At 41.4% G+C, this 72,089-nt stretch overlaps 2 protein-coding genes and 2 long non-coding RNA genes across 5 annotated transcripts in view; 2 read left to right on the top strand and 2 right to left on the bottom strand.

Annotated features, from left to right (window-relative positions):
- LOC113017354 (zinc finger protein 239-like) overlaps window positions 1-9,220 on the top strand; it is a gene marked incomplete at its 3' end in the record, with an annotated part of 11,307 nt that extends 2,087 nt beyond the window's left edge. The window contains exons 2-3 of the mRNA XM_026160507.1: window positions 7,732-8,328; window positions 8,654-9,220. Coding sequence (XP_026016292.1) covers window positions 7,732-8,328; window positions 8,654-9,220 — 1,164 coding nt within the window. The remainder of the gene's footprint in view (window positions 1-7,731; window positions 8,329-8,653) is intronic.
- Window positions 9,221-13,381: 4,161 nt separating this feature from the next.
- On the bottom strand, window positions 13,382-13,952 carry LOC113017364 (uncharacterized). The gene is made up of 3 exons (XR_003271467.1): window positions 13,695-13,952; window positions 13,543-13,603; window positions 13,382-13,433 (listed from the first exon to the last, which is right to left on the bottom strand). It is a non-coding gene; the product is annotated as an uncharacterized LOC113017364 (long non-coding RNA).
- An 18,779-nt stretch (window positions 13,953-32,731) lies between these two features.
- Window positions 32,732-33,594, bottom strand: LOC113017362 (uncharacterized). The gene is made up of 2 exons (XR_003271465.1): window positions 33,124-33,594; window positions 32,732-32,989 (listed from the first exon to the last, which is right to left on the bottom strand). It is a non-coding gene; the product is annotated as an uncharacterized LOC113017362 (long non-coding RNA).
- Window positions 33,595-37,805: 4,211 nt separating this feature from the next.
- Window positions 37,806-58,790, top strand: LOC113017358 (NLR family CARD domain-containing protein 3-like). Of its 2 annotated transcripts, none has more exons than XM_026160511.1 (9): window positions 37,806-38,040; window positions 42,577-42,852; window positions 43,108-43,209; window positions 44,202-44,280; window positions 44,442-44,628; window positions 44,757-46,551; window positions 47,045-47,218; window positions 52,303-52,476; window positions 58,195-58,790. In XM_026160511.1, the coding sequence occupies exons 2-9, from the start codon at window positions 42,734-42,736 to the stop codon at window positions 58,301-58,303; spliced, it is 2,739 nt and encodes a 912-aa protein (XP_026016296.1). In that variant the 5' UTR covers window positions 37,806-38,040; window positions 42,577-42,733; the 3' UTR covers window positions 58,304-58,790. The 2 variants fall into 2 exon arrangements, with proteins under 2 accessions (XP_026016296.1, XP_026016297.1); XM_026160512.1 differs by lacking the exon at window positions 58,195-58,790 and adding an exon at window positions 52,560-52,811.
- The last annotated feature ends 13,299 nt before the right edge of the window (window positions 58,791-72,089 follow it).

Genomic DNA, 72,089 nt, shown 5'->3' with positions numbered 1-72,089 from the left:
GGGCCTCGTCCATGTTTGTGATGTGGCTGGGCTGGATGTGTTTGTCGCCGATGTGTTTGCTGCAGTAGGAGCGGAAGATGGCCAGCTTTTCCTTATAATCCGCTGGAAGTTGCTGCGCTACCGTAGTCCTGGTCCGGATGGAAAAATGGCACCGTTTCATCAAACGAAAGCACCAAGACGGGCCTCCTTGGAAATGTTCAATGTTCATCTCTTCAGCTAGTGAAACTGCTTTTAGCCGAATGGTGACCGTCGAAACGCTTCTCCCGCTCGTTCTTTGCTCGATGATCCACCGCTCGAGTCTTTCCTCCAACTCGGGCCTCCTCGCCTTATGTCCGCGGAAACTCAGCTGCGTTTTCTTGACCTGCCGGAGCTTGTTTTCTAGCTTCCTCCATTTGCAAACCATCGATTTGTTAATCTTAAATTCTCTCGCCGCTGCTCGATTTCCATGTTCCTCCGCGTAGCTGATGGCCTTCAGTTTAAACTGTGCTTCGCAAGCGTGTCTCTTTGGCATTTTCAGGGTTGTTAAAACAACGATGTTCTGCATAATGCACATACCTGTTCTTTTATACAGGTATAAAAGAACAGGTATAGGGCGCACTGCGCTATAGTAGGGCGCACTGCGCTATAGTAGGGCGCACTGCGCTATAGGGCGCGCCGTACTTTTTGAAGAAAATCTAAGACTTTTAAGTGCGCCTTATGGTCGTGAAAATACGGTATGTGTAAAAAGCAAACGTAGGAGCTGTGATAACTGTCTTCTTTTTTTTTTTTTTTTTGTCCCGTTTGGATCTATAGCCATCAGAATTGTTGTCTTGAAGCCAAGAAAGATGCCAAGCGGATTTATTTTACCAAGTGGATCATCATTGAATTAAGATGGCGCCGGTGAGGTCGGCTGCCGTCACGACTGCTCCGACCACTTTTTCTTTGTCTTTGTTTTTTTAAGTTAGTTTTCAGTGTTTCTAAATCGGCAAAATCATCACCATTGGGTACATTAGGTATGACAGTGACACTCTTGTTTCTATTGGTTTACAATGTACTCACAATTCGATGTTTTTAACTCCGGATCCGAGCTGGCCGAGTGAGATCTCGAGGGAGAACAAAGGGAAGCGGCGGCGGCCTAGAGGGAAGCGAGCCGGCGTCAGGAACAGGCTGAGAGCTCGTGCACACCGCACACCTCTGCCTAGCATCCTGCTCGCCAACGTCCAGTCACTGGAGAACAAGCTTGACGACCTCAGGGCCAGGATAAAGTTCCAGAGAGACATTCGGGACTGCAATCTCCTCTGCTTCACCGAGACATGGCTGAACCCAGAGGTGCCGGACCACGCCATCCAGCCGGCCGAGTTCTTCTCGGTTCACTGCATGGACAGGACACGGGACTCGGGGAAGTCAAGGGGAGGCGGCGTGTGTTTAATGGTGAACAACAACTGGTGCAACAGTGCGAACGTTGTTCCTCTCACACGCTCCTGCACACCAAATCTGGAACTACTGTCCATCATGTGTCGTCCTTTTTATCTACCTCGGGAATTTACATCGGTCATCGTAAGTGCCGTTTATATTCCACCACAAGCGGACACGGTCACCGCCTTATGCGAGCTGCATGAGGCACTCACACAGCACCAGACACAACACCGGGACGCTGCGCTTATTGTGACGGGGGACTTTAATAGCGCCAACCTCAAACGCGCAGCGCCGAACATTTATCAACACATCACCTGCCCCACCAGGGGTGAAAGGACACTGGACCACTGCTACACTACGGTCAAGGACGGCTACAAGGCACAATCCCGCCCCCCGTTTGGCAAATCTGATCACGCCGCCATCTTCCTCATGCCAAAATACAAACAAAGGCTGAAACAGGAAGTTCCGGTTCAGAGGAAGGTCGCGCGCTGGACGGATCAATCGGTGGCCGCGTTACAGGACGCACTCGATGACGCAGACTGGGGCATGTTCAGAAACAGCTCCGACGATGACGTCAACGTGTTTACGGAAGCGGTTGTGGGATTCATCGGGAAACTAGCGGATGATACCGTGGAGACAAAGACTATCACAACGTTTCCCAACCAGAAGCCGTGGGTGGATAAAACCATCCGCGACGCTCTGAGATCCCGCACCGCTGCCTACAACACGGGACTCATGACGGGGGACATGGACCCGTACAAAGCCGCGTCATATAACGTGCGGAGGGCGGTGAAAGAGGCGAAGCAGCGCTACGGGAGGAAACTAGAGTCACAACTCCAACAGAGTGACTCTAGGAGCCTGTGGCGGGGACTAAGGACAATAACGGACTATAAAGCACCAACAACCGGTATGACGAACGCGGCCGTGACTCTGGCAGACGAGCTGAACACTTTCTATGCTCGCTTCGAGGCTGCAGCTAAGGTCTCCAACAATGCTTGTGTTAGCGGCGCTAACGGCTGCAGACAGGAAGATACTGCCAGCACCGGAAACGTGCTCGTCATCTCCGAGCATGAAGTAAGGAGAGCCTTCAAGAGAGTGAACACCAGGAAAGCAGCAGGACCAGACGGCATCCCAGGTCGTATCCTCAGAGACTGCGCATACCAGCTAGCTCCTGTGTTCACTGAGATATTCAACATCTCTTTATCTCAGTCGGTGATCCCCACATGCTTCAAAGAGTCCATCATTGTTCCTGTCCCGAAGAAACCCCACCCTGCTTCTCTCAATGACTATCGCCCTGTAGCCCTCACCTCAGTAGTGATGAAGTGCTTTGAACGCCTGGTCAGAGACTTCATCATTTCTTCACTACCAGACACACTGGACCCACTACAGTTCGCTTACCGTCCAAATCGTTCCACAGACGATGCCATCTCTCATCTCCTCCACACATCACTCACTCACTTGGACACTAGAAGGGGGAATTATGTTAAAATGCTCTTCATAGACTACAGCTCTGCATTTAACACCATAATTCCCTCCACACTCACCACCAAGCTGGAGCATCTGGGACTCAGCTCATCTATGTGTCAGTGGATCTCCAACTTCCTAACTGGCAGACCACAGGCAGTAAGGATGGGCGGACATGTCTCAGCCTCCACCACTCTCAGCACTGGAGCCCCCCAGGGGTGTGTTCTGAGCCCCCTGCTGTACTCTTTGTACACATATGACTGTGTGGCCACTACCAGCTCCACCACCATCATCAAGTTTGCTGACGACACCGTCGTGGTGGGCCTGATCTCTGATAACAACGAGACGGCCTACCTGAAGGAGATTAGGAATCTGGAGAACTGGTGCCAGAGGAACAACCTCCTTCTAAACGTCAGTAAGACAAAGGAGCTGATAGTGGACTTCAGCACTAAGCAGGAGAGGAACTACCAGACCCCCGTCATCAACGAGTGCCCAGTGGAGAGAGTGGACAGCTTCAAATACCTCGGAGTTCACATCACGCAGGACCTGTCATGGTCCTGTCACATCAACACCGTGGTGAAAAAGGCCCGACAGCGTCTCTACCACCTCAGACGCTTGAGAGACTTCCAACTGCCCTCCAAGGTGCTCAGGAACTTTTACTCGTGCACCATAGAGAGCATCCTGGCGGGAAACATCTTAACCTGGTTCGGGAACAGCACCATGCAGGACAGACGAGCTCTACAGAGGGTTGTGCGGTCAGCTGAGCGCACCATCCGCTCCGAGCTCCCTGACCTGCACTCAATCTACAGCAGGTGGTGCTGGACCAAGGCCAGGAAGATCGTGAAGGACCTCAGCCATCCCAACAACAGACTGTTCTCTCTGTTGAGGTCAGGAAAGCGATTCCGCTCCCTGAAGACCAACACAGAGAGACTGAGGAGGAGCTTCTTCCCGCAGGCGATACGGTCTCTCAATCACACCACCACACAGTCCTGACCCACACATACAGTTCTTACACACACTGGACATTCTGGACTTTGGTTTTGCACAACACTGGTCACTATATTCTTCATTTCCAGTTAATACTTGTACAGCTGCTGTTATTGTGTATATATTTATTTATATTTAGATTTCTTCATACATTCTTATATAGTTCTATATTGTGTATTGTGTATTTTGTTGTACAGTTATTTTATTTTCAACTTTAATTTATATATTTTATCTTATTCTTCCCAGTTAAATTTACCCGTCATTCTAATTTGTGTTGTACAGTTATTTCATTTTTAACCTTAATTTATATTTTATTCCTTCCTAGTTAAATTTACACTTTTTAATTTTTCATATTTATTTCCTATCTTATTCATAGCCTTTTCCTTTTTTGTTTTCTTTAGGTCACGAGCAGTTGTCCAAGCATTTCACTACATATCGTACTGTGTATGACTGTGTACGTGACAAATAAAATTTGAATTTGAATTTCATGGCCTTGCCATATTGGTCCATTTGATTGACCTTTATTATAATTATGAATTTATTTTATTTTCAGTTGCAAACGGGACAGACATAACTGTGGGATAGGACAGGGGGAAAGAATGAAAGAAAGAGGGGGAGAGAAAGAAAGAAAACCAAAGGGGAGAAGAGACGGTGAGAAGGGGGGGAAGAGAGAAAAAAAACAAACAAAAAACAAACAAACAAAACTCCTGGGTCACCTGTATGGAGAAAAAAAAAACAGAGGAGACAGCAAACAACAAAGAGCAACATAATAATAGAAAAAAAAAAGCACCATCACAATAAACTAGCTAGCAGTAGATATCAGTAGATACTAAATAATAAACGATATTGTGCAACACTCAAGATAGACAGCGCACAATGTGCTTTGAGGCAGCAGCCAAGAAAGCTGTAGTCCGCGTCTGTGAATACCCATGTGTGCACCTGTGTGGATCAGCATGCTTGCATTCCAAAGGTTTCTCCATGTAATGATCTGCTAGGGAGTGTGGGGGGGCCACAGCCCTTTCCTTTATGGTATCAAGCAGGTATGGAGGAGATCAAAACTCCAGACATCCAGAGGCCCCCAGAACACAAGAGACCAAGGAAGACCCACAGAGGGGAAGCTGCGCCACTGTCCCAGTAAGAGCTAAGGAGAGTCCCAGATGAGGGCTCATTCAGCAGCCGCGGAGCAGAAGCCAGGGGGAGTTGCAGTGACGCGCCCGTGAGCTCCGCCGGCAGCCAGCTGTGCCTGAGTGACTGAGCCCCAGGCCGAGAGGCCGGGGGCACCCCACCTCTGAAATGGCCCGAGCGAGCCCCAATAAGCGGCCGCCAAGGAGTGAGCCGGTGTGTACCCGGACGCCCACCCCCAGATACAAAGAACCACCAACGCACCGACACCCGAGGGAGTCTGCCACCGGCAGGGGAAGTGGGGTGATAACTGTGGTGTGATAACTGTGTCTGATAGAATGAAGAGTAGACTGATATATGAAATATTCCTTTATTGAGTGAGAAAATCAGACCATGTCATAACTGCTGTAAGTCACACAGAATAGATATCAGAGCCTTAAACAGGCTGACTTCTGCTAAATGGGTCAAACTGGGCAGAAAGTCTACAAACACATAACATCCTTATAGAATATGATGTAACACTATAGATCAACTTAGCTCAGAATATATAAAGCATATAAACAGTTACAGCAATATGATGCAACAAACACAGCAGCTACTGATCCAAAATACTCAAAGCTTCATAGAACTGAAACCAACATTTATTTTTAGCTCCATTCTGCTGCTGATACAGACTTTAGGTTTCTGAACATTAAACTTGTTGCTGCCTTTCATAGTGTGTAACTTGAAGGCCCTGAGTACTTTCTCCCACACTGGAAACACTGGGATGATCACATTATTTGAACATTACCTAATAAGACTGATTCAGCACAGACAGTTATGTTAAACTTTCCTAGCAGTCCTTCACAAACAGGGAACAGTCTGTCTATTCTCTCCATCTGTCAGCTGCTGCTGGCTCTTCCTCCTCCTCTTCCTCACACACTGCTGAGTTTGTCCTGGTGGATCATCAGGGCTGCAAAGCCTCACAGATGATGTGCAGCAGTGGCTCCCTCAGTCTGTCCTCACTCTGGACACTTGCAGTCGTCACACATGGAAATCAAATGTGTGATAAGCTGCAGGATTCAAACACAAGTGTAACTTATAAACACATGTTCATACTTTTATTCCACAATCAGAGAGAAAGAAACAGAGAGAGAGTGCAGGACAGACAGACAGGTGACAGTCTCAGGTGTACACACTGCTACACAACAGCAGCAGAGAAGCAGGATTTAGTGTTTGTGTTATTACGAGTGTAAACAAGAAGAGTTCCAGATGGTGCAGTGGACACATGTGTGACTGCTGTGATTAAAGCATCTTTCTTTCAGCTTAACGAGTGAACCGTCAGCTCGTTCAAACACACGTTAAAGTGCGTTTGGCTCGACACCACCGAACAGAGGCAGCAATATAACACAGCTAACATTAACAGTGCAGTGAATCCTGCTTGTGCCGTGATGTTCAGGACTGCAAACCGAGCAGCATCACTGACTTTCAGCTTGTTGTGTTTGTGGATATATGACTGACTTTAATTATCCACAAAATCATCACATTCTCTGTCAGATTAAGGTCGACTATTGAACGGCGTATATTTTAAAGGCTTTAAAACCAAGTTAACGCTGAAAGTACAAACATCACTAATGTCACATAACTCTGCCGACAAGGCATAGCTATGGCTATGAAATGCTCTTTGTGTATCACTTCTTCATTATGAAAGATGTCATTAATGCACTAGTAATGTCTCATCTGGAGTATTGTTCAATCATTTGGTCAGCAGCTAATAAGACAGATCTTAACAGACTTCAGTTAGTCCAGAATAAGGCGTCCAGATTAGTGTGAAGATGTTCATACTATACTAATATTGATCAAATGCATAATAACCTTTCTTGGCTTCCTGTACAGGCTAAAATATTCTATGGCTTACTTGTAGTTCTAAAGAAAGCAATTCTGTTAAACACACCACATTTATTCTGCTCAGCTGCAGTATCCAGATGAAATACATCATCATATTACACAGTTTTCAACAAGCTGCAATTTAGTAAATGCTCGAGTTAAAAGTAACGTTTTGTAAAACTGTTACATTTAGAGCAACTTTTAAGTGGAATAAGTTGCCTTAAAAAATTAGAGAATTATTCAAAACTTCAATGAACACTTAAAAGCCGATTTACAGAGCTTTTAGTTGTTGTAAATATTGTAAGACATGATTTGTTTTTGAAATTTGTGTAATGTGCCTCAATGTTATTGATATTATTATTATTATTATTGATTGCTTATATTTGAACAATTGTGAAACCTCACTGTGGATGTAAGAGTGAAATTATGTGGATATCTTGAATCCACTTTATTGTGTAATATTTTATGTGAGTATTTGACGGAAGACGAGCAACATCTGTTGTGGAAGCTAACGGGGTTCCTTTAGAATAAACAAACAGGATTTATTATCACTGAATAATTCTGTATAAATCTATACAAATTATAGAAATATGTAATAGGAAACAACAAAATAATCTAAATTATAAAAGTGTGTGTGTGTGTGTGTGTGTGTGTGTGTGTGTGTGTGTGTGTGTGTGTGTGTGTGTTTAGTGTTTGAACAGTCATGAATTATCTCTTAACAGCAGGTTGGATGTAATGTGTTAGAACTACCAGCAGGTGGGGATAAGAGACCTTTAAGGTGTTTGGTGCCACGCTCCACCTTCAGGTTTAAAACTAGTGTTAATGGAGTTTGAAGGTTGAGTTTGTTCCACGACTGCATTTCACTCACTGCCTCTGTTTGTATCTCTGTCACTGCAGGACCAACATGGAGCCAGAAGTCAGCGCTCTCAGGAGGCCGACAAACCTCACAGAAGAAAGGGAGAGAAAAAACACACCTGTGACGAGTGTGGGAAGGGTTTTACTGTGAGGGCTAAACTAAAACAGCATCAGGTCATCCACACTGGAGAGAGACCGTTCAGCTGTGACTTGTGTGGAAAGTCTTTTTCCTTGAAGCGTTACCTAAAACAACACCAACTCATCCACAGTGGAGTTAAAGTGTACAGCTGTGATCAGTGTGGCAGAGCTTTTACTGACAGTAGCACCTTACAGAACCATCTAGTTACCCACTCTGGAATTAAGGCATACAGCTGTGACATCTGTGGAAAAACTTTCAGCCAGAGAGGGAGCCGAAATACACACCTACGCATTCACACCAGACATGATGTGTACTGCTGTGAACAGTGTGGCAAAGAGTTTACAACAGACGCACAGTTACAACGACACATATTTACCCACACTGAGGAGAGACCTTATCAATGTGACCTGTGTGAGAAGACTTTTAAAGCTCCACATGACCTGAGAGAACACCAACAGATCCACACCAGAAAGAGACTCTACAAGTGCAGCTACTGTGAGGTATGTATTTATATTGTTATCTTGTCATTTTAGCCTGACTGTTTGGAACAACTCTGCTCATTAAACTGTGTTAGCATGTTAGCAATTCTACTGCATGGAAAAGCAGCTCTGAGTGATTATTCAGATTTTCATTTCAGTTATGATTTTAGTATTACTGTAGTATTATGGTGGTAGTATTGTAGTTATTGCAGCCCAGTAAACTGAGTGTGTTAACTGAAACAGTCAAATGTAGTTGGACGTCTGCAGAGATGCTCTTTATTTCAGGCGACGTTCAGGATACAAATGTTGAAGGACTGACTTACACTGTCTTTGTGTCTTTGTTTAGAAGCAGAGCGACACAGATGGATCCAGTTCTCAACCCTGTCATCACTGTGGTGGTGGGAAAGACTTTCATTGTGACCTCTGTGGAAAAACTTTCAGTCGGCAAAAGACCCTAAAAGTACATCAACGTAGACACACTGGAGACAAACTGAAATACTGCAAAGAATGTGGGAGAAGCTTCACCACACCAAGTGATTTAAAACGACATGAACTGATTCACAGTGGGGTTAAAAAGCACCTCTGTGATCAGTGTGGGTCATCCTTCACCACTGCAGGTCAGCTTAAAACACACAAAGGAGTCCACACAGGAGAGAAACCACACAAGTGCAGACACTGTGAGAGAAGCTTCTCACGGTCAAATAATCGTAACATTCATGAACGTGGACACATGGAAGGAAACTACAGCTGTGAGCAGTGTGACAAGAGCTTCAGGAATCTCAGTTCATACTCTGCACACAAACGATCCCACGTTACTAATAAACTGTTTCACTGTTACCAATGTGCCCAAACATTCACCTCATTGTCTGCTCTGTGCAAACATCAGCGCGATCACTCAGGGCTGAAATCACTCCCATCACTGGATCACAGTGAATCTGAAGACACAGAAAGATCCTCTGGTTTCTGTGTCAGACTCAAAAAGCTTGAGATCAGGCTCCACAGAGTTCAGATAGAATCATTTAAACTTGTGTTGAACTGAACTGGTTGCTGGGCTGAACTTCTACATAATACAGATCTACATGGGATCTTCTTTTCTGTTGTTTTACTGAGTCAGTTTTGTCCTTTTTTCTCTGTCCTGGTTTTGCTCGTCTGTAAATGATTGAAACTCAGTCAAATAGTTCATTGTTCTCCAGCAAAACGTTTTGGAAACTCATGTTTAACCTTTAAAACTCTGACATGTTTTAGCACACAAGGCTTCATCGGGGAGTTCACTCATGATTGGACCATGAGAACAAAGGTTTTTAGTTCTTTCAAAGAGAGTCTTGGAGATGTTTGATGTTTCTGTTTTTCTGAAACCACCTGAAAGAAAAACTATTTTTCTTGCTTTATGTAGTGTGGAAGTTTTTAATGTTTCTTCATCTGTGATGTTCTTGAATGTGTTCACGTGAAGATGGTACAAATAAACTGTCCTTTCAGCTTTAGCTCCTAATTTATTCATTATTTATGGATGTAGCACAGCAGCCGTCTCTTGATTAACACATGGAGGGCTCGGGATCTGATGGTGTCGTCTCCCTAATTTGCCCACTCAGTAAATCTCACTCATGGCCAAGAAATTGAAATAAACCTTGTTTCCCTGCTGGATAGTGATCCACTGTAACTCTGCTCCTCCTTCCTGTTTAGGATTTCTGTGGCTGAAGTAAAATTCCCTCCATCCATCACTTATCCCAGCTAACCCAAAGTGAAATAAAGTTTTGCTCGTCTTAAAAAAGCATTACAATAATGGGCATTACCAATGCAAACTGAATGATACAGAAGATGAAAGAAGAGACTTTGATCAGTTAATAAAGCTCATGATCTGGATTCATTGTGGCTGCTACACAGATACTTCTGGGTCACTTCTCTCAGTTAGGAACCTTCCTCACCAAACTGACTGTTGGACCACACCCCTGGTTTCATGAGAAATTGTTTCAGCCATGATTTCTCTTCCTGTATTTCAGAGTAAAGACTGAAGTGACAAATGGAAGCATGTTTAAAAACACAATGTGAGAGAGACGTTGAGGTCCTTAGAAGTTACCCTGGGTTTTTCTGTCACCCTGCTAGATGTTACACACCTTGTTATTGGACTGATTTCTACTGCTGGACTACTCCTGCGGAGAGTAACAATACTCTTACTAATTAGCTTTCTGTATAATATTGGTGACGCTGAGCACGTTTCCAAGGCTACCGTCTGTCGGGCAGTCAGGAATGTTACAGTTGCACTGAAACGTCTCGTGTACTCGTTTGTGGTGTTCCCCGGTCATAGACCCACAAGATTCATCAAAGAGGGATGCCACAAAATTGCAGGTATCAGGATGACCAAAACTTAATTTATGATGTGGTGATACTTGAACTACTACTTAAATTTTACATTTATTTTCAGGGTTCCCAGGCGTGATTGGCTGTACAGATGGCACTCACATTCCAATCATTGCTCCTTCAGTAAATGAAGGAGACTATGTGAACAGGAAGTCTTTCCACAGCATTAATGTACAGGTACATAGTTCCCTGTAGCATTTCAAACTAACAAATTATTTCATTATAGTAATGGATGCTAATTTGTGTTCTCTGCACTGTGAAGATCATATGTGATGCTGCCAACATTATCACAAATGTGGAAGCCAAGTGGCCAGGCTCTGTCCATGACTCACAAATATTCCGTGAATGTACACTGAGCACAAAATTTGGACATGGTGAGTTGAGAATACCTTAAAATATATAAAGACCAATTGCTTCAGGGACATTTGAACTGAAGTGTATCCTTCTGTCTTAGGAGAGTTCACTGGCTACTTGCTTGGTGATAGGGGGTATCCATGTTTACCCTATTTGCTTACCCCTTACCCTGACCCTGAACCGGGCCCACAGCAGCGATATAATCTGGCTAATTGCAGGACAAGAGCCAGAATTGAAATGACTATCGGAATGCTTAAGGCCCGGTTCCAGTGCCTGCAAAGACTCAGGGTCACCCCAGAAAGGGCATGTGACATTATTGTGGCATGTGTGATTCTTCACAACATTGCCACAATTAGAGGAGAACACTGTCCTTCTGAACCAAACATCAGCAGTGATCCAAACCATGAACATCCTGACCCTCCCACGGACATACAAGATGGAAGCGCAGTCAGAGACACCATATGTCACAATCATTTCTTTTGACCCATCACCTCAACATGTTGAAAGAAGAATAAACAGATTTTTTGTTCAACTGGCTTTATTGGTCGCCTGTATTTCCTGTACACAAAGTATTAAAAGATGTAAACCTCATAAAGTGTCTCTGTTGCTTCCTCCTCTGTAACAGCTGTCAATGTTTCTTCATTATTTTCCTGTAGTAAAGAAATAAACAACATTGCTGTTCTACTGTACACTCATATAATCTGTGGAGTATTACTCACAACTGCATGTTGGTCTGGCTCAACAGGAGGCTGCACCAGATGCAGTACACCACCACCATCAACTGATAGAATATGAGGTTTATACAGGTCACTTATAACTTACAAGGGACCAAATGGCAATTAACAAACATACCAATCACCTTACACTTCATTGTCATTATGCTCTCAAAGACAACCAAGGCTGAGGGAAGGCAAAATCAGTAGGAAAATAACTTCACTACAAAATAATCCATTATGGTAAAGAGTTTATCAAATGAATGAGCAGCACTGCAAAGGTGACTGTGAAGAAAGGATGTATGCACATCATGTATTATTTTGAATTTACCCCTTATGTAGGCACTTGTGTCTTGCGGGGTTATTGACTCAGAGGATGTCCCCGCAGAGATGCCTTCGGCCACAGGGCGCCCACTGTTTTGGCTGAGGGCCAACTGCTCAGCCTCTGTGAGTGGTGGTGGTGGAGGACCCCCACCTGTTTTTCGGGCCTCCGCTTTTTTTCTGTTGGCTATAACGGGTCACATTTGAGCACACAGAGTAAGCAAATATGTACTTGTAATGTGCTCAGATAATTTCAATAAGTGCTTACAGAAAGAAAATTAATGTAGCCTCTAACTGCAATTGATTTACATGGGACAAACAGACCAAGCACTATGGCTCATAATACAATTACACCTTACCTGTTTGGACTATATTTTTATATTTCATTTTTACTTGCTGCCAGGCACGTTTGGGGCCTGTTGGGTTGCACCTGTGCTCACATCACATCACAAAATAAAATGTATAAAATAACAAATAAAATAACATATGATAAAATAACGTGTTAAATGGGTGGAAATCCCTAGATCAATGTTTATATTAACACTCACGCATTGACTCTGTCGGCTATGTTTTGCCATGCATGCTCCCTGTCTTTTGCAGCTGTGGCTGTGTTACTTTTTTCCGCGGAATTTGCATGTTATCAGCATATGCTGCCATCAGAATTTCGGCCTCAAGCGCTGTAAAATACATTGACCGCGCCTTCTTTCCCTCCGTCTCCATGGTGACTCGCTTAATCTGTGCTCCGCTTATCAGGGCTTTATGTATCCTCGTCCGCGCGCTTCACTTGGGGTTAAAGCAACTCTGCGTTGACTGAACTAATTGTTATCAGCCTTTCTGAAACCGAATATTCCGAGTTGGACAGTTCGGGGTTACTCAACCCTGCGTATCGTTTTTCACTCTGAGTTTTCTAAACCGGCTTCCTGAAACAGGGCCCTGGTGTCAGATCTGCATGCAGTGTCAATGAGACGATCAACAACAGATCAGACAAAACACTCAGGCGGACACTCCTCTGTAGAAGGAAACATGGAAAGTGTGAGGTAATCAGTGCACAACATCACTTTGTATTTCAGGCTGTTTTTATATAGAACTTCAGCACCAATGTAAAAGTTCTGGTTTGAGGAAGATGAAGAACATTTTCAGGAAGGATGCCGTCTGCAAGCAGAGCTGGTTGAACCTCAGCGCTGAGGTCCAGACTACTTCCTGTGAAGCCACGTGATGTAAATCTGCTGCTGTAACTTCACAGTTTACTGAAGCTAAATGCAACGTTACCATATAATCTGTTTTCAACAAAGGTTTCACTCCGTCCGGTGTTGATGGAATGATTCAGGCCGTACTCGTCAGGCTTCCCATCGACCACACGCATTTCAGTCACAAACCCCGTGACTGACAACAAGGGAAACAGCAGAAGAAAAGATGTGAAAATACTGGATGATGATGATGGAGGATTAACCGCGGTGGCTAAACTGTTTCCTGTCTTTGTGGGCGTATTCACAGGGAAGTTTCCAGGCACGTCAGTCTTGGTGGCTAAAGTCTCCATTTTCCAACATGTATCGCTACAGGTGCAAAGACACAACATTAATCATCAGTGTAAATATTTTAATGCTGTCCAAACGGTGTTTGCTTTGTCTGTCCTCTCGCACTCACAGAGGAAACGAGGACGCCACCTTCAACCCATCTTCAGTTGGCTCAACCATGGCCGGACTTCCTGTTGGCTTTGTGACAGCAAACCACTTGAAATGAGAGCAAACTGCAGTCAAGCACCACTTACAGCAACCTGTGGACACGCAAATGGAAAGCACTGAGAATCATACAGAAGCATAAGAGCTGTTTATTGTAACACGTGTGTGTGTGTGTGTGTGTGTGTGTGTGTGTGTGTGTGTGTGTGTGTGTGTGTGTGTGTGTGTGTGTGCACACATTAATAATACACTGATGTATGTTAGTTTGATTTATGCTATATCTGAGAAAACAATTGCAGAATTTTACATCAAAGTTTCCAAAGCTGATGTTTTGTTGTTCACACTGTTTTATATTCATATATCTGTGAAGGTTCTCAGTCATCCAGGTCATCGTAGTCAAAGGAGCTTGCAAAGAAAAGCGTCTGGACTTCTTTAAGTTACTTGAAGACGTTTCACCTCTCATCCGAGAAGCTTCTTCAGTTCTAAGGTCAAATGGTGGAGAGTCCCAGATATAAACCTAGTGGGAGTGTCCCCCCACAGAGGGACAAAAGGACCCCCTGATGATCCTCTAATCGCCTGAGCCAAGGTGTGAAAATGGGCGTGGGTCCCAATCAGCCAGAGTTTCGGGTGTGTTCATTGTGAAACCTGGCCCCACCTTGTCATGCGAATTCCTGAGGTCAGATGGCCCAGGATGTGAGTGGGCGTTAAGGCATCTGGGAAGGGATCTCAAAACTGGATTATAGATGGCAGAGAGTTGGTGTCGTAAACCCTGCCTCTGTTCAAAGATGGTCGCTCACAGTGGACATAGATGGCTTCTTTCACTCCTCTTTCAAACCATCTGTCCTCTCTGTCCAAAATGTGAACATTGGCATCCTCAAAGAGTGTCCTTTATCCTTTAGATGCAGATGGACTGCTGAGTCTTGTCCTGTGGAGGTGGCTCTTCTGTGTTGTGCCATGCGCTTGTGAAGTGGCTGTTTGGTCTCTCCAATGTAGAGGTCTGGGCATTCCTCGCTGTACTGTACAGCACACACCACATTGTTAAGTCTGTGTTTTGGTGTTTTGTCTTTCGGGTGAACCAGTTTGTGTCTGAGCGTGTTGCTGGGTCTGAAATGCACCGGGATGTCATGCTTGGAGAAAACTCTCCTGAGTTTTTCTGATACACCGGCTACATAGGGGATGACAATGTTGTTGCGTCTGTCCTTCTTATCCTCCTTCGCTGGTGTCTGGTCTTCTTTTCTTTGCCTCTTTGCTGACTTTAAAAACGCCCATTTAGGATAGCCGCACGTTTTGAGTGCTTCCTTTACATGTGTGTGTTCCTTCTTTTTTCCTTCAGGCTTAGAGGGAACATGTTCTGCCCGGTGGTGTAGGGTCCTAATTACTCCAAGTTTGTGTTCCAGAGGGTGATGGGAGTCAAAGAGGAGGTACTGGTCCGTGTGTGTGGGCTTCCGGTAAATTTCGATGTTGAGGTTGCCGTTCTCTTCAATGTGCACGGCGCAGTCCAGGAAAGGCAAACAGTTGTCCTTTGTGTCTTCCCTGGTGAACTTGATGTTCATCATCAACATATAAAGTCGTTCATAACAAACTGAAAGGCCGGGAGTTTAAAATGCAAACCGATGGAAGCAGCAGTAGAAGACTATAATGTCACAGAGCACACAGTGTCTATTATTGTGTAGACATTTATAAATAAGAGCTTAATAAAGATGCTTAATTTCTTAAGAAATAAACAGGTGGAGGGATCTTTATCAAAAGTGGATGTTGCATCTGTGGCTAAACCCCTGTACCCAAAAACTTTAAAAATCTAGTGTGTGTGAGGCTGTGTAAGTAAAGCTTGCCCTTCACACCCGCGTGTAACAAACCATTTGTTGGGGGTTGTGGATTTGACACCTCAGCATTGTGAAAGTGGGGAAACATGTTTCTGGCTGTGCATAAGATTTCTGCTTACAACTTAGAATCTCAGTTCTAAATGAAATTCAGATGTTTTTTTAAGTATGGCTAATGTATTATTTGACTTCTAAGGCACACACACACACACACACACACACACACACACACACACACGTGCGCGCACACGAACAACACCAACAAAGAGAAGAAGAAGAAGGGGTCGTTTTACTACGCATCATAAAAACGCAATCATTCATCTTCCAACTGTATCTTTCTGTTCTGTCTTTAGAATCATTGGTTTGTGACCTTCCTTCTGTGAGGGCACACACACACACACACACACACACACACACACACACACAATTTTAAGTAGGCAATACGGTTACCATCATCCTGTCTGGTTTATTGAGTGGGTTGAGAACTGATACATAGACGACTGAATTAGTATTATTTTGGGGAACATGAGAGCAGGGTGATCAGAATCTTGCAGCCAGAGTTTAAATGAGTGAAACTGGCAGATTTTTGTTTTGTTTTGTTTTTGTTTTTGAAGTACGGGTGTTTTCTCACCTATAAGAGAAAGAACATTTTGTGACAAGTCCTAAGACCGGGCTTTTGTATTTTTTCTTTTGTTTTTCAGTTTATTTGTCATTTTTCATTTTATTTTTATTTTTTGAACAGTGCACTGATTTTTGTTTGTGAATTTCTTTTCTTTAAGCAGATCTGCACGTCGGGAAGAAAACCGTTGCGGGTGGGTTTCTCCACATTAAAATGGGCTCTGGAGAAACCCACTTATTGGGACAAGTCCCTGTCCAAAAAGGATTCAGCGATGTAATCTGATCTAAAGTTCTTCTTTTCTTTTTGAAATGACGTCATTTTGCTGAGAGTGGAAAATAAATGCGACGACAGGTTCCACTATCAGCAAAGAAAGTAAGAATGGATGAATGAATGAATGAATGAATGGAAATAAAACAAACTGACTGACTGGTAAAAGCTGACAAGACTGACTGACTTAACACCATTGCGTGAAGTCAACCCCCACCTGACAAAGGTGTGGATGTATCTCTGTGTGTGTCTCTGTTACAGGAGCAGAAAAATGATAGCAACATCTGAGGTTGCGTGATGGTTTAACCTTTTAAATGCCATTTTTATGTTTGTGAATCTATCAGAGGTGTGTTATTCACGGGCTTGTGGTACTCACAGAAGTTACTGTGAGAAAGTGTGTACACACCTGATCCATGCAACGACTGAAGGGTAGTCTACCCCGGAAGTTGAAGAAAGAAGAGTAAGAGAGAATCACCCGACTCAGAAGATAAAGGTTTAAAAATAATAATAACAATAACGACGAAAACAAAAGTAAATAAAAAAAAAAACAAAAAGACAAAACAAAACAAAAGAACAAGTGAGATTACATTGGACAAAAGCGATGAGAGAAATAACTAAAATGGGGTTATGGGGAAAGTGGAGAGCAATGGTAGTGTTAGGAGTGATAACTGTTGTGATTGTAACTGTGATTTTTCTTGCAAGTGAATTGCCCAGAGACAGACCTGAATCCATTCCAGCAACTCCACCATCACAGGCCACGGTGGAGCGAACCAAACGTAGTGAAACAGGTAAATCAGATGAGTGTTTGGATTATTATGGCGGTGTAGAGTTGGACTACGTTAAAGGGTCCACAATCTCGTATGCATTTGATCTTTGTGCTGTCATTAAATGCAAGGGCTTACTGAACAGTTGAGTCCAACGTCTTTAATGGCAGTACAAAATCGGATGGCGTTAGATATGTTGTTGGGATAAAAAGGGGGCGTTTGGGGATATGTATTGTACTTTCATTCCAAATAACACAGTTCCCGACGGCTCTGTGACCCGAGTTCTGGAAGGCCTAAAGACGTCCACCGCAGTGTATGAGCATTCGGGATTAGATGACCTGTTGGAAGCGTGGACGACCTCTGTCTTTGGGCAATGGAAAGATTTTATTACGTATGTCAATTATGGTTTCTTTGTCTGTTTTCATTGCAGTATTAGTGACATGTGGGTGTTGTTGTGTGCCTTGTATCAGAGCCTTGTTCGTAAGACTCATCAATCGTGCTGTGGGAGAGTCTGATACAAAGGCCGACACCATGATGCCACTTTTGGGAAATGGGGAGTCACAGTATGAAAACATTATGGTGAAAGATTTAGTTTAGTTTTATCTGCCATGGAGCAGATAAAAAAGGGGGACTTGTAGGAATGTTTAGCTTATTTTAGAGTTTAGAAATATGTTATCATAGAATGTAGAATTATTGTAGGGACACTGTTTGTAAAGTAATAAAGGCCTCACTCTCTTGTGAAGTTAGGAGTAGATTTTAGAAGGCTTCTCCCCCACTGAGTGGAAATTCCCCAGAGGATGCAAGGTAGGGGTTTATGACCTCTAGGGAGTCATCTACCCCCACAGTGTTTTAACTGTTACACACACACATCCACACGCACACTCACTCATGTGCACTCACACATACACACAGGTATGCGCACACACTCACTCACGAGCACTCACATAGACACGTGGGAACGTGCACATGTAGGCATTCACGTGCTCGTGCACATACAAACAGAGAGAGTTTGCAGCACACCGTAGAGGGGGTTTTATGATGGGGTCACTTCTATAAAGCTGACTGTAACCAACAAAAGAGTGAAGATTTTTGTAGAGGGACACCGGCCTCATCTTCCCTTCTAGAAGTGCATGCTTAAAGATGAATGAAGATGAATGTAGATGAATAAAGATTTTGTGAAAATGACTACTGAGTCCGGTGCCATCTCTGGATGCTCGAGGAATAAGAAGAACCGGGGTAAAACTGAATTCTCAACAAGACACATTGAAAACCATGTTAAGAAGATCTTGTTGTTTCCTGTGGATCCGACACAGAGAGTGGACTTCAGACAGAAAGCGTGGAAGAGATTTTAGAGGCCGTGTGTGGCAACAGGAAGTTTCTGTGTGTTTGCTGATCTTACATGTGGAAAACAACACGTGATGTTTGTGAAGTTCTACAATGATCATTGTTCTCACAGCATTTTGAGTGGGAACAGTTCAAACTGGGAGTAGTGGGAGTTATTTACTGATTGAAACAAGCTGAATGTTTCTGTGACGATGAAGATCAGCAGCTCAGCTGATCAATGAACTGACATCTATCAGTCGTTTCATGAGATGAAGTCATCAGCAGACATTTGTTCTGACTGTGTGATGAATGTCAGAACGTCAGGGCTCTGCTTTAGTCACTGCTTGATGATCATTGGCTCATTGTTGAATCCAGGGGCCCAGTCTGACCTCTGACCTTTGCTGCAGGTCTTCTGTGTTATCTCCACTTTCATGTCTGATCTTCTGCTGTATCGTCCAAAATAAACATCTGGATCATTTCCAACACTTCAGCAGATCTTTAGTTTGGGCAGTGCAGCACAGAATAACACATATTGTACTATACTGCCCACTTCCTGATCTTATTGGATCTGTGTGTGAGGTTGGTGAAGGAAACACATGTTTACTGAGTGAGTCGCTGCCATTAGGAACTAGTTTTTATATCACAGCCTGGAAATCACACAGGACCATTTCTGCAAGTGAAAAGTCGTCATTGGAGGAAAATCATTGTGTAGTTTTTTTTTTTGCCTGTCCCGTTTGGCTCTTTTTATTATTATTATTTTAATTATTGTCTAAAGACGAAGAAAGATGCCCAACGGATTTACTTCACCAAATGGTCCATTTGATTCACCTTTTATTGTTTATTTTATTTTCACTTGTTAAATACGGGACAGACTTGACTGGGGAAAGAAAGAGGGAAAGAAAAACAGCGGGGCAGAGGGGCGGGGATAAAGGGCAAAAAACAAAAAACCAACATAACAAACAGACAAAAAATACATCCATCGATCAAAATGCATCTATCGATCACCTGTTGAGAAAGAAAAAAGAGAAAACAAGCAAAAAAAGAGAGCAACATAATAAACAACATCACGATGATATATGGGAATATGACAGTAAATACTAAATATTAAACATTATTGTGCAGCACATAAGATCAACAGAACACAGTGTGCTTTGAGGTAGGAGCCAAAAAGGGTGTAGTTTGTGGGTGTGATCACCCGTGTTTGTAACCCTGTGAGCATGGACGCGCTTGTTTTTAAAAGGTTCCTTTATGTAATGATCTGCTAGAGGGTGTGGGGGGGCCACAGCCCCGTCCTCCAGGGCATGAAGCAGGTATGGAGGAGATCAAAACTCCAGACATCCAGAGGCCCCCAGAACACAAGAGACCAAGGAAGACCAACAGAGGGGCAGCCGCGCCACTGTCCCAGTAAGAGCTGAGGAGAGTCCCAGATGAGGGCTCATTCAGCAGCCACGGAGCAGAAGCCAGGGGGGGTTGCAGTGACGCGCCCGTGAGCTCCGCCGGCAGCCAGCTGTGCCTGAGTGACCGAGCCCCAGGCCGAGAGGCCGGGGGCACCCCACCTCCGAAGTGGCCCGAGCGAGCCCCAGGCTCCAGGCCCCGATAAGCGGCCGCCAAGGAGTGAGCCGGTGTGTACCTGGACGCCCATCCCCAGACACAAAGAACCACCAACGCACCGACACCTGAGGGAGTCCGCCACTGGCAGGGGAAGTGGTGGTGGGGCGTCTGATACCCAACCTGACATATAGACACAGACATACAGGCACACACAGGCACAAACATCCATTCCCCCCCTCATGCTCTCATATGCACTTACTCCACACTCAACCGACGTGGAGACAGACATAAAGAGACGCTGTACACACAATCACACTCCCCAAGCGTACTTTACAAACCGGGTCTAGGTACCCTTGCCCCTGGAGGGGGGAACTGCACCCAGACCCAGGTGGTGTTACCCTTTTCCCTGCGGTGGGGAGAGGCATATATATATATATATATATATACAGTGTTGGGGAGTAATGGAATACATGCACCGCCGTTACGTATTTAAAATACAAAATATGAGTAACTGTATTCCGTTACAGTTACCGTTTAAAAAGGTGGCATTTAGAATACAGTTACTTTGTTGAAGTAAATGGATTACACGGCGGTACTTCCCTGTTTCATATTGTGGCGGTCAGGACAATTTGGGTTTTGTTTGACAGCTGTGATGTTCTTATGTTCTAGGTGGCAGCATTACGGTTGCCATGGTTAGAGGGTGACGCTCTCTCTCTCTCTGCGTGTTTCCTGGGTGAGAGAGCGCCTTTTTGTTGTTGTTGTTGTTGTGCTAAGCTAACAGGCAGAATATAAATAAATAAAATAAAATATCCTGGCTATAACAGTTTGGGTCAAATTGCAGATGTTCCAGATGTTCTGAGTCTGTCTGTGTTTCATGTTAACATGTAGATGTTGGACCAAAGTGAAGCTTTTTGATGTGACAGCAGGAATGTGAAGTGTAACTCTGAGCTGTAGGAAATGAAACTAAACGGACTTTTTCTCCTTTATTTATAGGAAAGTGTAGGAGAGCAACAGATGAACAAGCGTTACTGTAACAGGAAACATCAGAGGACCTTTATGTTCATCATCATCACTGTTTCCTTGTTCTGTCACAAACACACAACACTTCCTGCTCTCTCTCTGATGGATCTGATTGGCTGTTTCATTCACAGGAGGTCAGGGCGTCACACAAACAGCTTTAACTGCACAACGACACACTTTAAATCATCTGCAGACAAACCTGTGTGTTTGATTTATGAAGAAATAATAAAGACGTGTGTACAGCTGTCCATGAAGCAGCTTCTCACACAAACTCTGACACTTCAGCCACTTTAATTCCTGCAAAGCTGCGTAATAAAGAGCTGTGACTGCTATGAGCTGCTGATGATGACTGCATGAAGCTCTCAGCTGAAGCTTCTTTCATTTATTTTAATGTTAATGTCGCCTTTTTAAGTCTGTGTGAGGATTTTAATGACACACATTAAAGGAGCTTCTTTGATTAGAACCAAATTCATGTTGATTTTCAGCCTGAAATGATAAAAACTTTAATAATTCTGTTTATAATCATCAACCTGGAGACTAATGAAAAGTATAATAGTGAAAAAAAGCCTTTATTATTTGAGTAATGCCTGAATCTGCTCAGAGACGGAGACAACACAGAGGTGTTGATGACAGTTTGACATTAACTGAATTAAAAACAAAGTGCTCTTATTGTGAAAATCTGCCTCCTACTTCTTTAAATCATTTTTATGTATTTTTTAACCTCACAGTGAAACATTGAGGCATTAATCTGACACAGTTTGATCAGCAGCTGTGTTTTCACTGACGTTTCACTTTGATTTGTTCAGACTGAGCAGAGAGGATCGGTTCTCTGTGTGCGCACTGCTGAGAAACACAAGCTCATTTCTGCTGTTTCATGAAAAGTGTTATGGAGGAACAAGAAGTTCAGCCTCTAAACTCTCAGCGTGAGGACTGAGTGAAGAGTTTCAGAGCAGAGAGTTTTGGCTCACAGCTTTTAGCGTCTACACAAAGAGACGATTACGCACTTGATCTGAGAACATCTCCACCTCCTACAAACAAACTCTCCTACGAGCAGCTGTCACAACCACAACAGGCAGAAGACTGGATTTCTTCAGGTCAGATTTCATGCAGTTTGCATAAATTGTGTGTCACAGACATTGTAGTTCACATTTGTGTGACTCGTTTAAATCTTCTCCTCCTGAAAGTGAAACTCTTACAAACACATCGGGCCACAACCTGCTGCAGGTTAATGATTGATCTGAAGGCAGCTGACCTTTGAGCAGGAACTTGTGAGTCTTTTATTGTGTTTAGCACTGCCAAGTGCTGGCCTCTGCTTCCACCATCACATTTACACTGGTAGGTTCAGCACTGCTGCCTGCTTCAGACTGAATCCAGCAGCACAAAGACACAAGTTAATAAAATCAGCATCTATTCCTTTATCACTGCTTTGTTACAGAGGAGAACAACGCTCCAGTAACGCGTAATCCGATTATTTTTTTGAAGTAACGAGTAAAGTAAGGGATTACTATTGCAAAAACAGTAATTAGATTACCGTTACTTTCCCGTAGGAACGCTGCGTTACTGCGTTACTAAAACCGTGATTTTTTTGCGAGAATGTCTTCTGTTTGGAGTCAAGTTAGTGTTTTGTGTCTTTGTTTGAGGCCTGATGTCGAGCAGAGGTGTGTGTAACTGCACTGGTCTGTTATATGTGTGAAGTGTGTGCTTCTCTTCAGCATCATCTTTGTCACTGCTGATTCCTTTGTGTCATCATGTGTTGAGAAGAGAGAACAGTTATAACGGAGGAGCAAAAGGAAGCCCTGAAATCTGCATCAACAAGGAAGTGTTGGCTCACCAGTGATCCCAGCAGAGCCACTGGTTTGGCTCCAGTTGTTCTAGATTCAATGATGTTGTTGCTACAGATACATGTCAGCATCTTTATTGAATTTAATATGAAGCAGAAATGGTGTCATTAGGAGATGTTGGGGGAAAACTCTGTAAAAAACCCAGGAGAAATAAAGACACAATGAGACAAAGTTACTTTCTTTATCAAACGTGTACACGGGTGAGCTGCTAAGAACAACTCACACCATGCACAGTGGCTTGGTAATTTTTATAGGCACAGAGCACAGAGACAGTGAGAACAGGATAACAAATAATAAACAGATAAAATAAAACAACTCCATATATGGTGCTAGTCTCGTCAGCAGAGAGCTAGGGAAGATAAAACAATCTAAAACAATATGTCCCAGAAACAAGATGTGTTTGCTGGGAAAGTCTAAAAAGATAATTCTAAACTAATCTAACCATAGGCAAAGGGCAGACAAAAGGCATCACTGTACATTTAAAAGAAGGTAAAGAAACATAGAATCATTTTTCCTGTAACATTCCCTCCTGTTTTAACTTATTTTAAATGTATACAACAATTGTCTGTGAAGGTTATTTATTAAGTATCTTAAGCAATTTTTTAATTTTCAAAATGTCAGCATAGCAGAAATGGAAGTCATTTGGTCTAAAGAATAAAACAAAAGAAAATAATAAAAAGAAAAACATAGTAAATGAAAATCATAGTAAATGAAATAACAAGTGGAATAAACAAGAAAAAATAATAAAACTAAAACTACAAAAAATAAAGGATAAAAACCTTATATTTTAAAACGAAAACTTACAAAAAATAAAAGGATGAAAAGTAAAATGAAAACTTTATATTTAAAAATGATGAAAACCTAATATGTAAAATGAAAACTTCAAAAAATACAAGGATGAAAACCTTATATTATAAAATGAAAACTTCAAAAAATACAAGCATGAAACCTTATACTTAAAATGATGCAAACCTTAAATTGAAAACTTTATATGTAAAATAATGAAAACTTCATATTTAAAATGAAGACTTCAAAAAATAAAAGGATGAGAACTTCAAAAAATAAAAGAATGAAAACTTTATATTTAAAATGAAAAACTTTATGTTTAAAACTCAAGACTTCAAAAAAAATAAAAGCATGAAAACTTGCATAACCTACTAATGTTTTAATCAGTGCATGATCACTTGACAAGTCATTTTTAATCACCACGTCATTTATTAGCAGCTAGTACAAGTTCTCCTCTAACAGAATTGCAACGGGATGTTGTTCTTCTTCAGGCACGGCAACATAAGCAGTCATTGTAGTTGTTATCATCTGTGAAATCATTACTCTTAGGCATGGCAACACACACAACACTAATATGAGCAGTGCTATCATGATGAGACCTAGAAGGAAAAATGGCTTTGCTACAGCAGCCAGCCATGAACCGCTGAACAGCCAGTCCAGCCAGCTTTGTGCTGTAGCTGCTCCAGGTGTGTGGTCAGTGACATATTTTTGCAGAACGGTCAAATTCTGCAAAGCTTCATAAATGTCTCCTCCAGTTTCGTATCCATCAGGGATAAAAGTGCAACATGTTTCCCCGATCAGCTTGCAAACTCCTCCTTGTGATGCTGTTAGCAGGTCTAGTGTCAGTCTGTTCTGCAGCACCATCGTTCTGATGGCCTGCTGTTCTCCTGCTAAGGCGGTTCCCAGGGTCTTTGTCAAAGTTGATGCGTCGTAGCAGAGCATATCGATTGATTTCCACATGATCCCGCACCTCGGCAACTCCAATGCCGGGGATCAAGCTCTGTAAGAATTTCACTCCTCCTCAGATGCGAAACTCTGGTTCCTTTACTGCTTGGTGCCGTCCGTGCACATCCTGTCTGGTAATGAGTCTTTGTTTGTAGCATCATTCGGTAGCTGTAGTTGGAGCGACAGTTGAGGCTCATCAGTGTCGCGTTACTGGCACAGGTTTCGTTGAGTGAACAGTCCATACACTTCCTCTCGTTCCTCGGTGGGCAGAAAGTGTATATGTATTTGCATAGCAGTCAGTTTTATTATTCAAGTAAGCTGTAGTGTTCATAAACTGCCACCAGAAATTAGTGGCATAGCCATGGGGAAACTTGGTGTACTTTCCTTTGTCATACAGTGTCTGCCTTTTCTTCATATAGCGTGACTTATTGTCCCTCACGGAAGCAAAGATGAGGAGCCCGGCCATGGTCAGGGCCGCTGCAGTTGTTAAGAGCCACCACCTCATGACGACGGGACACACCCTCCTGTCGCGAGTAGACCCCCCGGCCAGGAAAGCTGACCCCTCCACCGGGCGAGATCACAACAAGTGGGCAAGCCTGCCGTCAGCTGTGTTTAGATGGCTTCACTGACTCGCCTGCAGTGACTCTGATGGATCCAGGATGGTCGTTCCGCTATTTTGCAAGCTCCAGTTTTTCCTTTGGAGCACTTTGATCAGAACCCAGTCACCGGGCTGTGATCTGCAAGACACTTGATAGACATCATTACATTCTTCGTCATTTACAATCATCTCTTTATTTTCCTACAACTTAGACATACATTTTGCTACTGAAATTGTATCTGCCTTTTTCACTGGGTAGATTTCTGGCCACTTTGAGAATACATCTATAACCACTAGGGTGTATTTTTACCCTTGGCATTCCTTTAGCTCAATAAAGTCCATATGGATTGTGTGGTCTCAGGTTTCCCTGAGCATTATATTTTTGACACGTCATGCACGTTCTGACAAATTGTTTTGCTGAGGTTTCAAAATTTACAGTGTAGAATTTACAGTGTAGAAATGAGAGTTGACAATACTGGTCAGTCCCCCCGTTGACAAATGCGTACAGCCATGAGTCACTAATGCCGCCATTTTGTGGAGGAATTTTGGCAACACTGGCTTGCCATAACACATCATTAAATCGTTTGTCAGAACTGCACCGTGTTTTAGCCATTTTGCCTGCTCTGCTGTGCTTGCTGCTTTTTGTTCACTTTGCAACACATCCAGTGGAATCTGATGTGTGTTTACTGCCATCAATGTGATGTTTGTCTTTTGTGCCGCCTATTTTGCTGCTCTGTCAGCAAAATTGTTGCCTGTAGTAATGAAAGAGTCAGTAGGCTTTGTAAGAGGTTGGCATGCTGAACCGGTTTTCCAGTTGGTGTAATCATTCCTCTGTTATGCCAAATTTTTTGCAAAATGATGTACAGCAGAGAAAACATACTGGCTGTCTGTATGTATATTTATTAGTTTGTCTTTGTGTATTTCACTTTCGCGTATCACAGCTATCAGCTCAGCGCTCTGTGCAGAACATGAAGAAGAGAGTGGTTTTGCTTCTATTATTTTACCATCTGTGGTTACTGCGTAACCTACAATCTCGTGTGAAGTGACCTTCCTCTCCACGGTTGTAGCAGGCGTTGTCTCTATGTTATCTGCTGTTTCTGCGTGGCTGTCTGCAGCCTTGGTGTTTGTGACTTTGCTCGCCTCTCTGTTCCTGATAGCCACCTGCGGATTAGTGTTTTAGTCTGTTGTCAACACGTCAGCCTTATTTCTAAGTTACAGAATGCTTCTTCTCCTTTTTTGGTTTGGGAGAATAGATGCAACTCTACATTTTCACTTAAGGCAGTTTTTAGGTAATTTCTAGTTCTTCAAACAATTCATGGATCTCACACATTTCAAACTTTCAAGTTAGGGTTGTTTCCCATTTATACATATATATATATATATATATATATTTAACTTTGCATTGCTCACAGCTCATAGCTCACAGCTCTAAACCTAGGCATTTTTCAATCATATGCCTAATCACTATGTGTCACTGTGAGTCTCAAGTATTGTCACAAGTTCGTTTAAATTCGTTTCCAAAACCAACAAAATAATCAAACAAAAACAAAAAACATAAACGTGTCAGGACACAAAAGAAAAAGAAAAATGCTGCCACCCGAACAAGGCAGAAGTCTGCATATGTTGGCTTTTAATAGCATGCAGCTTGTAACATGGTAGACTAATGTGCCTGTGTTAATTCAGCTCCATATTATTGTGTGAAGTTGCACTGGGTTGGGAGTGGTTTTGTGGTTGTCACATTTTTGGTGAGCCAATGGCTGGAATGGGGTTGGACTAATTAGAGGCAGGTGTACTTGATTGCACTGATACACTGGTGTACATATAGCCCACACTACAAACACTGCTGTGTTGTTTTGTCTCTCTGTGCAGTCCAGGGCCTATTATATGCCACAGCCTAAAGGCAGCAGAGTTCCAGAGGCTTGAGTGACCACTGACTATATGCTTGCAGGGTGGTGGGTCTCCAAGGACAACTTCTAACCCTGTTAAAGACAACATGTGGAGTGCAACTTGGCCGTGTGGCATAGCTGGCTCTGGCCTTGGGACTGTGTGTTTTTATACAATTCATAAGTGGGACACTGGACTGTTTTATCTTTTATCTCTTGATATATTTTTCGTCAATAAATTATCTTTTAGAATTTTATTGACTGTCATCTTTTTGCCCACGACTGAGACGGTTGGTCAGACCTAGAGTCTTTCTTTGGGTGTGTTACAGCAGCTTCTGCTCTAAAAGAAACAAATAAATAAAAAGAAAAGAAAATGTGGAACATGCTCATCAGCTTAGCAGTGTCTACATATTTAATTCAGCTTCTCAATCCTGTAGTTGTAGCTGTTGTCTACAGGGTTTTGCTTATTGGTTGTTATTATAGGTGTGCTCTATATCTCAGCAATGTGTCATTCTAGGATGATAGGTTTCAAGCTGGTCAAGTGCCTCTATGCACTTCATTAGTTTAGTTATTCTCTGTATTGTCTTCATCTCACATGTCATTACACTGAGTTTCAGCAAACCTTAAGCTTGATGCAGACTACTGCTTAACAATTATCCACCTTACATCATAACCGATTAAGGTGCCTCTTCATATTAATATTATGTCATTGTTAATATTATCCTCTTTGTCTTATATAACAGCAATAGCATAATATTTTATCAGTGTGTACCATTATACTACTCCTGAGCCAATTTGTTAGTTAGGATCATCTTATTCAGCAAACAGATAATTTTGAATTCATCCAATCTGTGGTCACATTTGTTCTCTCTGTTGCATGGCGGACCAGGCAGTTCTATTATAATATATTATTTATATTTTATTTTGTATCCATCAAGGGCTTCAGATGACCTGCAGAATCATCCTTTTCCCAAGGTGGAGACAGTTACCTTTTCACACACTGTCCTTGGCTGAACAATGACACAGCCTTAATATACTTTATTTATGTTATTAAAATATTTTCGTGTGAATTATTTGCTTTATATTCATTTTATACATTGTGGGCATGGTCATCATGCCAACTGTGTTTCATTGATAATATCACTTTACAGGTTGTTATCCTTGCTATTATTAATTTCAAATACTCTAAAGATAATTTCTACTGTAATTTTCCCTTCATCTTTATTTCGTACTTTTTATATTTATATCTACTCAGTGGGGTCTGTTTTCAACCCTTTTAAACTACTACAAAACTACTGTGATCTCTAGTTTTCACTTAATAAGGGATTATTATGTTCTTCCTGATATGGGTGTTGCTGCAGATGCGGCTGCAGGAGTGAGTGATGGTTTACTAAAAGGATTGTGGGAACTGCACAGTGTCTCGTCTTCTGGTTTTACTAAACTGGCAGTTGAGTTCTATTCTTCTGACTGTTTATATTTTGTTTTCTTAAATCTCTCAGTTTACAGACACTGTTTTTGTCTGGCGTCTGGACTTTTCTTTTCTCACCACTGCTCGTCAGCAGGCGTGAGTTTTAATTTCACTTGCTTGATTACCCATCTTATTTATGTATTTACTTATTTTTGTTTAAGTAATATATACACGATACAGCTGCTATCACCTTCGCTGGTATTAGAGACGAGAGTGGTTGCTCACACGCCCTTCTACTTTCGGACTATTTCCAAAAGCGGTGTGAACTTTACGAGACGGAACTCGACCGTTCTCTCAACTCACCAGCACGTCAGTGAACAGCAGTAAAAGAAAAACACAGTAGGAGCAGCTCAGTCTCTTATTGGACCGTGAAAATTCAGCTTGCTCCGTTAGTTACAACAATACACACACACATTCACATTCACACCTATTCGCGCGATCGGAACCCTTATCATAAGGGGAGCTGCCAGTCTTTCTGTAGACGAGCTACTTATTCCCTAGACCCTGTCTAGACCCAGCTGGGGGAGCTACCCAGAGCTCCAAACCTAACCCACAGAAGTGGGGAGCTTCCAGTCGACGAGCTCCAAGCTACCAGCCGACGAGCTACTTTAAACCCACAGAGGTGGGGAGCTTCCAGTCGCGACGAGCTACTTTCGCTATTTTAAATTCCCTGAATTTAAAATACGCTTTTACGCAAGATTGTGTCAGTGTGTCTGTATCTACCTGGTCGGTGTCGCCGGGTCTGGTCCACCTCGATCGGGCCCCACCACCGTGGGTCGCTTTCTAAGACGTTGGCCAAGACCCGAATTTAAACGCTCTTGGACTTTTATCACACACCTGGTGTGTGAGCTGTCGACAGACGAACAACGTGGACTGGTCACGGAGATGGGACACGATGGAGGCGATCCGGCTGTCGAAGGACCAAGAAATGTTGGGGGAAAACTCTGTAAAAAACCCAGGAGAAATAAAGACACAATGAGACAAAGTTACTTTCTTTATCAAACGTGTACACGGGTGAGCTGCTAAGAACAACTCACACCATGCACAGTGGCTTGGTAATTTTTATAGGCACAGAGCACAGAGACAGTGAGAACAGGATAACAAATAATAAACAGATAAAATAAAACAACTCCATATATGGTGCTAGTCTCGTCAGCAGAGAGCTAGGGAAGATAAAACAATCTAAAACAATATGTCCCAGAAACAAGATGTGTTTGCTGGGAAAGTCTAAAAAGATAATTCTAAACTAATCTAACCATAGGCAAAGGGCAGACAAAAGGCATCATTGTACATTTAAAAGAAGGTAAAGAAACATAGAAACATTTTTCCTGTAACAGGAGAAGAAGAGGAGAACAAGTCCGGCGAGGAGGCAGCAGCTCTTAAAGATGAAACAGCAGCTCAGCCCTGAGCTCAGAGAGCTGCACATGAAAAAGCTCCTCAAGCAGATCCTGTCAGAGGTTTGTCATCAACAGGAGGAACTGTTCATATCATAGGATGAAGATGCTGTCAGCTGGATGAAGAAGGTTATTTAATGGCTTCAACAATAAATACAGGAAGTGGACTTTCAAATACTGGATTCACTTTAGACTCACAGAGAAATGACTCAACCAGCTGTGTTTGACTATATGAAAGGTCAGTGTGTGTCTGCACACAGACTGTTGTGTTGGACTGTTATTCAGTTGTCTGCTGAATGTTTTCAAATGTCTGCATCTCAGCTGTGATGAGGCTGGGGGTCATGGGAGGCCACCGTAGCAGCCTCTTCAACATCATGACATCATCATAAATGCTGCTGGACTGTCTGATGGGCTGACGGTGAAAAAGCCGTCGGGAAGGAAACAGAAGACATTTCAGAGGCTGCAGCAGATTTCTTTGATTCGGGGCCTTTTTCAGCTTTATTGGACAGAGCAGTGAAGATAAGTGACAGCAAAGCAGAGAGAAAGGGGGCGTGGCCCGGGTCAAAGCCAGGCCAGCTGCTCTCCACCTCGTGGTCACCTGCTCATCCTAGTGAGCTCCACCAGCAGCCCTTTCACACACTTTACACTGTCAAACACTGTGTGTGGACCTCAGCTAACAACAGGCTACATTTAAGTCTGGACTACATGCTTTTATATTGTTTTTATTCCATCAGCAGCTCAACATCATGAGCAGCTTTGACATAAAGACATCAAACTCAAGCTGACTTTAAACTACTTTTAATACAGGGGCTCAAAAACAACAACATCTTTATTATATATCAGGACAGAAAGTCATTTCATCTCAAAGGGAAACAGCTTTATTTGGAATAACCAGCACTATCAACTGGTTTGGGATCTCCACCAGTTTCATGTCTTTGCAGCTTCTCCAACAAAGTTCCTGTAAAATCAGCCTGTTTGTCTTTATTGGTTTGATAGTGATTGATTATTCAGTCCCAATCTGCTGTCATCTAAAGAACAAAATGATGTTTCTATGAGTCACAAAGCTCCAGATGTTGTCGGCTTCACAAAGAAAACAAAGAACTTAAACACAAAGTGTTTGGAGCCAAAATGTTCCCAAGCTGCTCTTTTTGAAATGGCAGAGGTACAGTGGTGTCTAACAGCACACTGTGGAAGGCAAACATGTTATTGTTGGATGAAACTTCATGAATCCTTTGTAGATTTGAGCTGTTGGAGCCTTTCTTTTCTCTTCAGGTGTACAGATGCTGAGGAGGCAGGTGAAGCAGGTGGAGCTGTTGTGATGCTGGCAGAGGGTGTGTCTTAGTAACTCTGTGAGGCAGAACTGGATCCAACATTGTGGATGTGTTGATGTTGGAGCCATTAAGAGTCTCTGGCCACACTGTAGGATTTCCCTTTGATCCACTGTGGGGGCATTTTGGAGTCTGTCAGTGAAACTCTTCATGTTTGTGTTTGACTCCAGTTTATAGAAACAGAGAAATGTGTCATGCTTTTGTTCGGCCTCCACAAATACACACATTTGTTCATTGGTTGGACTTTTTGGAAGGAGACACATTGAAAACCATGTTAATAAGATCTTGTTGTTTCCTGTGGATCCGACACAGAGAGTGGACTTCAGACAGAAAGCGTGGAAGAGATTTTAGAGGCCGTGTGTGGCAACAGGAAGTTTCTGTGTGTTTGCTGATCTTACATGTGGAAAACAACACGTGATGTTTGTGAAGTTCTACAATGATCATTGTTCTCACAGCATTTTGAGTGGGAACAGTTCAAACTGGGAGTAGTGGGAGTTATTTACTGATTGAAACAAGCTGAATGTTTCTGTGACGATGAAGATCAGCAGCTCAGCTGATCAATGAACTGACATCTATCAGTCGTTTCATGAGATGAAGTCATCAGCAGACATTTGTTCTGACTGTGTGATGAATGTCAGAACGTCAGGGCTCTGCTTTAGTCACTGCTTGATGATCATTGGCTCATTGTTGAATCCAGGGCCCAGTCTGACCTCTGACCTTTGCTGCAGGTCTTCTGTGTTATCTCCACTTTCATGTCTGATCTTCTGCTGTATCGTCCAAAATAAACATCTGGATCATTTCCAACACTTCAGCAGATCTTTAGTTTGGGCAGTGCAGCACAGAATAACACATATTGTACTATACTGCCCACTTCCTGATCTTATTGGATCTGTGTGTGAGGTTGGTGAAGGAAACACATGTTTACTGAGTGAGTCGCTGCCATTAGGAACTAGTTTTTATATCACAGCCTGGAAATCACACAGGACCATTTCTGCAAGTGAAAAGTCGTCATTGGAGGAAAATCATTGTGTAGTTTGTGCGACTGAAGAATTGTCCCAACTACATGTGCTGCTGACCCTTGACCTTTTCTTTAGGTGCACAGAGGAGTCTGTGGGAACATCCAGAACTGAGGCATCTTGTGTACAAACGTGTTCAGACCAGATGTCAAATGATGTCAGATGTCATCCGTGAATGGATGCAACTGTGGATCGTTCCAATAAAATGAGGCAGTTTTGTAAGTACAAGCCCACTACAACCCATCATCAACATTTTAAATTACATTATACATCTTCACTGATATAAAGCACCACTATTTTAACCTGATTCACTTTTTCCACCCTAACAGTTCATTCCTCAAATCAAACAAGATATTTGACCCTAAAAAAATGCATCAACAAATAATTTTGTAATAAAATATTTATTCTTCAACTTTTACAAGTGAAATCAAACAAGTGTGTTTAAGAGTGAAACCAGAGTGGAAGCTGCTCATATAGAGTCCAACCCAGGCTAAAGTAAGCTGAGTAGAGCAGCACCATCAAAGTGTCGGCTCTCTGAACACGGTGCAAGATCGCCATCTGCAGGACAAAACTAGTTTTTCTCGCCCTCCTCGTCAACATCAAGATGATGTCATCGTACAGCAACTGATTCGCTGTCCGTCTGGAACAAAGCATTTACATTAAAAAAGACATTTACAGAAAATACAAACACCAACAACACATCTCATCATCACATGATATTTTATTATTTATTATATTATATATTTTTATTGTACCATCAACATCAACAAATACCAGCATATTTTCTTTGAGATTGAGTAGAGTGGACCTTTCCCTTGGTTCACTTCCTGCTCGCAGCATCAGCTGACCTCTGACTTCCTGGTTAAGGTCTCTCAGCGTTGACTGGAATATCAAATCGGACTCACACCATGTTCTTGTAATGTGGTCATGTCTGTCAGCTGTTTGAAGAGCATCTCTGGCCTAAACACAATAGGAAGAACAACAACACGGCAAAAAAAAACAACACATTTCCATATTAGATGAAGGGCACCGTAACTGGAAATGGTAACATTCATCTGATGCTGCTTTGGATTTATCTTCTGTTTTAGACCAACTTTGATCACTTCGAGCCATCTTAAGTCCGTTTGTTCTAACTTCTCACTAACATCTCGTATGATTTCAGATCCCTGCTGTTCCCCAGCTGCCCTGTAGGTTTGTGCTTTGACCTCCAGAGGGCGACAAATCAGCACAGACAGAGAGCTCCATTCAAACTTTGCTGCCATCAGGAATAATTCTTCAAATATAATCATCAGTGTTTGAGCAGTTATGATATCAGGGACAATCTAGACATGTGTGACAATACTGAACATGTCACATGACACACCTCAAACATCATGTGATCCACTCTCAGTCTGCACTTTCATTCATGACTTCAACAGGTTGAAATGAGCTTTGAAGAAACATTCAGTGAAATAAATCTTTCATCACAGGATTCATGTGAGCAGCAGATGAACTTTACAAAGAATCAGTGGATTTATCTTCTGTTTTAGATCAACTTTGATCACTTCGAGCCATCTTAAGTCCGTTTGTTCTTCTCACTCACTAACGTCTCATATGATTTCAGATCCCTGCTGTTCCCCAGCTGCCCTGTAGGTGGCCTCAGTGTGTCTCACACCATTTACAGATGATTACAGGTCGTTTACAGTTCAAACAGGTCCAACATAAGAAATATGCAGAAAATATCCTGCTATAACAGTTTGGGTCAAAGTGCAGATGTTCCAGATGTTCTGAGTCTGTCTGTGTTTCATGTTAACATGTAGATGTTGGACCAAAGTGAAGCTTTTTGATGTGACAGCAGGAATGTGAAGTGTAACTCTGAGCTGTAGGAAATGAAACTAAACGGACTTTTTCTCCTTTATTTATAGGAAAGTGTAGGAGAGCAACAGATGAACAAGCGTTACTGTAACAGGAAACATCAGAGGACCTTTATGTTCATCATCATCACTGTTTCCTTGTTCTGTCACAAACACACAACACTTCCTGCTCTCTCTCTGATGGATCTGATTGGCTGTTTCATTCACAGGAGGTCAGGGCGTCACACAAACAGCTTTAACTGCACAACGACACACTTTAAATCATCTGCAGACAAACCTGTGTGTTTGATTTATGAAGAAATAATAAAGACGTGTGTACAGCTGTCCATGAAGCAGCTTCTCACACAAACTCTGACACTTCAGCCACTTTAATTCCTGCAAAGCTGCGTAATAAAGAGCTGTGACTGCTATGAGCTGCTGATGATGACTGCATGAAGCTCTCAGCTGAAGCTTCTTTCATTTATTTTAATGTTAATGTCGCCTTTTTAAGTCTGTGTGAGGATTTTAATGACACACATTAAAGGAGCTTCTTTGATTAGAACCAAATTCATGTTGATTTTCAGCCTGAAATGATAAAAACTTTAATAATTCTGTTTATAATCATCAACCTGGAGACTAATGAAAAGTATAATAGTGAAAAAAAGCCTTTATTATTTGAGTAATGCCTGAATCTGCTCAGAGACGGAGACAACACAGAGGTGTTGATGACAGTTTGACATTAACTGAATTAAAAACAAAGTGCTCTTATTGTGAAAATCTGCCTCCTACTTCTTTAAATCATTTTTATGTATTTTTTAACCTCACAGTGAAACATTGAGGCATTAATCTGACACAGTTTGATCAGCAGCTGTGTTAGGTTTGTAGCTTGAACCCATCCGCTGGAACGTTGAAGGCAATATAATTACACTGCTAAGCAAGACACAAGTAGGCAAACTTCTTCATGGTACTCGTGCACGGGAGAGAACCAGACAAACGCCGTTCCTTCGCTTGACCCCAGTAGCTCTCGTCCGTCCTCCCGTAACACTGTCCTTTTATTGAGGTTACATGAATATGCATAGGTTCATTAACATACGACGTCTACATACAAACAAAGAGTACCTTGCCTGTGTGTGTGTGTGTGTGTGTGTGTGTGTGTGTGTGTGTGTGTGTGTGTGTGTGTGTGTGTGTGTGTGTGTGTTGCTGATCAAAGGGTCAAACATCCTTGGTCAGGAAGAGGGTAGACTAGACCCCCCCCGGTGAGGAAGTCCAGCAGTTCATCTTATTGTGAAAATCTGCCTCCTACTTCTTTAAATCGTTTTTATGTATTTTTTAACCTCACAGTGAAACATTGAGGCATTAATCTGACACAGTTTGATCAGCAGCTGTGTTTTCACTGACGTTTCACTTTGATTTGTTCAGACTGAGCAGAGAGGATCGGTTCTCTGTGTGCGCACTGCTGAGAAACACAAGCTCATTTCTGCTGTTTCATGAAAAGTGTTATGGAGGAACAAGAAGTTCAGCCTCTAAACTCTCAGCGTGAGGACTGAGTGAAGAGTTTCAGAGCAGAGAGTTTTGGCTCACAGCTTTTAGCGTCTACACAAAGAGACGATTACGCACTTGATCTGAGAACATCTCCACCTCCTACAAACAAACTCTCCTACGAGCAGCTGTCACAACCACAACAGGCAGAAGACTGGATCCTGCTGCAGGTTAATGATTGATCTAAAGGCAGCTGACCTTTGAGCAGGAACTTGTGAGTCTTTTATTGTGTTTAATGCTCACAGTGCTGAAGCCTGCAGACACACCCACATCATATTATTTGTTCTCAGGGTTGTTCGGCGTGGTGGAGTGGGAACAGAAACTTTCTGCAGGTTAATTATTGATCAAACTAAAGTCATATTAAGGAGCTACTGGCACGGAGTCAGAGCAGAGCTCAGAAATCTGAAATATATCAAAGTATATTAAAGTTAGAGTTTAGAGAACACTGTTTGGTTAGCTGCCTCAAAGGCAGATGACTCTCAATATCACAAGATCAGGTGAGATTTCAGACCAAGGGAAAATCACTGGGATTATCTGTGAAGAGGCAGAAAAGCATAGACCTCGTCTACCTTATAGACATTTTGAAAAGGTAAGAGTGAATCTGTCTTCATTCATCTACATGGAAACATAAAACCAAAAAACAAACCAATACAACAAAATCACACCCAGTAGGGCTGGGCGATATAAACAATAAACGACAGAATCGATTAAATTTGGTCAACGATAGAGATTTTGACTATACCGCTCTATCGCGACAGCGCATGTGATGATGTCATCAAACTGCACCTGTTTTGGTCGAAAGCATCGCAGCGGTTAAAACCATTATCCTCTGCAATTATGCCGGGTGACAGTCACAGCAAAGAGATGAAGCACTTTTGAAACGCGGGGAAAGCCAAAAACTGCGCTTCCTCCACTTCCGTAACATTGATTCAATAATGTTGAATTCTCTGCAGCTGCTCTATTCCCATGTTGTGGCAGTATATTAATAACTAGCCTCGTGTTGTGGATGAATGATCTCAGTTGTTCTCGTGACTGAAGTTTGGCCCGTGTACAGCATCCTGCTATGCGACTGCATTTGTCCCTGACCACCAGAATCACTCACGTTAACTTTTATCGAGTGGAAAAAGAGTTGGGGTTCATCCTCCAGCTTCACTGTGCTAATGTTATGCTAACATAGCTGTGTCGCTAGCAATCACGTAGCACAACATTATATACCAGGTAGTCCAACTTCAGTAACCCTGCAAACGCCACTGCTGTTTAGTTTTCTGTCTTCATTTATGTTGGAAGTGGTAGCAGAGCTGTTTGAATTAGTTTCAAAAATCTCAGTCAGAACATGGTATGAAATGTTTAGGTGTAAACTAGCGCGCTAACTTCCTGTTAACTTCTAAGTCCGTTAAATTTAATAAATTCTGTTTTCATGGATATTAAACTTAATTGTTACATCTGCTAAAGCAGCAACGCTGATGATTTTATTAAAGATGAAAGAATTTAGACCGTTTTTAACTCTCAGTGTTCGTTTGACTTTGGGACCTGAAGCTGTCGGAGTTTTGGACCCAGATTACTCCGTGAAGCTCCTCCCTATGGCAGCCGTAATGCTCTGACGATCCATCAAGCAGTGCGGCTTACCAAAGTTGTGCTAAAACATTTTTAACAGATTTCTGCAGCCAAAATCGGTTCGAGGTCACGAAGCACAACCAGAATTCATACATAAGGCACACTCTTGATTTTTGAGAAAATTAAAGGATTGTAAGTCTGCCTTATAGTGTGGAAAATACGTTATACAGAAGAAAAGAATATATCGCGATATATATCGTTACCGCACATGCTTCAAATTATACCGCGATATGGATTTTAGGCCATATTGCCCAGCCCTAACTCCCAATTTATTTACAACATTTGAAACATACAGTGTAGCTCCGTCAAAACACCCCAAGGCCAAGTGAAAGTGCTGAGAGGGAAAAGATCATGATTAATGATTTATTTAAACTCATAACTGGGTGCAGCAGCTGAGCTTTGACCTGTGAGCTGCAGCTCAAGCTTCTTTTATGGTTCAGTGTTTAATGTGTAAACTGTTTATCACTGCAGAGACGCCTACAGGCTATCTACTGTTCAAAAGTGAATTGTTATACACAGTGCAGCAGCTGACCGTTGACCTGTGAGCTTCAGCCTCTTTGCTGGTGTGAAGTGTTTAATGTGACGCAGTCTGCAGACACAGACGACTGCTGACGGAGAAGAAGCAGAGGATTTTCTCTGTTTCTACACAGACCTGGTCCAGACAGCAGAGAGCTGCAGAGTGAAGACGTTCATTGGAAGAAGCTGAGTAAGTTCAACGTCCTCTTTGAATCCTGGATCAGGAAGTGAATATTTGGTGTTTAAATAAGGTTTCTGTCTTTGACTCAGCCTGCTGTCACTTTGTTTCAGAGAGAAAAGGAGATTTTAGATTAACTGGTGTTCCTGCTGCTCTAGCATTAAAGCACAGTATAGGTGACTGCGCTGATGCCTGTTTATAATTTCACCAAAGCTAATAAACTGTTGGCTAAATTTTCTTGTTTTTAGATGTAAACAGAGGTGAGAGGAGCAGATAATAAGGATTAAATATTATGCTGAATAACTAAATTCTGCTAGTCTGTGACGTAACTCCCAGCAGCATCGCCTCATTTCTTTGACCTTTAACATGAGTTAGCTTAGCTAGCAGAGCAGCTATCTCTGCTGTCTGTCATGTGACCGAATCAAGTGTGTGTAGTAGACTTGTTAGCATAGCTAGCAGGCTGACAGAGGCTAGCAAACTGTGTGAACACTTTGTAAGAGGTGAGCAGTAAAGAGAAGGATAAGGAGCTCCTCCAAATGCTGATAATGCACTTAACCTGAATTTTCTGCTTGTTACATTATATGTGATGTTCAGTCAAAAACAATTACTTAAATTAACATTATTATTAGTATTATTATTATTCATAACATGGCTCCCTACTGTAGTGGTTTGAACAACTGATCTGTGGTTATTGTGTCCCTGCAAATTCAACAATGCGCCTCAATGCAAAGCATCAAATAAACATTTTTATTATCAAGTCATTCGACCTACTGGTTGAATCACCGTAGCTCTGACAGTGAAGCACACTCATTTTTATTGGTAGTCACCTTGTGAGCAATGTTCCCTCTAAGCTGCGCATGTGCGCAATTCAACCTGCCAACACGGACGATGATGCAGTTCTACACTGCAATCATCGAGTCCATCCTCACCTCCTCCATCACCGTGTGGTACGCTGGAGCCACTATCAGGGACAAACAGAGACTGCAGCGTGTTGTGCGCTCTGCTGAGAAGGTGATTGGCTGCAGACTCCCATCTCTGCAGGACCTGTACACCTCCAGGACACTGCGGCGTGCAGCTCGGATCTCAGCTGACCCTTCTCACCCTGGACACAGTCTGTTTGACCTGCTCCCCTCAGGCAGGAGGCTCCGGTCCATTCGCACCAGAACCTCTCGCCATAAGAACAGTTTTTTTCCCCTCTGCTGTTGGACACATGAACAATAACCGTATGACTGTCCCCGCCACTAACACATGACCCTACGCTGTGTCACTGCATCATTCATTCCATGTTTGGCACTGATCACCACCTGCACTCATGTATATATCTTTCTACGCAGCACTCTTAATTCTTATTCTCATGTATATATCTCATGTATATCTCATGCACATATCTTTCTACGTAGCACTTTTAATTCTTATTCCTACTTTTATTTTTTTCATGTCTATTTAAGCGCAATTTATGACAGTTTGTTTGCACTGAAGCACCGCAGCAATTTCCTAATGTTGTAAACCTGCTCAACATTTGGCAATAAACCCCTTTCTGATTCTGATTCTGATTTGCGCACTGTTGGCACGGTCTCTGCGCAGAGAAAATCTGTGTTGCGCACACAAAAAGAATTCTAACCTGAATTGAAATTAAAGTAAACCAATCAAAACATGGCATTTAGTTGTTAAGAAACGGAGTGACGGCGTGTTTGAGATGTGAGAGATTTGAGGCGTTTAGAGCAAATCTTGTGTAGTTAGTGTGTAGTTAGTGTGTAGTTAGTGTGTAGTGTAGTCAATAGTGTTGTTGTGTGTGTCAGAACAATGAGGCGACTGCTGAGTGTTACAGGTGTTACAGCAGTGACACATCTGCTGCTGTCAGGCCTGCAGGTATCAGGCTGTTGTTCTCCTTCATCTCATAGAGGACAGGGATTATTTTTTGGAGCGGCACAAATAATTTGTGTGGCATCAGATTTGATGCAGAACAGCTGATTGTTCTGTAAATAGTTTGAAATGTTTATTTTAAAAAAACACCTTGGCTGCATTTTTAGGTAAACAGCTGCAAAAAACTTTGTTTGCATAACTCAGTTACTTTTTTGAAGAAGTAACTATATAATTAACTGCCCAACTGTCAGGGGTTTTGACATTTATTTTCACAAGTAAGAGAAAATAAGACACTTGCAGACCAAATCAGAGAGTTTTAAGACATGCGCATGGGTGTGTGCCTCTCAGCAAAATCACACACACAGAATGCATGTCTTGTTCCTTTATTTATAGGGTAAGAAACTGATTACATAGTACTTCCTCTTTTCAGTTACAGGAGGAGAGTTCAGGCATTATCTCAACCTGTCTGACCTTTCAGACTGGGGTAAAGAATACAGAAGTTTATCATGCTTATCTGACATCACAGATACTAAAAAAGAATACATTGCGTTTGTGTTAACAAATAGACTCAGTTACGTGAAAATATATGAACACTAGAAAATAAAACACACTTGATTATATTGTATTTGAATATAAAGCACATTTGATTATACTTGATCATATTGCATAATAAAAATCCTCTATCACCAACATTGGTCATTATTTACTGTATGTTGCAGACAGAGTTACAGACTCTCTCCCAGACCACAGACTCATAATACAAGTCAGAGCTTTATAAAAAAAAAGAAAGTTGTGTTTTCAAAATTGGAGTTCAAGTTTTTTTTTTCCTTCCAATAGTGTTAACATACTACACACGTCATGAACAAGATTTTTTTAAATTTTCATTGTAAGTGGGCTAAAGCAGTTAATTAAAAGTAGTCCATCAACTGAAAGGTTTAAAATGTTCACACGTGTTGGACTGACTGAAGCTTCCAGTCACAGTGACTCAGTGTGTGTCAGTGAATGCATCGTGTGTGCTTCAGGCTCCACCTAGTGGACTGATAGCAGAGCAGCTGATGAATTTGAAGAGTGTGGCCTTTTTGCACACAGCCTGTAAATGTCAACAACAGAAGGAGTGTGTAAAACATGTATATTGTAGTGATGCAGTGTACTGTGTATATTTATACTGGCAGTATGGAACATGATTATTTGGAAATGCCTAAAATGGAAATGATCATATACTGTGAGGTGAGGTGTGGACAGTGGTTGTGCTTTTGTAACATTGAGGCAAGGACAGTGATTAGTGTTTAGGGGACACATCATTGGTTTTTGTTAAAAAGAAACAGTTTCTCCACTGTGGCAGGTCGTAGGCGATTTTTTTTTTCTAAACTGTCTCTAACTCTCACTAACCGCAACTCTCCATCAAACGCCCACATTTTGTCTGAGGGGTTTATATCGCTGTCATAGCTCGCGGCAAAGTTCGAACCGCTTCCTGAACCAGTCACGTGGTACAGCCGGGCAGCGAGGCTTCGGACGTCATCATTTTCAGCTCCTCCCATAAATGAAGCAAGCCTGGATACGCGCTTCGCGGAAACGCCCCCTCCATTACTCGACACACGCTTCGAAGCCTCGATACAGAACGTCACATCACTAGTTAAAGCTGAGTAAACACTGACCCCAGACCAGCACCGTGATAAAGTGAGCTGCTGCGGCTGAACTTGAACAGGTAACAAAGTGATGAGCAGTCAGGCTGCAGGTTTCTACCTGTTCATGTTTCTACAGTAGAATCACTTTGAAGTGTCTTTGTGCTGTTTCATCTTTGATTTGTGTTCATAAACACTCAGAGAAACATCACGTGACCTCATCAGGATCTGTGTTGGTGTGTGGGGCTGTACCTCAGCTTTATGTTGTTACATGCTCATTTGTTCATTTTAACATCAAAGTAATGTTATGAGGAGTAATGAAGTAACGTACTCCATTACTTTTAATTAAAGTGTTCTGTGTAATATGTGTAATAATGACTGTTTTGAGTAATGACCAACACTGATCACAACAAAGAGGAAATGCCTCCAACATGCACAAACATTTGAGCCACAACATGCAGTTAATGTGCACAAATGTCTTTGATATGCTGCTCAGTGATGGTGGTGACTGTCAGAGCAGAGCTACTGAGAATCAATAAGTAATATCAATGATGGGATCAGAATCACTAAATTCTTCTCATCCCTGTCAGTATCATACATGTGCTGTATAATGTGATAAATGTAGAGGTGCTGGCTGTTCTCTCACTCTGCTGTTTAGCTGTAAAGGACGCCTCCCTGCCTTTGTCTCATTCATGACCTTTAATAGTCTCTTCTAACATGCAGAGATCTGTATGATCTGTTTCATAGAGTCTAACCAGCCTGTACAGGTAACAACAACAGTCACTGCATCACTGACACACAAACGTCATCTCTGTCAATAACAACATTCATACATGGAATAAAAACACATCAGTGGATCATTGCTGGAGCTGATGTTTGTGCTCCTGGTGCAAAGGCTCTCAGTTTCCTCCTTGAAATAACATCAGTGGTGGGTCAGCGACATGCTTTCTTTCCCTCTCAGGTTTAAATATCTGGGACTCTCCACCGTTTGGTTTTAGAGCTGAAGAAGCTTCTCAGATGAAACGTCTTCCAGAAACTTAAAGACGTCTCTTTTCTCTCCAAGCTCCTTAGATCACATGACCTGGATGACTGAACCTACAGACATATTGACCTGGTTTCATGGTCACATGACAGGTCAGAGGTCAGCGACTGTAACTCAGTTCCTCCTGTTAATGTGAACTCACTGAGTGTTTGTGGTTTACCTCTCAGACTGACTGAAGATGATGATGGAGGAAGAGGAGGACAGAGCAGAGTCTGCAGGGTCCAGCTGTCCGTCTGTGAGGAGTGACCGGTCCAAAGATTATAATCCAGACTTCAGTGGTGAACCTGGAGCAACGAGGTCAGAGAGCTGAACTCACTGAGTAACAGAAATAATTCTGCACTGACATTATAATCAGTGTTGACTCTGGTTGATTGTCTGACTGTGTTTGTGAGCTGAGAGGAAATGAAAATGAGTTTGTAACAAAAATCAGTTTTGTCCAGTTTTCCTGTAAAAAGCTGAACTCTAATCTAAGAGGATGTTACTGACAGGAAACAGCTGCATTATCTGCAGTCTGTGTGATCACAGCTGCTTCAATCATGTTTGTGTCTGCAGAGGTCAGAGGTCACAGTCTGCAGGGTCCAGCTGTCCGTCTGTGAGGAGTGACTGGTCCAAAGATTATAATCCAGGCTTCAGTGGTGACCCTGGAGCAACGAGGTCAGAGAGCTGTGATGACTCCTTTACATGTTTGTGTTTCCTGGATAAATATGACCTGAAACATCCTCAGATTGTTACAAAGATTCATTAAAAAGAAAACAATGAAAGAGAAAAGATCCAAATGTTCGACTTGGTCATTTGCTGTTTGAGGACAGTGATGCTCATATCTGTGGGGAAAGTGTGACCTGAGTGGGTTCATGTTTGTCTTTAAAGAACAGAGCTGCTCTGATTCTCTTTGTGTCTGATCTGTTAAACAGTCTGAGAGGTCACACAGAGACCCAGCAGCTAAAGCCTGGATCATACTGGCTGCTGTTACTCCATCAGGACAACACTGAACCACAGTGGTGTGGATGTAGTGGATAAATCCCACCATACTGATGCTCAGAGTTAACCACAGGGAACAAAACCAGATGTTACCTTCAGATTGTGACCTTTGGAGTGGACGATGCAGATTTCAATAGAGAATAAATGTTGTTGTTTTTCAGCTGTGAAGAAAGAATCTAATTTTCTGAACTTAAGAATTTATGATGCTGGAAACAACATGGAGACTATAACACAACATTTCCACTGTGTTCATAGAATGAATGTAAAACTGTCAGACATTCATTAAATATGCAAAATGTCTACAGAAGCATCAGAGGGTCAGACGTGAAGCACTCAGTGATTTTGATCAAATGACTCATCAGTTATTGATCTGTACTACACTGATCTACCACGTTAGTAAAGCTGGTGTTCTGGTGGTGGAGGGAGACTCGGATCATGTTCTGGTTTTGGAGCAGTGATCTGCTGATGGTTCAGTTTGATGAGCTTCTTCAAAATCATCCCTGACATCACCACTGAAAGGACGTCCATGAAAACAGACTGAAAATTACTGATATGTTCACAATCTGAGAGTTTAAAACTTGACAGACTTGATTCAGATGAAGTTATTTGAGCAGAAACTCCTGGATCTTTATCCTGTGTTGATCTAATCCTTCATGGTTCCTCCACAGAGTGGAGCAGCAGAGCTCAGAGGTTCCCAGTGGTCAGTCTGCCCAGCAGCATCAAACACAGCTGGACTCCATATTTATGGTCTGTACATGTACAACAACTACTGTTACATCTGTTCTGTTCACAGTCATCTCCATGCTGCTCTTTGTAGACCAGTGGATCGTCAGTGTGTCCAACATGGATCTGATGTTTGGCTCCATGATTTCAGTCTGATTGGCTCATTCATAAATATTCTGTTCCAGCTGCTGGAGGACAACATCATCACTTTTGTGAAGAACGAGCTGAAGAAGATCCAGAAGGTTCTGAGTCCAGATTACCCAGAATGCTTAGAGAGTCAGAGGAGCAGCAGCAGAGAGGCATTTGTGAAGATCACAGTGGACTTCCTGAGGAGAATGAAGCAGGAGGAGCTGGCTGACCGTCTGCAGAGCAGTAAGAGGATTTATCTAAAGATTTAAGCTGCTGGATAAATGAACATTTTCCAGAGATGGAAGATGGAGCAACATGTTTTAAAGATTAGTTCTTTTTGGAATTGAGTGTTTATTTTTCTTCTCATTCAGAACTTCAAGCTGCAGTTTGTCATCGTAACCTTAAATCCACCCTGAAGAAGAAGTTCCAGTGTGTGTTTGAGGGCATCGCTAAAGCAGGAAACCCAACCCTCCTGAATCAGATCTACACAGAGCTCTACATCACAGAGGGAGGGACTGCAGAGGTCAATGATGAACATGAGGTCAGACAGATTGAAACAGCATCCAGGAAACCAGACAGACCAGAAACAACCATCAGACAAGAAGACATCTTTAAAGCCTCACCTGGAAGAGATGAACCAATCAGAACAGTGCTGACAAAGGGAGTGGCTGGCATTGGGAAAACAGTCTTAACACAGAAATACAGCCTGGACTGGGCTGAAGACAAAGCCAACCAGGACATCCAGTTCATATTTCCATTCACTTTCAGAGAGCTGAATGTGCTGAAAGAGGAAAAGTTCAGCTTGGTGGGACTTGTTCATCACTTCTTTACTGAAACCAAAGAAGCAGGAATCTGCAGCTTTGAAGACTTCCAGGTTGTGTTCATCTTTGATGGTCTGGATGAGTGTCGACTTCCTCTGGACTTCCACAAAACTACAATCCTAACTGACCCTAGAAAGTCCACCTCAGTGGATGTGCTGCTGATAAACCTCATCAGGGGGAAACTGCTTCCCTCTGCTCGCCTCTGGATAACCACACGACCTGCAGCAGCCAATCAGATCCCTCCTGACTGTGTTGGCATGGTGACAGAGGTCAGAGGGTTCACTGACCCACAGAAGGAGGAGTACTTCAGGAAGAGATTCAGAGATGAGGAGCAGGCCAGCAGGATCATCTCCCACATCAAGACATCACGAAGCCTCCACATCATGTGCCACATCCCAGTCTTCTGCTGGATCACTGCTACAGTTCTGGAGGATGTGCTGGAAACCAGAGAGGGAGGACAGCTGCCCAAGACCCTGACTGAGATGTACATCCACTTCCTGGTGGTTCAGGCCAAAGTGAAGAAGGTCAAGTATGATGGAGGAGCTGAGACAGATCCACACTGGAGTCCAGAGAGCAGGAAGATGATGGAGTCTCTGGGAAAACTGGCTTTTGATCAGCTGCAGAAAGGAAACCTGATCTTCTATGAATCAGACCTGACAGAGTGTGGCATCGATATCAGAGCAGCCTCAGTGTACTCAGGAGTGTTCACACAGATCTTTAAAGAGGAGAGAGGACTGTACCAGGACAAGGTGTTCTGCTTCATCCATCTGAGTGTTCAGGAGTTTCTGGCTGCTCTTCATGTCCATCTGACCTTCATCAACTCTGGACTCAATCTGATGGAACAACAACAAACAACCTCCAAGCGGTCTAGTTTTTTTAGAAAAAAAGAGTCTCTCCACCAGAGTGCTGTGAACAAGGCCTTACAGAGTCCAAATGGACACCTGGACTTGTTCCTCCGCTTCCTCCTGGGTCTTTCACTGCAGACTAATCAGAGTCTCCTACGAGGTCTGCTGACACAGACAGGAAGCAGCTCACTGACCAATAAGAAAACAGTTCAGTACATCAAGAAGAAGCTCAGTAAGAATCTGTCTGCAGAGAAAAGCATCAATCTGTTCCACTGTCTGAATGAACTGAATGATCGTTCTCTAGTGGAGGAGATCCAACAGTCCCTGAGATCAGGAAGTCTCTCCACAGATAAACTGTCTCCTGCTCAGTGGTCAGCTCTGGTCTTCATCTTACTGTCATCAGAAGAAGATCTGGATGTGTTTGACCTGCAGAAATACTCTGCTTCAGAGGAGGCTCTTCTGAGGCTGCTGCCAGTGGTCAAAGCCTCCAACAAAGCTCTGTAAGTACATATGTGATCATAGCTTTAGCTTTTAAATGTTTATTCTAGTTAACACAGATCAGGTGGAACAACTCAAATAAAATATCAAAAATATTAAGTGGTCATCGGTACTCAGTTTGTTCAATACTGAATACAATGGAGCACAAATTGTCCACGTTTCTGAAATATTTCTGGGTGTAACTGTCACCAAAGTGCAATTTAGACCTGGCCTGTGGTTGTTATCTAAGTGATAATCATCAATTCTACTAAAACAAATACAAAATAAAGAAATTTGACACATTCTGTTGATATCAAAAGCACACTGAACAATTCAGTGTTGTTTTACTGCTGTTCTCTCTTCACTTCTTCTCCTCTGATTCTCTCCACATGTTGCTCTGCATCAGTGCTCAGTTTCCTGACAAAACAAGATGAAATATTGCTAAATATAATAGTATCTCATTACACTTCAACAGAAGTGTTTTATTTTTGTAATTGTTTATCTGTTATTTTTCAGACTGAGTCACTGTGACCTGTCAGAGAGAAGCTGTGAAGCTCTGGCCTCAGGTCTCAGCTCTCAGACCTCTAATCTGAGACAGCTGGACCTGAGTAACATCAACCTGAAGGATTCAGGCGTGAAGCTTCTGTCTGAAGGACTGAAGAGTCCACACTGTACACTGGAAACTCTCAGGTGAGATCAAGCATTTTTCTTTCATCAACTGACAGAATTAGCAGATTAATAATAAGGCAGTCCTCTAATAAGAGGAGAAGTGGAGGTGTTTTGAAGGGCAACATACTCTTATGTTAACAAGACAGGAAGTAGTTCCTGGGAACTGCTTCCTTTGTTATTGTCTAAGTAGAAACATGATGGTGAAACAGTGATGAGTTTGCAGAGGTGAATCCACACAACACAACAATGCTGTTGCGTGCTGAAAGCAGACTTCTCACAGATTCTGAGGCTGCAGGTTTCATCACTGTCCAACCAAAATTCACTGAACCAGCAGTAAATGAACGTCCAAAACTACGCTTCATGTTTAAAAAACAGATGATCAGGGGGATTTGTGTTTACATCTTTTTTGTGTAATCTGTTCACCTGCTGTTTTAGCTGTTTGGTGGTTGTTGAGATGGTTTTGTGAACTTTTAGCTGAGATTCTGACGTTTCTGTAGATACCACACATGTCTAATTACTTTGTACAGCATGAATGGCCATAACGAGGTTTTTAACAGTAAGAAAAGTTGTAAAACTTCAGAAAATATAGTTAAAAGTCCAAAACCTTCTACGTCTGGTGGCTTGTGGTAAGGAGCAGATCAAACGAGTAAAGAATTACGTTATAATTATAAATGGCTTCAACAGCACATTCAGGTCTGTGAGACTCATTCAGACACTGAGCCGTGGCTCTGTGCTACATGCACATATTTCTGCATCTCTGCCATTCAGACACACTTTATATATAGTTTATTTTATGTAGTATTCAATACTGAACTGTACATTTAGTCTTTTTAAAGGCAGCAAGTTTTATTCAGTGTTTTCATAAAAGCCTTATTTCTATCCATTTACTGCTATTAGGAAGAACACGTGAGGTTTAAGACCTGGACCAGTTTGAAACCTTTTGTCCTCCACAGTGGAAAATGGGTGGAAATAAAAATGGGTCTCACTTTAGCCAGCTCCTAATTTTATCAGTTCTACTCTCAGCGTCTCCTGTATATCTCCTGTATAAATGTTGCACTCAGCTTTGTGGTCTCCAATATCACTGAAATGCAGCCAGATGCTGCTCATTTTGCCTTTTCACTCTTTCCTGACACGCTTGCATTTCAGTACAGCTCCCATTTCTCTGTGTACTGGTCTCTACCACTACCCTTGCTGTCTATGGGACATGTCCTCTTTCACATAATGGTATGATCCCAGTCTGTCTCTTAAAGTGTTTGGCCACATGGTTTGCTCATCAGAATAAAACCTCAGCCGTGCTCACATTGATTATCAGCAAGCCTGAAAATTCATCAATATTTGACATATGAAATTATCTCAAGGGCTGGATTTGGCCCACGGGCCATATGTTTGACACCCCTGGTTTACACAGTTTGGTATTCAATGTACAAGTGAGCTAGCTCTCAGCTAACTAGCAGACAAGCTAACTGCTGGGACTGCGTCTTTCTAACAAGAGCGTCAGACACTCAGACTGGTTTCCTTTGTGGATGATGATGTGTTCTCACACTGATCCTTCATGCTGATGCTGCCATCCACCCACTGCTCCTGGATTCTCATCATCATCTCCATCAGCCCTCACAATACTCCACCTTCATCAGCTTCATGTTCAGCAGCCTGGATGGACAGTAATTCTTTCCATGGGTTATGGTGGGACATTGAGAGCTGAAGTCAAACAGCAGTGAGAATGAAAGACTGATTCATTTCTATTTAGTCTTGTGCTGTGCAGCTTTGTTCAGAGCATTAAGGCCCAGCAAAGATTACTGAGGTCATAGAGTCCTGATGAAACCTGTGTGCTTATAGAAACTGAGACCAGATGAACCAGAATAGAAGGACATTAAAATGAAGTGTCAGCTACACAAAGGCAAAGCTATTCAGTTGTTGCTGTGAGTTATTTAAATGGAGGATGGAGTCAGACTTTAAGCTGCTGGACTCAGTCACTATATCCTGTTGTCCTCATAGAACCTGGACACACAGACTCACCTGTGACACAGTGACACACAGTGTGGGCTACACACACATTAGAAAGTGGATCAGTCACACTTGTGCAATCATTTGTTGTGCTGGGAAACCATGAACACTTTGAATCACATTAATGGCTTTGTTACAGCAACATTCAATCATGAGTTCAAAAGTAGTGCATTGTGTACTTATTTTAATAGTACTGCAGTATGAGAAGTGCAACATTCAGTGTGCAGAAACAGATCAGGTGCTTTCTAACAGCAGTGTTCCCTTTAACACAGCAGCAGTTCAAATATTTCTGTCAGTCTGAGCTGAAACATGAATCTAATCAAATATCAAATCAAAGTTCTTTGCCTCTGCCAGGACGTTAACATTTGATCTAGTTTTTTACAAAGTTCCCTCAGCGTCCAGAGCCACCAACATACCTTTGATCAACAGCAAGTGAACATTTATAAATGTGTGTTTGCAGAACAGGAAGCAGCAGAACTATTGTTCTGTTATCAGGCAGCAGCACAAACGCTCATCAGCTCATTTACTGTGCAGGACTTTGAGTGTGTGAAGTGTGTGTTTGTGCTGGATTTCCTTTGGAGAATCTCAGTCAGAAACCAGACAAAGAAAAACTCTTTCAACAGTCCAGGTTGAGTTGACAACATGAACTGCATTTATCTTCCTCTGACTGACATGTTCTTCCTCCTCTGCACCGAGCCAGCTGCTAAGACTCACAAGCTCATTGACATTTTCTGATGATAAAGAAACTCTCTTCTTCTGCACAATATGAGCAGCAACAGAGAAGAAGCTTTCACAGGTACAGATGTTGCAGCTGTGGCCAAGTACATGTGCTGCATGTTGGAGCAGCACTCTAATGGACAGGCCTCTGTACTGATGGTGGGCTCTGCTCTGTGTCCACCACACTGTTCTCAGCTGAGTCTTCCTCCTGTTCACACTCTGATGAAGCACCAACAGGGCCAACTTCTTCTCTGGTGGCTCGGATGTTGTTGCTTCCACAGGTTTCCCTCCAACAACCCTCTGTTCCTGCAGTAAGTTCAGTAAGATCTGGGTAAACACTTGAGCTCCTTGAATCTGGCTCCAGCAGCAGTTTTCACATATACAATGTTGGCATTTTGCTTGCGTGTCTCCAGGTCTGTTCTGAATGTAGACTTGAATTTGACCACGTAGGCGGGGTCATCACCTGAGCTCTCCATCACCTGAGAGAGATGACAAAACACAGAATCACAGAGCATGAAACCAACGTTTCTCCTCCCAGAAGTTCAGTCACAGACCTGCAACAGAAACAAGAAGATTCAAATGACGCAGAGCTTTCATTTACTTATATCCACAAACATGTCCTCTACATATTCATGCTGTATTTACACACACATACAGAGGCTGTTTGTCTCTCACACACAGACAGGACACTGAGAAATACATCATGTTTAATAGCAGCTCATGTGTTACATCTGTAACAGCTGGTTCATGTTGTAACGCCGTGGCTTTCGTAGTCTCTCCTTTTTCTACAGCTCATGTGTTCTTCTTGTGATGCTGCGTCTTGAGGCTCATACATGCCGTCATTTGTTGATCCTAAGAACGTTCCTCAGACCGACTTCTTCAACAACAGATAACTTTAGTTGTATCAACACTGCCTCCTGGAACAGTTTAAAATGAACATGTCAAAGATCTGTACCTGTCTCCATGTTTCTGTCCCCGCCCCTTTCTTTCTGTCCTGGGTCATGTGAGCGCTGCAGTAGTATTAGGCCCACCCTCAATGCTCCCATTGGCTGAGACGCATAATGACGCCCATTTCAAGCCAGCACTGATCAACATCCCTCCTGTGACCCATGGCTTTTATATTCAGAGCCAGTGAGCACTTTCACAATAATCATGATTTTAAAAACTGTGATTAAAATAATTGCTGACGTTAATCAGTTAATGAGTTAACGAGATAATAACAGGTTAAGTTGCCCTAATAATTAGACTTTGGTGACAAACTGATGTGATCTCCATGTTTCCTTTGTTGGACTGTGGGCGAGTGTCAGAACTGAATGTACTGAGTAACATGTAGAGTTTAAACATGTGTCAGTTCCAGTTTTAGAGCTCTAAAGTGCAGCTATCATGTTAGGAATATGTTAGGAATAGACAGGAACACTGAGCACACTGAGGTCAAATCTTTATTTTACCACTCGCTGCATTCTTGATGTTCATGAATTCAGCAGCTTCATGATTGTCTGCAGCATTAATCTCATATTTCCATTAAAGTGTTGAATTTGACTGTTTGATGTTCTTTATGATCTCTGGCACCAGTTCATCTGTAGGCTGAGCTCAGTCCATCCATTTAGTGAAATGATGTTTAAAGGTCTCCTTGTTCTGTGAGCGTGCACAGATCCTGAAGCAGAAAGCCTGGGTTACAGAGAAATGATCATCACTGTGATGATGCTCATCATCTCTGACTGGGATTTGAGGTTTTGTCAAAGCAGCAAAGAAAGCCTGGCTATGTTGGACTGGGTGTGGAAGCAGCTCCCAGTTTGAGTTCAGGAGACAGACACCCTCTCTACTTTGAAGATCAGCTTCAAACTTTCCTTTTTGATAAAACTTATAGTTCGAGCTGGATCAGGTGACCCTGAACCATCCCTTAGTTATGCTGCTATAGGCTCAGGCTGTTGGTGGACTTCCCAGGATGCTCTGCTTTCTTCTCCCCTCTTTTCACTCCTGATGCTTTTATATGTCACTACTGCATGTCCTTAACTTTTGTCTCTCTGTTTAGTTCTTGTCTCTCTGAGCTCATCTCTTCTCTTTCCCCTCACCCTGCAACCAGTCATGGTAGATGCTCCTCCTGGAGCCTGTTTTCACTGGGAGGATCTTTGTGTCAAAGGGAGTTCTTCTTCCCACCATCACCAAGTGCTGCTCACAGTCGATTGTCTGATGTTTGGGGCTTTCTCTCTAATATTGGAGGCTGTTACCTTACACTGTTAAACAGCTTCAGATGACTGTTGTTGTCTGTTGGGTATTGTCACTTATAAATAAAGTTACATTGAATGGATGTAAATGGATAGATGTTATTGTGACAAAGAGAAAACAACTGTTGACAGATAGATTGTTGTTTTGTGTGTCTGCAGTCTGTCAGGCTGTCTGATCACAGAGGAAGGCTGTACTTCTCTGGCCTCAGCTCTGAGCTCCAACCCCTCCCATCTGAGAGAGCTGGACCTGAGCTACAATCATCCAGGTCCCTCAGGAATGAAGCTGCTGTCGGCTGGACTGAAGGATCCAGGCTGGAGACTGGACACTCTCAGGTATGGAGAGAAAATCTGATAGAGGAGGAAGAGCTGGAAACATTTCCTGTGTCTTTCACTCACTTCCTGTTTGTTTCCTGCAGATGACACATGAACAATCACACATGCAGGAATATTTTCAGGGACAGACACACTAGTCTAGCTGGATAGTTCATGGATATTTATGTAGGGGTCTCCAAGGAGTCTGTTTGCAGGAACATTTAGGTCACAGGTGTACCTGATATAGATGCCAGTGTACCTAATAAAGTGTCAGCTAACATTTGGAAATGGAAGCTTAAATAATGACAAACTGTACATTCACAGCTGAATTCACAATAAATTTGTTCTCAAGTGCACATTTTTCTGTTATTGTTCTCAAACAACAGAATGAGAATGAAATATTGATTCTAACAGGGCCCATAAACAGCATTAGCTTAGCAGCATTAGCTTATCAGAGTTTCTATCATGGTCACAGAAATCTTTAGCAGAGAAAAGTGGCCTACTTAGCAATAACTGCTCAAGTTGTATAAAGAAAGGGAAAACAGTATTAGCATTAGCTGCTAATGGCAGCTTACTTAGCATAAACTCTTCACATCTTTATAATGCAAGGGAAAGGAGTCACTCATGGAAGCCTATTTAGCATTAACGTCTCACATCATTATAAAACAAGAGAAAAGGGTATTAGCATAAGCTACTAATGCTTATTCACCTCAAATTAGCTTTAGCTGCTAATGGTAGCCTACTTAGCATTAACTCCTCACTAATATAATGCTAATTCATATCAAATTAGCATTAGCTGCTCATATTGTTATAAGGAAAGAGAAAACAATATTAGCATTAGCTACTAATAGTTATTCAGCCCTAATTAGAATAAGCCTCTAAAAGCAGCCTACTTAGCATTAACTCCTCACATCGTTGTTACCCAACGGGAAAGAGTATTAGTATTAGCTACTATCATTTTTAATAAGTAAGAGAAAACAGTGTTAGCATTATTGAATAATGCTAATTCACACTAAATTAGAATTACCTATTTACAAGAGCGTACTTAGAATTAGCTGCTCACATTGTTAAAAAGTAAGGGAAAACAGTATTAGTATTAGCACATAATGCTAATTCACGTCAAAGTAGCATTAGTTAATAATGGCAGCCTACTTAGCATTAACTGCTCACTAATATAATGCTAATTCACATCAAATTAGCATTAGCTGCTCACATTGTTAAAAGGGAAAACAATAATAGCATTAGCTGCTAATAATTATTCACCTAATTAGAGTTAGCCCCTAATGGCAGCCTAGTTAGCATTAACTCCTGACATCGTTATAATGCAGGGGAAAAGGGTTACCATTATCGGATAATGCTAATTTACATCAAATTAACAATAGTTAATAATGGTAGACTTCGTATCACTAGCTGCTGTCATTCTTACAAAGCAAAGGAAAACAATATGAGCATTAGCTGCTAATGCTTTTTCATCTAAAATTAGCATTAGCAGCTAATGGCAGCCTACTTAGCATTAACTCCTCACTAATATAATGCTAATTCACGTCAAATTAGCATTAGCTGCTAGCATCAGCCTACCTAGCACTAGCTGTTCACATTGTTAAAAGGGAAGAGAAAACGATATTAGCATTAGCTACTAATAATTATTCACCCCTAATTAGAATTAGCCGCTAATGGCAGTATACTTAGCATTAACTCCTCACATTGTTATAATGTAAGGGAAAAGAATTAGCATTATCTAATAATGTTGACCTTGGCCCACTGGAAAAGTTCAGAACTAAAGATTTAGGAGTGTTTCTCGATAGCTCTTTCTCATTTGAGAAACAAATAAATTCTGTTATTAAAACCAGCTGTAAGGTTTATATTGTTGATTGTCATTTATACTTAGAAATATTTACTCATATATGCTTAGAGTTGTATAATTGATTGCATAATGATAGAGGTTTGATCCTTAGTAGTGTGTAAAGACTCTGTGTGCCTTCCAGAGTGCTCTGGCATGCACACACCACTTGGGGCCATGAGAGAGGTCGTACCCTCTCTTACTGATTTATGGTGTAGGACAGGGGTCTCAAACTCAATTTAGCTGGGGGCCGCTGCAGGCAGAGTCTGGGTGAGGCTGGGCCGCATTAGGTTTTCTACAAGAAAGGCATGGTTAAAAAATTCCAATCTTCTCAAATCTCTTTATTTTTATTTTTTAACACAAAATATGAAAAATAAATAAACAAATTAAGAATTAATAAGAAAATAAATCAATCTGTAATACATAAATAAAATAATAATAAGATGTTTTTAGTCAGTGAACTTGTGTGTATCTTTCAGGCTTCTATATCTGCTGTATTTAGATTGAAATGTCTGTATTAACAGTTCTATAACCTTCTTCTGAACATGAATGGAACACTGTAGAAAATGAACTGTTCTTCTGAACATGGCTTCTCTTGCCTACTCCTTGCTGCTAGAGACTAGAGATGGCACGATACCACTTTTTTATGTCCGATACCGATATCATAAATTTGGATATCTGCCGATACCGATATGAATCCGATATAGTGTTTTTTAATCAACAAAACTGTTTTTTAAAATATCTTGCTGCATTTTGAAAGTCTGCAAGTTCATACTCAAGTTTAAAACAACAACTACACTAAAGCTATTCTGTTATACCTGTATACAAAAAAAACATTTCATAGTTCAGCAATACTGATCAATCTAATAAACTTAGACCTACACCATCCTCCCTATTCTGGTATTTTAAAGAGTACTTAGCGTAAATATTAAGCAACCTAACTAATAGGGTTCCAACTCCCAGCAACAACAAAAATAAATAAATAAAAAATAGGGAACCACCCCTCACGCTCCACCTTATGATGCTCAATCGACGTAATCAACCTTAATTTGATGCATTGTGAAAAAAAATGCACAGAAATCAATTATTTTTCAAGAAATATTAAATAGATTCAACATCTTTCTTCAACAAAATTGCAGACTGCACAGATGGTACCTTCCCAAAGTAAAAAGTACTATAGCTTACTAGGGTATATATATTAGACTTAATAGTTACTATATACAGTAATTGACTTCTATTCATTTTACATCAAATTAAAACTTTGGGTGTAAGATTCAGATAATTATTTATTAAAAGCTCGACATTTTAAATGAGAATAAGAAAGAAAAGTCTGTCTTTGTGCCCCCTTTTCCCAGTTAATGCCCTATCGGCCCCCCTGGCTAAACTTTGCTAGAGTTTAGCCGCCCCTGCACAGTTACCAGCCGTCAGCTACGTAGAAAAAGATCCTGGTGTAGAAAGTAATATTAAATAAATTGTAACAACAGCTTATCAAGATTAAACGTGCTGCTGTTGTTCAGCCGCTGGTTTCCTCTTTCTGGTGCAAAGTGGGCCAAAAACAAACAAGAGAGACGGACTCGCGACAGAAAAGCCGATCAGCTGATCATTGATCAGTTTCATGATTGAAGTAGCAGCAAGAAGAGGCAGTCGCTTGTTAAGCTTAACGCAGGAATGCTTTACAAACATTCAGAGATGGACTTACACACTTGCTTTACTTCTCTCGGGATAACTTTGTCGGAGATGAAATGCCGGGTTGCTAGCGAAGCTCCACATGCTATCCAGACCACCGACAGGTCCCGCATGCCACAGCCGCTCTATCACGTGATGCACACTGCTCCGACGTGCTAACGTTCTGAGGTGAGTTACGGCGTGTTGCAAGTTTTGTGAGGTGCTTTCGTGATATTTAATGGATCGGATTACATTTTTTATTTTTCTCCGATATCTGATCCAGTAATTTAGGTCAGTATCGGACCGATACCGATACGTAATATCGGATCGGTCCATCTCTACTACTTTTAATACAGGGGCTCAAAAACAACAACATCTTTATTATATATCAGGACAGAAAGTCATTTCATCTCAAAGGGAAACAGCTTTATTTGGAATAACCAGCACTATCAACTGGTTTGGGATCTCCACCAGTTTCATGTCTTTGCAGCTTCTCCAACAAAGTTCCTGTAAAATCAGCATGTTTGTCTTTATTGGTTTGATAGTGATTGATTATTCAGTCCCAATCTGCTGTCATCTAAAGAACAAAATGATGTTTCTATGAGTCACAAAGCTCCAGATGTTGTCGGCTTCACAAAGAAAACAAAGAACTTAAACACAAAGTGTTTGGAGCCAAAATGTTCCCAAGCTGCTCTTTTTGAAATGGCAGAGGTACAGTGGTGTCTAACAGCACACTGTGGAAGGCAAACATGTTATTGTTGGATGAAACTTCATGAATCCTTTGTAGATTTGAGCTGTTGGAGCCTTTCTTTTCTCTTCAGGTGTACAGATGCTGAGGAGGCAGGTGAAGCAGGTGGAGCTGTTGTGATGCTGGCAGAGGGTGTGTCTTAGTAACTCTGTGAGGCAGAACTGGATCCAACATTGTGGATGTGTTGATGTTGGAGCCATTAAGAGTCTCTGGCCACACTGTAGGATTTCCCTTTGATCCACTGTGGGGGCATTTTGGAGTCTGTCAGTGAAACTCTTCATGTTTGTGTTTGACTCCAGTTTATAGAAACAGAGAAATGTGTCATGCTTTTGTTCGGCCTCCACACATTTGTTCATTGGTTGGACTTTTTGGAAGGAGACACATTGAAAACCATGTTGTAACGGTGGACCCAAGAAATACCAGCCGGAGCGACTTTGACAGTGCAGAACTTTTTATTGAACTCGGGGTTGTACGTGGACACATATACTCCGCGCTCTCTTTCTCTGCTGTCACCTCCGTCTCCGTCTGTCACTGCCAACATATAAAGAGACACAATCACTGTCAGATCCCAGCACACCTGTTCACCCCGCCCCTGCGCCGCCCCGGGAGCTCACTGCGTCACGCCTCCTCTGCAGCTGGCCAAGGACCACACCCACGCCACACATGTTAATAAGATCTTGTTGTTTCCTGTGGATCCGACACAGAGAGTGGACTTCAGACAGAAAGCGTGGAAGAGATTTTAGAGGCCGTGTGTGGCAACAGGAAGTTTCTGTGTGTTTGCTGATCTTACATGTGGAAAACAACACGTGATGTTTGTGAAGTTCTACAATGATCATTGTTCTCACAGCATTTTGAGTGGGAACAGTTCAAACTGGGAGTAGTGGGAGTTATTTACTGATTGAAACAAGCTGAATGTTTCTGTGACGATGAAGATCAGCAGCTCAGCTGATCAATGAACTGACATCTATCAGTCGTTTCATGAGATGAAGTCATCAGCAGACATTTGTTCTGACTGTGTGATGAATGTCAGAACGTCAGGGCTCTGCTTTAGTCACTGCTTGATGATCATTGGCTCATTGTTGAATCCAGGGGCCCAGTCTGACCTCTGACCTTTGCTGCAGGTCTTCTGTGTTATCTCCACTTTCATGTCTGATCTTCTGCTGTATCGTCCAAAATAAACATCTGGATCATTTCCAACACTTCAGCAGATCTTTAGTTTGGGCAGTGCAGCACAGAATAACACATATTGTACTATACTGCCCACTTCCTGATCTTATTGGATCTGTGTGTGAGGTTGGTGAAGGAAACACATGTTTACTGAGTGAGTCGCTGCCATTAGGAACTAGTTTTTATATCACAGCCTGGAAATCACACAGGACCATTTCTGCAAGTGAAAAGTCGTCATTGGAGGAAAATGATTGTGTAGTTTGTGCGACTGAAGAATTGTCCCAACTACATGTGCTGCTGACCTTTGACCTTTCTTTAGGTGCACAGAGGAGTCTGTGGAAACATCCAGAACTGAGGCAGTGCTACAGATGCTTCAAATAAAGTGGTGTATTATCCATGTTTTCTATGGATCACATCCAGTATCCTGATCTAACGAGCCCCCTTTTTGTGGATTTTAGAGCCTCTGACTTTTGCTGCGTCTCATTTCAAGCACAAGAGCAAGAAGTGGATGAAGAAATGGGGCGAGTGGGGTCAGTGTGGTGCATGTCAGCTGTGCTCACACATGCTTTCACAAAGAACATGTGTGTTCATCGGCAGCATTAAGGTGCACTTTAGTCTTCATAATAATAAAGTATTCTGACTTTATTCTTCTGAATCCTCACAGTTATGTTGCAGCTCTGCTCTGCTTTAAGAAAATGTTCTACCAGGATGTTACTTTCCTAAACGTGTTCTCCAAATGTTCCCAAAGACTTTGTTCTAAGTAGTTCTACATGATGAAACATCCACACTAAGTTTAAGAAGGACACACAAACACCATCTGTCCTTTCATCATGTGTACAAATGTGTTCAGATGTCAAATGTACCGTGAATGGATGCAAATGTGGATCGTTCCAATAAAATGAGACAGTTTTGTAAGTGGATCCCAGTTTGAAGTTCATTAAAACCTATAAGAACATGTTATTCAAACCAATTTTATCCAACAGGAAGAAGGATCAGGGGAACAGGAAACATTCAAACATGTTTACTGTAAGAACTGCACAAAGGAAGGAAACACAATCCTACACACGAGCACTTTAAAATGGACATTTAGCTTTTCAAACATCAGGGAGCTGCAATAACAACACTGTGCCCATTCTGATCAGACTGAAAGATTTATAGAGATTTATCCATGTGCTGGAAAAGGATTTGATATCAACATAGATGCAGATTAGCAGGAGCATTTTCTTCATATTGATTTAGAGTTCAGTACCAGGAATATGTAGAATTAACATCTGTGCGCATGACGAGTGATGAAAATTCAAAGTCAGGCTTTCAAAGGATGTCAGAATTGGTGTCTCTATCTGTGACTGTCCCAGAGGAACCTACCTGAGGGATTATTACAGATCTGTCTATATAGAAAGACTTGCATTGATTCGCAGTGTACAATTCTTTCTAATCTAATAACATCTTCCTCCAAATCCTGTTTCTGCTGTTTAATGACATATGTCTGAATACAGACAGTGGGAAAATGTCAGTTTTAGTTTTACTGGATCTCAGTGCAGCATTTGATACAGTTGACCACAACATATTACTCAAACGACTGGAGAACTGGACAGGTCTTTCAGGAACTGTACTAAACTGGTTCAAAACATACTTAGAAAACAGGAAATACTTTGTATCAATAGGTAACTTCACATCTGAGCAGACAAGTATCACATGTGGAGTTCCCCAAGGTTCCATCTTGGGACCCCTTCTGTTTAACATTTACATGCTCCCACTGGCACAGATTATAAAGAACAACAAAATAAACTGTCGTAGCTATGCAGATGACACACAAATATATATCACAATGTCACCAGGAGACCAAGGCCCCGTACAATTTTCTCCAGCTAAACAAAAACAAAACTGAGGTAATAGTCTTTGGCGCCAAAGAAAAACGATTACAGGTCACCAGAGAACTTCAATCTATACATCTAAAAACCACAAACCAGGCGAGAAATTTGGGTGTAGTGATGGATGCAGACCTAAACTTAGAAAAACACATTAAGACAATAACAAAGTCAGCTTACTATCACCTCAAGAATATTTCAAGGATAAAAGATCTGATGTCTCAACAGGACCTGGAAAAACTAGTCCATGCATTCATCTTTAGTAGGCTTGATTACTGTAACAGCATCTTTACAGGTCTACCTAAAAAATCAGTCAGACAACTACAGCTCATTCAGAACTCTGCTGCTCGAGTCCTCACTAAGACCAAAAAAGTGGACCACATCAGTCCAGCTCTGAGGTCTTTACACTGGCTGCCTGTCCGTCAGAGGATAGACTTTAAAGTTCTGATGCTGGTCTATAAAGCTCTGAATGGTTTAGGACCAAAATACATCAGTGACCTCCTGACCCAGTATGAACCTTCCAGATCCCTCAGGTCATCTGAATCCGGTCTTTTATCAGTTCCCAGAGTCAGAACCAGACACAGAGAAGCTGCATTTAGCTTTTATGCTCCTTATATCTGGAACAAACTCCCAGAAAGCCTCAGATCAGCTGAAACACTCAGTTTATTTAAATCCAGGTTGAAGACTCACCTGTTCTCAGCTGCATTTGAATAAAGCACCAAATCCACACTTTTAAGCTTAAATTTCAAAACTTACATTTAACTACTGATTTTATCTACTGTTCTGATCTGTTTTGATTTTATATACTGTTTTGTTTGTTTGTTTGTTAATTAGTTAGTTTGTTTGCTTGTTTTAATCAATTTTAAATCATGCTTTTTATTTGTTTTTGTTTCTAATGTCTCTGTAAAGCACTTTGAATCACCTTGTTGTTGAATTGTGCTATACAAATAAACTTGCCTTGCCTTGCCATCAGTAGGGCTCAAACCTCCTGCTGTTTCTACTGGACCATAAATTCTACTTTATGATCATCTTCAAAAATAAAAACGTGAGTTTATTTGTGAACTCTGTGAAATGTGTCTGATGTTTAGTTTGAACCAATCCTGTGTCAGCTGCAGCCACATCATTGCCACACATACAAATGGGTGCGTTCCTGTTTAGACCTGCTGGCTGTCAATGGGCTTCATTCCATTTCAGACTGCCGGTGGTTGGCTGTGATCTAAACTGAACATGGCTCCTGTGTTAGAAGAGCCTCTGATTTTAAACTTTGCACATTTAATAGTTTCTTTCCAACACTGTGGAGCTACCAGCCCAGTATATGTAGCCCACAGTAGATGGAGTTATCAAGCTGGACTGACAAACATCAGGACTCATGTGATTCCTACATGTGGACCTTTCACAGATGGATCCAAGTGCAGATTCAACTCTGCATCACATTTGACTTCAGCTGTTACACACTTTCTAGCTGTGTCACTTCCTGCTTTTTGGATCAGATAGTTTATTCATGTCCACAAATGTTTGGCTGCATGTTTTTATCATCTATATTTCCAGTCTTCATACAGCCGATATTTCATGTGAACTCCAACCTGCCAGCTGCCATCATGTTTTCAGGGTTCATTCAGTGTTGAAATGTAGGACAAACAGCAGCACATGTTCTCTAAATGTTTGCTGCAGTCATTTTAAATGAAGCTGATACTACATGAGACATTTTCCATATTTACTGTCTTTGAACAGAGAATAATAAAGCCATCAAACATATACAGGATTGTGCAAATACAAACTTCTTTGGTGCATTTGATGACCTGCAGAGGAGAACAAGTCGGGCTTTTCAGCCCTAACACAACCTCTTTGTTCTCAATACTACAAAACCTTCAAAGGCTGATATGCAAGTTTGCATGAATCACCAACACAGTTGTATTTGTTTCTAGTATAATTATAAATAAGCTGATCAAATATCTGCTCACTGATTAGATCCAGTATCTATTACAGATGAACTGGATATCACAGCGCATGTTGTTAATCCGTCATATCAAACTAAACCGTGTTGCTGGTGTAAATATCCTCCAATAAAGTCAGATGAGGGCTACTGTTGCCAGGTAACGATGATGTCACACTGGATCTTCTGATCTTTAGCATCGTAGCGCTCGGAGTCTGATGTTGGCTCACGTGTTGTTAAACACCAACATGACGTTCTACTAGTCAAGGCCTCACCTTAACCCACTGATGCTGATCACACAGACCTACTAATAGAACTGTTTTATCAGGTTTATGCAGCGTCAGCATTAATGTCACATTTAATCAGACACATTTACATTACAAGCCCACTACAACCATATGGAACTCCAAAGTGTTCAAAATTAAATAAATAAATAAGTCATGATGAAATAAATAACTATGTGAATAAATAAGACACAGATATGTAATGTGAGAATGATATTGTGAAATAATTGAACACATTTTGAAAAGAAGCTCATTATTGTGAAATATATTGCATTCTGCTATATAAATTTACTTATTATTGTGAAATATTATTTCATGATCATTATTTTTCACAATAACAGAGATTATTCCTGAGGCATTTTATTTATTCCCAGCCGTTTTTAATCCAAATGTCCTTTTTTTCAAAGTCAGTCTTTATTTCAAAATCAAGTTTTTCCCAATGGCCTATTTATTTCATTATTATTACACATTATTTGACCACAAGCAATATTTTCTGGTTTGACGCCGTCTTTGTAGCCAGAAACCAGCTCTCTCCTCGGCTTCCTCCACTACACGCTTCCCCCACGCTGGTCTCCTCTGTCACTATAAAGGGGAGAGTCATGAGCTCCATCACCCTCACCTGTGCCGTCCAACGTCCCGCCACCAGCCTCCACTGCAGCAGGCCAGAGACCACACCCCTGCCACAATAAGTAAAAGTATATCCTTGCTGTACCCTTAATGCTAAATATGCTAAATTAACCACTCCCTTTGCCCCTTTGGGATTATTCTTATGCCACTGGGATGTTGACCTTTGACCTTCACATTAGAGAGATGGGCAGACATAATTAGTGTATGAATTTTAAAGTAACAGGTAATAAAGAGAGTGTAGCAAATGTAGTCAGGTTTATTACTCTGTATCACACATGAGTGCCCGAGGGAGGCGGGGCTGACTGGGGAGACACAGGAAACAGAGAGACAGGGCTGACTCGACATGAAACGATGAAACGTGGGACACGGGAACAGAAACTAAACACAGGCTGAAATGAACACTGAGGGAGGGAGAACTAAGATTACTGAGAGCCTGATAAATAAGAAGAACAAAAACCAAGAAAAACAAGAGTCAAAGAAAAGCAAAAACACAAAGCATTGGGCCAGAACCCACTGCTGTGACATTTATATGTGATAAAAACATTAAAAACTGCTCAGATGTTGAAATCTTTCTACGTATACTTTAGGTTCAGCTCTCCAGCCTGGCATTTGGTTAAGCATGATTCAAACATTTGATTTTGTTTAACTGGTTTTAATTATAGTTACTTTTTGTGAACATTTGTTGCAGCATTTAAAAATACATCATTTATTTTCAAACTTTTATTTGATTTAGAGCATCATATTTGACCAACGTAAATGTTTTAATTTCATATAAAATAACTGAAACAGTGAACTAAATATCTGAAATCTTTCCTTCCTTAAAAGTTATAATCCTACTTAAGTTATAGTGCAAACGCTTAAGCAACAAATATACTTGATGCTAATTAATTAATATTTCCCTTTGATGTTGCAACTATGCGGTCACTTCTGTCTTTAAACAAAATAATATTTTCCAGTTACAGAAATCATAAAGTCCAAACTAAAGTGCTACTGTTGCTATATGCATTTTATATAAATCATGGATGATGGTCCTGACATGAAGGAAGAAAAAGTTACAGGTTGCATCCTTTGACTTTGTCTCCGTGCCTTTGGGCGATTTTCAGAAGGACAGATGTTTCTGTTCAATTCTTAAATCAATTTTTTCAAACACAAACACTATTTTAAAGCTTCTAGAGAGTAAAATATTAATGATAATTATAATAACAATAATAAAAACAAAAGCTCTCAGATCCATCAAACCAAGCAGCAGAAAGAACAATAACTGAAGAGAAAACTTTAACCTTGTAGACTTCATTATGTTCCAGCTGCTCTACATACGCTGTGACCTCGAACTTAAGCAGAGCGTAAGGATGTGCAGCTCAATAACTTCATAATCAGACCCTGTGGTATTTAGGCAGCAGAACAACTAAGAATAACAACTACAAATAATGTTTTTAGGTTTCTGTTGTACTGCAAGGTTCTGTACAGGAGAACCAAACCAAGAGCAAATATTACGTCTCATTTACACCTGAGCACGAAGAGCCATCAACATTTAGCAAATTGAATCATCTTTGTTTAGATGCAAGAAGAATCATATAGAAATGAAAAAGTAGAAATAGAAATCCAGAGCAAAGATATCCTCTAATTCAGCGTAGCACATGTGCAGCTGCTGCGATTCACGTAAGCATTCGGCTCGTCGCTGTTGCAGATTTTTCTCTCGCTGTTCTGGCTCACAGCGCTGCAAACACAAAAATAACTAGAAAAATTTGCATTTCCTGCGAAAATGCTCTGTGGATGCCTTAACGCTGAAGATGTCTGCTGAAAAAAGCTGAAAAAATTGAAATTTACAAAAAAAAAAAAAAAAAAAAAAAAACTGCCGTTAGCAGGATTTGACCCTGGCCCTCCTGGTCTAAGGGCGGTTATTTAGCTCACTGAGCCAAACTCTTTCTCACAAAGACGAGGTGGAGAGATTGCCAATTTTGTTGAAATGAGCAGAACCTGCTGAGAATTGTGCTGATAAGAGGTGAAAAGGCTGCAAATTTTGCAGAAAAGAGGTGAATAAGCAGAATTTCTGCAGAAACGAGGTGAAAATTCTGCTGAAAAGAGTTCAATCAGCAGAATTTCTGCTGAAAAGAGTTGAATCAACAGAAATTCTGCTGAAAAGAGGTTTTTGCTGAAAACAGCTGAAAAAGCTGGTATTTTTGCTGAAAAGTGGTGAAAAAACTTAAAATTCTAATGAAAAGGGGTCAAAAAGCTGATATTTGTGTTGAAGAGAGTTAAAAAAAAGTTTAACTGTTAACTGAAAGAATTGTTGCCATAAGCAGTCTGAGAACGGATGCTCATCTCACTGAGCTAAAACACAGGTCAACCTGGCAAGGAAAATCAGTGAGGCCACTGATGATATGGCAGAAATGGGCAAAAAATATTGCAAAAAAAATTCAATATCTCAAAAAGTATAGAAGTTATGAGCACCAAAAGTCATAGCCGGCATTAGCATAAAGAGCAGAATTTTTTAAAGTTTTAATGGCGAAAATCAGATGAAAAGTGTGGGAGTAGTTCCACGGCGAAAAGTGTACGGAAACACCCGGAATAATAAAGAACTAGAAAAATTTGCATTTCCTGCGAAAATGCTGTGTGGATGCCTCAACGCTGAAGATGTCTGCGGAAAAAAGCTGAAAAAGTTGAAAGAAAAAAAAAAAAAAAAAAAAGCTGCCCTGAGCGGGATTTGAATCTGGGCCTTCTGGTCTCAAGGCAGCTACTCATCTCACTGCACCAAGCTTTTTCTCACAAAGAAGAGGTGGAGAGACTGACAAGTGTGCTGAAATGAGCAGAAGCTGCAGAGAATTGTGGTGATAAGAGGTGAAAAGGCTGAAAACTTTGCAGAAAAGAGGTGAATAAGCAGAATTTCTGATGAAAAGAGGTAAGGAAGCAAAAAGATGCGCTGAAAAGCGATGAATCACTAGAATTGCTTCAGACTGCTCAAAAGAGTTTTTTTCTGAAAACAGCTGAGATTTATGCTAATAAGAGGTGAAAAGGCTGAAAATTTTTCAGAAGAGGTGAATGAGCAGAATTTGGGCAGAAAAGAGGTGAAAATTCTGAAAATTCTGCTAAAAAGAGTTCAATCAGCAGAATTTCTGCTGAAAAGAGTTGAATGAGCAGAATTCTGCTGAAAAGAGTTTTTTGCTGAAAACAGCTGAAAAAGCTGGGATTTGTGCTGATAAGAGGTGAAAATGCTGAACCAATCAGAGGTACTGCTTCTGTCTGCTTCATCAGGCTGTGTACTTGTATGTATTTCTGCCATGGACTGTTAACAAGAATCTGAGGTCCATATTAGAAAAGCTGCTAAAATCATAAAACTTTGCAGAATTGTAATAAATTATCGATATGAATTACTGGTCTGTGATAGTGTATTAATTTGTAGTGGAAGAAAACATGTGGACAAGGTGGAATTGAACCCACGACCTTTGGGCTTCAGACCCGTGTCATTACCAACTGCGCCACTGGGAAAGAGAGCGGGCGCCTGGAAAACAGGGTGATGAGCAGTCAGAATTAGATCGCGTTGAGAGGCGAAAAACGCTATTTTTTTGGAGTTACAAAACGTTGTTTAACTCAAAAACTAGGTGGGATAGAAGCATAATTCTTGTACTGGGTGAATGACTTTGGTGAACTTTGACTGCGATTTTCATAGCTCTTTGTAACTCCGTCGCGGAGATATGACGAGAGAAAAAACGGCTTCAGTTTCGGAGTTTGAAAACTGAGAGGAGGACAGATTTCCTACCATCAAACAAGTCTAACTCATCTCAGAACGGTAATAGGTGAGAAAATATTTCTGCTGAAAAGAGTTCAATTAGCATGATTTCTGCTGAAAAGAGTTCAATCAGCAGAATTTCTGCTGAAAAGAGTCTTTTTCTGAAAACAGAAGAAAAAACTGAAAATTTTGCTGAAAAGAGTTCAATCAGCAGAATTTCTGCTGAAATGAGGTGAATGAGCTGAATTCTGCTGAAAAGAGCAGAAGCTGCTGAGAATTATGCTGATAAGAGTTGAAATGGTTGAAGATTTGGCAGAAAAGAGGTAAATCAGCAGAATTTCATCTCATACTCATCTCACTGAGCCAAACCGGTTCTCATATGATACCACTTCTTACAGGGTTCATGTTTACTAAGGCACTACCCAAAAGGCGCAACAAGAGGGCACTCCAACACAAGAGATGACCTACACTGATGCACTTAGTAAACAGTCAGCCCCCTACTTAGCCACTACATAATACAGTGAAATTACAGTATACAAATTTACACAAATACTATGATTTGGCAGAAATACTATGACTTAGTAGTAATACTATAACATAAAAGATTTCCTAAAAAAACTATGAAATTGCAGTAATTATATGACTTGGCAGAGATACTACGTTTTAGCACAAATACAGCAAAGAGGGACTCATCCAGGCTGGAGAAACTGATCAGGAAGGCTAGCTCTGTGGTCGGCATGAAGCTGGACACTCTGGTGACAGTGGCAGAGAAAAGGACATTAAAGAAACTGATGGACATTATGAACAATGCTGGGCATCCTCTGCACACGGCCATAAACAATCAGAAGAGTCTGTTCAGTGACAGGTTGCTTCTCCCAAAGACAAGAACTAACAGACTTAAAAACTCCTTTGTCCCACACGCCATCAAACTGTTTAACTCCTCTCTGGAGGGGAAAGGGAGGGGAAACAGGAGGACAAAGGAGGGGGGAACAACTAAGCTGTAGTGCCTCTTCACCTCACTGTACAATACCTTGTGCAATACTTTTTGTAAATAGTCAACAGTGCAATAGACTCAATACTTGAAATGTGCAATTGTGCAATTCACTTGTATTTTTATTTTTTATTCCTATTTATTCTATTTATCCCCTTTGTATATTTTATTTATATTTGTCTCTGTATTTATATATGTGTGTGTGTGTGTGTATATATATATATATATATATATATAACAATTCTGTAACTGTAACTTCGGTCGTTGCTGTGCTTTTTGGAAGTCGAATTTCCCAGAGGAACCCACCCGAGGGATTAATAAAGTTCTATCTTATCTTATCTTATCTTAAATACTATAACAACGCAGAAATACTATGACTTAGTAGTAATACTTTGCTTAGGCTGCTGCCCCCGCGACCCGGCCTCGGATAAAGCGGATGAAGATGGATGGATGGATGGATGGATGGATAGTAGTAATACTATAACATAACAGTTCAATGTTGTTGCACAAATACCACAATATGGCAGAAATACTATGTTTTAGCACAAATACTGTGATTTGGTATAAATACTATGATTTGGCACACATACTATATTCCGCAGATACACTATAACATAACAGATATTCTACGACTTAGTAGTAATACTATAACATAACAGAATTATAAATTGGGCACAAATACCACGATTTGGCAAAAATATCATGATTCGGCACAAATACGATGACATGGCAAAAATACTATGATTGGGTACAAATACTATGATTTGGCAACAATACTGCACAACTACTGAGATTTGATTTAAATACTATGATTTAGAAGAAATACTATCACTCCATACAAATACGATGCTTTGGGACAAATACTATGTTTTGGTTCCAATACTATGATGTGCAACAAATACTATGATTTGGCACAAGTACTATGATTTAGTACAAATACTATGATTTGGCAGAAATACTATGCCTTAGTAGTAATACTATAACATAAGAGATATACTATGGTTTTGCAGACATACTATCTTTTTGCACAAATACCTTGATTTGGCACAAATGCTGTGATTTAGCAGAAATACTATGATTGGGTACAAATACTATGATTTGGCAATAATACTGCGTTTTAACAACAACTACTGAGATTTGATTGAAATACTATGATTTAGAAGAAATACTATGACTCCATACAAATACGATGCTTTGGCACAAATACTATGATTTGGCACAAGTACTATCATTTAGTACAAATACTATGATTGGGCAGAAGTACTATGTTTCAGTACAAATACTATGATTTGGCAGGAATACTCTGGTTTAGCAGAAATACTCTGATTTAGCAGAAGTACTATCTTTTGGTAGAAATTCCTGCTAAAAGGTACTATTTCTGCGTTTTAGCAGAAATACTGTGATTTGGCATAAATACTATAATTTGGGATAAATACTATGAGTGCCCACTCCGGGTCGGGGATGAGTTCCTGCCCCAAGTGGAGAAGTTCAAGTATCTCGGGGTCTTGTTCGCGAGTGATGGGAGAAGGGAGCCGGAGATCGACAGACGGATTGGGGCTGCAGCTGCAGTAATGCGGACGCTGCACCGGTCCGTCGTGGTGAAGAGGGAGCTGAGTGTAAAAGCGAAGCTCTCAATTTACCGGTCGATCTACGTCCCTACCCTCACCTATGGCCACGAGTTGTGGGTAGTGACCGAAAGAACGAGATCGCGGATACAAGCGGCAGAAATGAGCTTCCTCCGAAGGGTGGCTGGCCTCTCCCTTAGAGATAGGGTGAGAAGTTCGGCCATCCGGGAGGGGCTCAGAGTAGAGCCGCTGCTGCTCCACATCGAAAGGAGTCAGCTGAGGTGGTTCGGGCATCTGACAAGGATGCCCCCTGGGCGCCTCCTGGGTGAGGTGTTCGAGGCATGTCCCACCGGGAGGAGGCCCCGGGGCAGACCCAGGACACGCTGGAGAGATTATATCTCTCGGCTGGCCTGGGAACGCCTTGGTATTCCCCCGGATAAGCTGGAGGAGGTGGCTGGGGAGAGGGAGGTCTGGGCCTCTTTGCTTAGGCTGCTGCCCCCGCGACCCGGCCTCGGATAAAGCGGATGAAAATGGATGGATGGATGGATACTATGATTTGGCACATATAATATATTCAGTACATATATTATAAAATAACAGAAATATTATGATTTGGCCCAAAAACCATGATTTTGCACAAATACCATGATCTTTGCAAAAATACTATGATTTAGCAGAAATACTATGATTTGGCAAAAGTACTAAGATGTAGTAGAAGTACTTTGCTTTAGCAGAAATACTATGATTGAGGAGTAATACTTAAACATAGGAGAAATATTGATACACAGACACACATACACAGAGAGTAAAAGGAACAGGAGCTGTGGAGAGTCTGGGCTTGGTATATGTAGGTCAGTTAAATTAGCTGCACCTGCTGTAGTCAGCCCTTACACACACAGACACAGAGAGAGGTGTGAGTTTTCTTCAGTGTATTTCTGACATTCAGGATTCCCCTCGAACAAATGGCCATAATTTCCTAACCGTAAAGGCTAGAACGGTCATTCAGACATCGTTTTGTTCAGAAGAGATGGGGGGATCTTCAGGTCTTCATAATTCAGAGATAAAATATAAATTATTAAAGATATATGACTTGTAATACACTGTAACTGAGTAGAGGCGAAGCAAAAACTGCCTTGACTTGCTCTCAAACAACCTTTGGTAACTCTAAATCTATATGGAGCATAAAAATCATTCTTTCACCGTAAGAAACAGCAGCCTTTGGTGAACAGTCATGGAAATTTTCAGGGCTCTGTGGAAATCCATCAAAAAGATATGATGAGAGAAAAAAGTGCCTCATTTCCAGAATTTGAAATCTGATGAAATCTGAGCGAGGGACAAATTTCCTACCCTCAAACAAGTCTAACTCATCTCAGAACGGTAATAGGTGAGAAAATAATTCTTGAATTGTGAGCATCAGGAGTGTCTGAAGATATATCGGGACAAGCCTTATGTCTTAACTTCGCTTCGTTAAGGAGATATGACAATTTGAAAATGCCTCTCATTAGAGAAATCCAGCGGTGATTTTGAACAAACTCTCCATTGAGTTTATATGGAGAGTTTTCACACTTTGTGTTACTCTGAGGAGATTTGCAAAATATCTATAAGTCCCACAACAATTATAGCGACATTTTCTGAAAGCCAGCAAAAATACCTACGTTTTGATGTATAATTTGTGGGGCTTGAGTGGAAATTGAGCGAGTAGCAAGAAGTTGTTTGGACATGAAGAGAAAATTCAAACAGTTTCACTGTCCCCTCTGAGTTAATTGCATAGCAACCATAGCAACGCATGTATTTTCTCAAAAATCACAATTTTGCAACTGAAGACTTAAAGAGAGATAAGATGAAAACGGTAGAAGATCTGAAAAAGCTGAATCACACAGGAATAGCCCAATCATTTGAGAACGTTTTAAAGTTTGAATGGAGTTTCTAGGTGAAAGTATGAGGAAGTAGTTAAGTTTCAAAGACAAGAAAGTTTTAGCAGATGCCTATTAAGGCATCCATACAATAAAGGGAAACAGGAACTCAATAGTGTGGATGCCTTTGAGGGCATCCACACAAATATCCCCAAAGGTGTGATTTTTGTTTTTTGAATTTTGTTTAACTGGTTTTAATTATAGTTACTTTTTGTGAACATTTGTTGCAGCATTTAAAAATACATCATTTATTTTCAAACTTTTATTTGATTTAGAGCATCATATTTGACCAACGTAAATGTTTTAATTTCATATAAAATAACTGAAACAGTGAACTAAATATCTGAAATCTTTCCTTCCTTAAAAGTTATAATCCTACTTAAGTTATACTGCAAACGCTTAAGCAACAAATATACTTGATGCTAATTAATTAATATTTCCCTTTGATGTTGCAACTATGCGGTCACTTCTGTCTTTAAACAAAATAATATTTTCCAGTTACAGAAATCATAAAGTCCAAACTAAAGTGCTACTGTTGCTATATGCATTTTATATAAATCATGGATGATGGTCCTGACATGAAGGAAGAGAAAGTTACAGGTTGCATCCTTTGACTTTGTCTCCGTGCCTTTGGGCGATTTTCAGAAGGACAGATGTTTCTGTTCAATTCTTAAATCAATTTTTTCAAACACAAACATTATTTTAAAGCTTCTAGAGAGTAAAATATTAATGATAATTATAATAACAATAATAAAAACAAAAGCTCTCAGATCCATCAAACCAAGCAGCAGAAAGAACAATAACTGAAGAGAAAACTTTAACCTTGTAGACTTCATTATGTTCCAGCTGCTCTACAGACGCTGTGACCTCGAACTTAAGCAGGTCGTAACGTATGTGCAGCTCAATAACTTCATAATCAGACCCTGTGGTATTTAGGCAGCAGAACAACTAAGAATAACAACTACAAATAATGTTTTTAGGTTTCTGTTGTACTGCAAGGTTCTGTACAGGAGAACCAAACCAAGAGCAAATATTACGTCTCATTTACACCTGAGCACGAAGAGCCATCAACATTTAGCAAATTGAATCATCTTTGTTTAGATGCAAGAAGAATCGTATAGAAATGAAAAAGTAGAAATAGAAATCCAGAGCAAAGATATCCTCTAATTCAGCGTAGCACATGTGCAGCTGCTGCGATTCACGTAAGCATCCGGCTCGTCGCTGTTGCAGATTTTTCTCTCGCTGTTCTGGCTCACAGCGCTGCAAACACAAAAATAAATATCCCCAAAGGTGTGAAAGGGAGCTA

The sequence above is a fragment of the Astatotilapia calliptera genome, unplaced genomic scaffold (assembly GCF_900246225.1).
Source record: "Astatotilapia calliptera unplaced genomic scaffold, fAstCal1.2 U_scaffold_11, whole genome shotgun sequence".
In the NCBI taxonomy this organism is placed as follows: domain Eukaryota; kingdom Metazoa; phylum Chordata; class Actinopteri; order Cichliformes; family Cichlidae; genus Astatotilapia; species Astatotilapia calliptera.
This window is presented reverse-complemented; position numbering and strand designations above follow the sequence as displayed.

Excerpts from the sequence above, each read along its gene's own strand:
- LOC113017358 (XM_026160511.1), top strand. The coding sequence starts at position 42,734 with ATGATGATGGAGGAAGAGGAGGACAGAGCAGAGTCTGCAGGGTCCAGC. Across the intron at positions 47,219-52,302 it reads TGTACACTGGAAACTCTCAG|TCTGTCAGGCTGTCTGATCA; the intron begins GTGAGATCAAGC and ends GTGTGTCTGCAG. Across the intron at positions 52,477-58,194 it reads TGGAGACTGGACACTCTCAG|GTGCACAGAGGAGTCTGTGG; the intron begins GTATGGAGAGAA and ends ACCTTTCTTTAG.